The following is a 67,060-nucleotide window of genomic DNA, read 5'->3' on the forward strand; positions in this document are numbered from 1 at the left end:
TCTCACTTTCTTGCCTTCAGTTAACAAATATTTATTGAGCATCTACTATGTATTATTCTGGGCACAGGAGTTAAACCTAGATCTGTCTGGTTTCTAATTCTGTTCTCTATCTGCTTATCCAGCTCTGCCTGCCTTTCCTGAGAAAACAAATATTGAGGAGATGTTTGAGGCTGGGAGGTGGGCAACTCCAGTCTGAAGTCTCGTCCTCTCCCACTGGACCCCCGGATGTTATAGATGCCAGTCCCCCATGGGCTCCTCAGCATCCCTGCCTCCAAGTCTTTGTGTACACAGAGCCCTCCTCCCTCTCCATCTGCCAGCATCCCACTTAACCTTCAAAATTCCATTGCAGGGTCACTGTCGCCTTGAAACCATCCTCGTGACCCTTGGCAGAAGCACCCCTCCTCTTACCACACTTGGCTGGCATGGGGATGCACTGCTGTCCACCCTGACCCGAGTTACTTATGCACGTGGCTCCCCATGCACCGCACCGTCCCCCCTCCCAGGGCTGCCTGGGCAAGGACTGAGTCTGATTCGTCACTCTAAAGGCTCCCGTTGGTTAATCTCCCTCCGATCAAACTCTGCAGCAACTGCTCTCCACACTCCCGCGCCCAGCCCGGGGCCAGGCACTCAGGACTAGTGGATGTCCATTGTTGAATAGGAGTAAGTGGGGCAGGCCACAGGAGAGGGGGCTCTGGCTGGGTCCCCCAAATCATGACGTGAGATTCACAGTGTGAAGGGCATGGCCTGGGTACTCTCCCCTGGTCCCCTCACCCACCAGGAGTCCCCCTCTTCCCTCATCCCCTGGATGGCTGGTGAGAGTGTAGTGGAAGGTCGCTGGGCAGATGGGCTGTGGGCTGAGCTGGGAAAGGACGGCCTGCCCCAGGGAAGGATAACCACACATCTTAGAGCTGTCTGGGAATCGTCCACCTCAGCAGAATTCCAAGGACTGGGAAGGTGAATGTGGGTGTGCAAGGGGAGCTGCCCACCCCACATGGCCCAGTCTCAGGCTGGTGCCAGGGCTGGGCTGACAGGCAGGAGGCCTGGGTTCTAGTTTTCACTCTGCCGCCAGTTTACTGTGTGACCTTGGACAAGCCCCTGCCCCTCTCTGAGCGCCCATCTGTACAATGAAAGGATTGAGTCAGGGTGGAACTGACCAGCACGAATGCTAGAGGCTAAGATAGCCAGACCCCCACCCCAGACATGTCTCTGAGTTGGTGAGCAAGGGACCCTTGGGAGGGGCCACGGCCCAGACTCATCCACCTGTCTCTGTCTTGGGCTGAAGGGGGCACAGTGGGCTCCCCAGGCATTCTCTCCCCTGTGAGCTGCACATCTTCTCTGCCTGGGTCCCCCTCCCCGTCCCCTCTGTCCCCAGAGCTGCCAGGCTGCCAGCTGGGAGCATCTGCAGCTGTGACCGAGCGTCCTGCGTCATGGTGAGTCAGAGCCCTCCCTCCAAGCCAGATCCAGCCACTCCATGACAGGAAGAAGAGAAAGGACACCTCTGCCGCCCCAACCCTGGGCCACGTAGCACAGGACCCCAGAGCCTGGCTGCAGGCAGGCCAGCCTTTCCTTCTCCACACAAGGGCTGGCACTGAGCAAGGCATTCGTCTCTTCAGAGCTAGCCTCCCCCAAACCAGACTTGGGGGGTGGGGGAGGCTCATCTGATGGGGGCAGAGCAGGGAGGGCTCTGAGCACCCATGCCTGAGTACAGCACTGGGCTCTAGGACCGGCGTCTGATTCACACCAGCACATCCACTGAATGGAGTTTCTTCAGGATTCCCGTGGGGGTAGGGACACTTGGTGAAGTAACAGTGCATCACACCTGTGTTCACCATCACCGTTAATTATTTTTAGCTCTAAGAACCTACTATGTGTCAGTCATTTTGCACAATTATCTCATTGATTCTTATAGCAATCCCATGAGGTAAAATTTTTACCCCCAGTTAACAAAGAAAATATCTGAGGCTCAGAGAAGTGAAGCAACTTGCCCAAGGTCACACAGCTTGTGTGAGCTGAAGCCACATTCACACCAGTTCTGCTGACACCCGTGGCCAGGGTCACTCCCCATCAGGACTTTACTCTGAAGAGGGCACCAGGCCTGGGGAAAGAGAAAAACGGCAGCACCCGCCCCACTGCTCACCCCACCGCCACCCAGCAGTCCCACAGGACCCAGATCCTGCCCTGCTAGAGGCCTCCGGCTCCACCCGCACCCTTACCTCAAACCTCGTTCATCCTTCAGAGTCCTGCTGGGCCATCACCAGGTTTTCGAAGAGAACCAGCGAACCTGGCTTCTTCCCTTGTAAAAGGGAAACAGTGACACCTGCCCTGCCTGGTGCGCAGGTAGCCGTAAAGATGGAGTGAGACAGAAGGATGTGAAAGTGAGCGCTCAGATGCTGAAGAGCAGCGTGCAGGGGAAGGTTTGCTGTGGAGCTGGGGGGTGGAGCGGGGCGTCTGTGTGTAAATATGAGTGTGTGTGGCTGTTAGTGTGTGGATGTGCACGTGCAAGTGCGTACACACATGTGTTCGTGAGTTGGTACGTGAGAGAGTGTGAGTGATCAGAGGGGCCACTGTGGCCCCATCGGACGGCAGGCGCAGGGCTGAGGCAGCCCAGGCCTCTCACCCGCCTGACCCCGTGGAGTGAAGTCTGACTCTCATCCGTCAGTGAGGACACTGGTACACCATCCCCACCCTCTGTATCCCCAGCCTGGGCCGCCGTCACCCCAGTGACAAGCTGATGGTCAAAAGTCGATGTCCCTCACAGCTAAGGGACCTCAGGCGAGGCATCCGACCTCCGTGAGCCTGTTTCTTCCCCTGCAAAATGGGTACAATGGAATTGTTGTTACTGCGCTCGGCCAGGTTGTGCCCCAAATGCCGGAATCTCCCCGCCCCCACCACCCTCTTCCCTGACCTTCAGCCCCTGTCGCCTAGTGGTGCGGGAGGCGGGAGGGCCAGAAGATCCCCCTCTGGCTCCTCTTCCCCTCCCCCCGCCCCCCCGCCGGGCTCCTGCTTTACCCCGCCGCCACCCCCCGGCCGGGCTGCTGCAACAGGTCTGCGGGCTGCGGGCGCGCTGGGGGCGGAGCGGCCTCGCGGGCTCCGCGCTCGGGGCTCGGGGCTCCGGACGAGCGCTCCCCGGGGCCGCCCCGCCCGCCGTGCTGCCCGCGTCTGGCAGGGGCGGGCGCGGCTCGCGAGGCGGCGGCGCGAGGCGAGCCGGGCGCTGCGGCGTTGGCGGCGTTGGCGGGGACGACCCGGCGGGAGCGGCGGCTGAGGCGAGAGGAGCCCCGGCCCCTTCTCCGCTCGTCCGCGCTTCCGCTGCGCCAGCGCCGCGCGTGAGCCCCGAGCCCGAGGAGACATGAGCGCCCGGCGGCCCGGCGCACCCAAGGCGCAGCGGCCCGGCCCCGCGGCCCCGTGATGGGCTCCTGCGTGTCGCGAGGTGAGGGGGCCGCGGACCGTAAGGGAAGGAGATCGGGCGCCCGGGGCCCCGCGCCGGGGACGCGCGCACGTCCCCTCGGCCGCTCCAAAGAACCTCGGTGGGGGTAGGGGGGACGACCCGCCCTTCCCGGCCGGCCGCACCCCACCCCCGCCGAGCCCCAGGGGACACGGTGCCCCGAGGGGGACAGGGCGTTGTGGGGGGGGTAGCAGCGCGGAGAGAGAGCGTGGGGAGGTCACCGCATCCCCAGCCCCGCTTAGACCCGCACCGCACCAGGCGGCAGAAGCAGGGTCGCTTCCTTTCCAGCAGCCAGCCACACACCCCCTGCCGTGTGCCTCGGAAGGGACGGAGGCTTCTACTTGCTCCTGGCTTCTCTGGGGTCACTGCGGGGCACCAGGAGAGCAAGCAGACCCTCCTTCCCACACCCCCCAAGACACAGGCCTTAGTAGTTCAGTGTCCCCACTCTGTCCCCTTACCCCATGCCCCTGTCTTCAGAGTCCCTGAACCCCATTGGCAGCAAGGGGTTAATGGAGATGAACAGGTTATAAAGGAGGTTCCCCTTCCCCCACCCTCATCCCTAACTCCTCAGCCCCACCCCCATCCTCGGTCAGGGGACAGGAAGGGACAGAGACAGCTGATGTTCCCAGTAACCCCTGGGCCTTTGACTGGGCACTATCCCGCTCTCCTTCTGTGCCTGAGCTCCATGGCTCTCCCCAAGGTGGTCCCGAGGGAGCCTGAGAGAGCTGCCCTGGGTGGGGGGAGGTTTGGGGGTGGCAGGGACTTATACACAGAGCAGGGGGGATGGGCAGATGGGTCTTTGGAACCCTCCCCACCATCAGTTTTCCGACAGGCTGTTGAGCAACATTGTAGAAGAGGCTGGCTGGGTCATTCTCCCACCCTGGTAACTTCACCCCACAGTGGGACCAGTCGGGGGGGGTGAGGTGAGGGGGTGACTGAGGCCTTGGCTCCAGCTCTGCAGGCTGAAGCCAAATCCACTGACTCCAACCATGGCCTTGGGGGGCTGCCACCTCACCCATCACCCCCAGTAGCTTACTCAGGTGTGGAGGGATGACCAGGCCTTGGGGAGGGGCTGGGCAGGTTCTGGAGGGGACCTTGTCCTGGGAGATGTTGGGGAAGGAGCACAAACCCCTCCCCCCATCCTCTGGCCTCTATGGGGCTCTGCCCACAAGTCCCTGTGGGACATTCAGGTAAGTGGCTTAGGGTGTCTCAGGAGGGTGTCAGGGCTGGGATCATGGGTGGGGCTTAGGCTGTGTGAGGTTCATTCACTTATTTATTCATTAAGCTGATGTTAGCATGACACCTACTGTGTGCCAGGCACTGTGTACATGCTGGGCACCCAGAGGCGGTGAGCCCAGCACAGCATGTGCTCTGAGGCCTACAGCCTGGCCAGAGGGGAAGGTAGTATTAAGAGTGAAGAGTATTTCGTGTTCTTCAGAGCCCACAGGCTCTCAGTGTGTCTCCAGAAACCTTGAAGGCTCTGGGCAGGCTCCAGGTGTTGGGGATCTGGTGTTTCCTTGTTGACTGTGTCCCTCCCCCATCACTTGGCCATCCAGTGCCAGGTGCTGGAGGCCCAGCCCCAGGTGGACTTGCCTGTGACCTGCAGACCAAGGTCAGGCTGCCAGGTGGTGTCAGGATTGGGGCTGGGACCCAGGTCCTCTGGCTGCTACCCCATACCTGGTGCTGGAACCCTCTGCCCTGCCTGTCTGAGGTCACACTGGCCTGAGATGGGTCTTCTCCACCCTTCCTTCAGTGGCTTGGGCTCCTCGTTGTGTATTCTGACCTTGTCCCCGTCCTGAGGGGTCGGCCTACTTCCAGTCTCAACACGCACACAGGCGAGTTGGATGCTCGTAAAGAAGGTGTGAGACCACTTCAGCAGAGGACAGCCATGGTCCCAGTACTCCGGGTTCTGGGTGACCAAACCACTAAGTGGAGGCCACCCACCCCTCTAGTGATCACTAATGCTCCCAGAGTGCTTACGGCTTACCAAGTACCGGTGGGAACATTCAAGGCGCAACTAGCTAACTTGGGGTCTTATACTATCACAGTCCCCATTTTTACAAGCAGGGAAACTGAGCAGAGCCCGAGGCTGCATAGCTAAGAAAGAGCAGGGCTTCCCTGGTGGTCCGGTGGTTAAGAATCCGCCTTCCAATGCAGGGGACATGGGTTCGATCCCTGGTCAGGGAAGTAAGATCCCACATGCTGCGGGGCAACTAAGCCCTCACGCCACAACTAGAGAGAAGCCCGCGTGCCACAGTGAAAGATCCCGCGTGCCACAGTGAAAGATCCCGCGTGCCGCAACTAAGTGCGGCAACTAAGACCCGATGCAGCCGAAAATAAATAAATATTTTGAAAGAACAAAGGAAGGGAGAGAGAAAGGGAGAAGGAAAGAAAGAAAGAGCAGAAGCAGGACTTGAACCCAGTCACGCTGACTCTGGAGCCTGGGCCCTTGTCCTCTGCACCACACAGCCAGCCCTCAGACCCAGGGCCGGGCCGTCCTACTCCTCTCCAGCTGCCAGCTGGAGTCCCCACGAGCCTCTGAGTCTCCACACCTGCACCAGTTGCTAACAACAGCCCTGTTACTTGAAGCACTTCCCTGTGTCAAGGGCTCAACCTGCAGCCAGGCCAGGAATTGCTGACCTCCTGCTGACGCCCATACCAAGTCCAGAGCCCACGTGCAACTGGGGCCACCCCAGCCAAACCCCAGGTGCAAGCCACACCTGGGAGAGCCACCCCATCCCAGCACTGGGCAGCAGTTAGCTTCTGCGAGCCAGGCCTGGGAGGCTAAGAGTGCAGACTCTGGGACTTCCCTGGTGGCACAGTGGTTAAGAATCCGCCTGCCAATGCAGGGGACACGGGTTGAGCCCTGGTCCGGGAAGATCCCACGTGTGACGGAGCAACTAAGCCCATGCACCACAACTACTGAATCCTGCACGCCTAGAGCCCATGCACCACAACGAAGAGTAGCCCCCACTCGCCGCAACTAGAGAAAGCCCACATGCAGCAACAAAGACCCAACGCAGCCAAAAGTAAATTAATTAATTTTTTTAAAAAAAGAGTGCGGACTCTGGAGCCAGCTAGCCTGGGTTCGCATCCCTGCTCCGCCATCCACTAGCTTTGTGACCTCAGCAAGTTACTTAACCTTGTATATGTATCTCAGTGTTCTCGTCTGTAAAATGGGAATAATACTGGTATTGACATCTTAGAGTTACTAGGAGGGGATTAAATGACTTAATTCACGTAAAGCACTCAGACCAGTACCTGGCATGTAGTAAATACTGTGTTAGCTGTCACTTTAATTTTTATTATTACCCTTCTGTGTAGACAGCTAATCCAGACCCTCTCTTGGCTGGGAAAGGGCAAGCTACAGAGGCCTCGAGCACCGTCCTGCCTCATGGGAAAAGAAACAAGCATTTGAGGTGCTGAGACCATGGGGGAAAGTGATTGGGACCAGATTAAGGCAACAAACGCTGTTTCTGGAGGCTATTTTGTGTTCATTGTCTATTTTGAAGCCACCATTTGTTGGGTGCTTGTCCTGCGCTGCCTGAGGCATCACTCCCCTGACCTCGTTAGTCCCCATTCAGCCCTGGAGGGGGGTGTAGGGCTCAGAGATGGGAAGGGTCTTACCTGAGGTCACACAGCCAGAACACGGAGAGGCAGGATTTGAATCCAGGACTGTGTGATCCCAGAGCCTGAGCACGGAACACCTGCCCTTTGCTTTCTCATGTCCCCACATGGAGGGAGGTACCGAGCGTGTGGCCAGTGCTCAAGAAATTCAGCCCTCTGGAATAACTCCAGTGTTAGCATTCGGTTTGGGCTTTGCTACCACCGATGGTGACAATCTGTACAGAGCAGTCTCTGTCTACCCCCCAGCTCTGGGTCTCTCAGTGCCCATCCCATGCCCCTGGCTCCGGAGCCTCTCTGCCTGTCCCTTTCCGCCCCAGTCCACTCCTCCAGGCCAACCCATCAGCCTCTTGCCCCCCCCCCCCCCCCCCCCCCCCGCGCACCTCCCACCTGGGTCTAGTGCACCGGGCACTGGCACTGGCGGGTGGTGAGAGCAGAAACTGGAGACCGAGGAGTTCCTTCTGGAAGGCCAGGCATCTGATTATGTCTGGGAGGAGGCACAAGCTCTAAAGGAGCCGACCAGAACCACCCCCAGTACTCAGGCCCAGTGACTGTGACCCCTCCATTCCCAGCCCCCCAAGGCCCGTCTCACCTTGGCCCTAGCAGAGCCTGTGAGCAGAGTCCCCCTGGGCATGGTGGAGAGACTGAGGAAGGGGTAGATGGGGCCTTTTCCCCCCCTTTTTAAAAAAATTTTTATTTGAGTATAGTTGCTTTACACTGTTGTGTTAGTTTCTGTTGTACAGCAAAGTGAATCAGCTACACGTATACATATATCCCCTCTGTTTTGGATTTCCTTCCCATTTAGGTCACCACAGAGCATTGAGTAGAGTTCCCTGTCTATACAGTATGTTCTCATTAGTTATCTATTTTATACATAGCATCAATAGTGTATATATGTCAATCCCAATCTCCCAATTCATCCCCCGCCCCCACCGGCCTTGCCATTTAGAAGCTCACAGTCTGAGGAGGGAGACACAACCTTGCCCTTGGAGTTGTCTAGTGGGGGAGGCAGGAGACACACGTGGAAAAACAGCCTGAGGACCCTCTCAGGAGATCAGCGCTGGTCAATGGTTGGAGCACAGGCTTTGGCGTTTCAGACTGGCCTAGGTTTGAACCTCATTTCTGCCACTTACTAGTAGGTGACCTTACAGAGGTGATTTAACCTCTCTGAGCCTCAGTTTCCCCATATGTAAAATGAGCATAACGGTACCTACTTTACTGGGTTGTTATTAAGATTGAATCAGAGATAATGGATCGAAAGGCCTAGGATAGTACCTGACACATAGTAGGTGTTCAATAAACAGTGCAAGCAAATCACTGCATGCCAGACTTTGCCCACTAGGGCTGCTGGTAAGGTAATAGCCTAATACACCTGAAGACAATCTAGGCAGGCTGCCTGGAGGAGGTGAGGCTAGATCAGGGTGTTCAAAGAAGTTGGGCCACAGGATGGCAGAGGGAGTAAAAAGGAGCTAGGATGTGTGGAAAGTCCTGAAGAGAACATGGAAAGGGACCCCTTTGGGCAGCTCTGAGTTGTATCAACTCACTTATGGAGCTACTGCCGTGGACGTGGACCTCGTGACCTGTAAATCAGTGTCCTGGGGGGCGGGGGGCACTTTGTCTCCTAAAGGCCAGGCCACTGCCAAGTTCAGAGGGACGGACTGCAGCCATGGCAGTGACTCACAAGGACTCACCCTTGGTGGCCTCCCTCTGCAGAGTCCCCCAGGGCAAGTTCCAGCCCTGGGGAAGGACCAGAGGAGTGGTGCCTGAGATCTGTCCCAGGTCCAGAAAGAGGATGTGAGGTCTGGGAGGAGAGGGGGGACAGAGCCGCTGTCGTTTATGGAGTGCTTCATCCTCACGGCCACCCGCCAGTATTCTCATTTCACAGATGAGAACCCTGAGGCCCCCAGGGGCCGCATCACAGGCCCATAGCCCTGGAGCTGACAGTGAAAAGCCGGGATTTAAACCCAGGCAGGGACTGTGCAAGGAAGGCCTTGCCCGCTGTGCTGCCTTCGGTGCAAGGCAGGAACCTGGCATGTCACAGCTGCGCAGCACACACCTAGGGCGCGGATGGCTGGAGGACCGCATCTTGCACTTGGCCGCAGGGGTCCCAAGAAGCTTAGCGGGGAGGCCCGTGACTGTCCAGGGAGGGTCATCACGAGGGGCTTCGGCTGCTGCTCAGTTTACTGTGTGCTTTCAAGAGGAGGTCTACCCTCTCTGGGCTGCTGAGAAGAAGCAAGGTGAAGCCTGGAACCACTACGTCCTCCTGGGGTGTGGAGCCCTGGGAGACACTTTGGGGGAGGTGGCAGCCACGATGACAAGTGGGCTGGGACATAGGCACCAAGGAACAGCTCAAGGGGCTGGACGACTGGGAAGGAGGTGAGAAGAATCTGGGTGGTAATGTTGCAGACGCACCCAAGGAACGAGCAGAGAAAACCAGTGTGGGAGTGTTTGCAGCCAGAGGGGTTTAGGTGAAACATCAGGAGGATCTGCTCGGGTGGCTGGACTCTAGCAGGTTGAGGAGCTGGCATGGGAAGGCAGGAAGCACCCTTGGTTCGCAGAGAAGCTCCGGTTGAAGGCAGAGGGATGGAGGGGACATCTAGATGACACCCCTCTCTTTGAAGGATCAGGGTGGCCCCGTCCAGGCTGCCGTGGCAACCAGAGGCCCGTCACTTCTGTGGCCAGGGCAGGTGGGGGAGGGGGGCAGTCTGAGAAGGAGCCTCAGACCTTGAGTTCGGGGGAGTAGGGTGTGGACTGGGAAAGGGGGGGTATCCCCACAGCTCCCTTGGGAGAGGAAAGTGCCCACAGGAGCAGAGGCTAGGGGTCTCCTCAGGCTATCCCGCAGCCCCCACCCCACATGAAAGCTGTGTTTTTCCAGTTGCCGGTGGTGACGTGGCTGCCGGTCCCAGCTGGGCGAAAAGCAGCCTGTGATTTCACCCTGGGCTGGTTCATTACCTGACGTCTCCATAGCAACCAGCCTGTGACATCACGGGGCCAAAGTCCTCAGGGGAGAAGGCAGCTTTGGCAGAGGCGCCTGCACCCCAGCTGAGATGCGGGGCAGGAAAGCTGGGGAGGGGGCTGGGAGCCAGGAGCCCACGTCCGCCACCACGTCGACAGATAACTTTGTTCAAGTCACGTCCCTCCAGGCCTTGGACATCACCTGCCAGCTCCCCTTGCTCCCCGGCCTGTGGTTGCAGAGTTTTAAAACAGCTTCGGGCGATGGGCAGGGACCTGGAGATATTCCCTCACCCTTCAGAGTTCCCAGGGGTAGTCTGTAGCCAGCATCACCCTGTCTCCACCTTGGAGGCCCCAGCTTGTGCATGCTGGCACCTTAAGAGTGCGACTTTCAAACTTTTTTGACTGGACCCATAAGAATAAATTATTTTGCATTGTAATCCAGTACACACACAGGTGCACACATGTGTGTCTGTGCAATTTAAACAGAGGCTTCATGAAATAAGACTTAGCCTGTCTCTGCAGTGGGTTCTGATATTTTCTATTCTACTCAATTCTACTTCATTCTTTTAAAATATGACCTAGTAAATTGCTTGCTTGACCCACTAAAGGATGCGCCCCTGGTTTGAACACCACCTTTGAGGGACCTGGAACGTTGCCTTTGTACACATGGAAACTCTGATGCCCGGAGGGGGGCAGGACTCTGTCAGGGTCACACAGCCAGGACTGGGCATAAAGAGCAAGATGTATTGGACACTATGGGGTGCACGGCTTAGCCCCCATGATCCCACGCTGCCCTCGCTGCTCTTAGCACCCGAGTCACTGAGCTGTGGATTCAGCGGGTGGGGGCTTAAACTGGCTCCACTTTCCTTTTCTCCGGTCCCCTCTCCAGACAGTCTCACTTGAACCTCCCTGACCTGCCTGCCCGTAACAGCCTTCGGGCAGATTCCAGAACTCTCTTGCCTCTTCCGGACACTAAGTCCAGTCCACCCAGTTTGGATGACAACTTTCATCTCGCATCCCGTCTGACCCTCTCCTTCTCCCCGTCAGCCATGGCTGGCTGCTCTTTACTCTGCAGGCCTCCCTCTCTGGGTCCCTTTCTTCTCTGACATGGTGGGGTCTGGCATGAGGAACTTGAGAAAAAATGGCCTAGACATTTGTATTTATCTGGAGCTCTAGTGGTCTCCCTTGGCTACCACTGGCTCAGCGATGAAGCCTCTGTGTTGTAGGCAAGCAAATATTCATTCCTTCATTCTTACAACAAATGTTTAATGAGCACCTACTATGTGCCAGGCCCTAGGCAGGTGCTGGGACTATGTTGCAAATAACACCAGGTCCCAGTCCTCACAGAGCTCATGTTCCAGTGAGAAACCATGAACAAGGAAACAGACACACACATTGTGGAGTGATGGGTGTAAAACAGGGTGAGGGGATAGAAAGAGTCGGGTGTCATATTAAATAAGATGGTTGGGGGAGGCCTCGCTGAGGTTGTAACATTTGAGCAGAGACATGAACGGAGGGAGGGAGTGAACCTGTAGGTGGCAGGAGAGTCCCAGATGGAGAAAAGGAACAAACGGGCAGTGCAAAGGCCCTGAGGCAGGAGTGTGTTGGAGTGAGAGGAGGAGAGGAGGGACATGAGGTGGGAGGGGGGCCAGGGTCTCTCGGGTTAGCACGTGTGAATTCTCTGGGGAGCCATGGTGGCGGCGGGAGGGGCTCCCCACTATAGAGCCCATGTCGTGGGAGATCTGACCTGATTTGACCTCTTGCATTCCCTGCCGAATTCCCTTTTCCCCCTAAAGTGATCCACCCTGCAGCCTCTTGGGGCTGGGGTCCTCTTGCCTTCAAGCAGCCCTCTTAGGGGACTGCTCAAGAATGGAGCAAAAATGGAGCCTTGGGCGGAGCAAGGCTCAAACCTGGCCCCTTCCTCAGTGTCTACTTGACCCTTGACAACACAATATTCCCCTTTGCAGGCTTCCCAGATTTCTGCAGGTGAGTCTCTGGGAGCCCCCGTGGGGAGAAATAGGTAGTCAGAGTCAGAAGGGGGTTGATGGCTGGGGTAGCAGAGCCGGTTTCAGCCACTTTGAAGAGAGCGTCTGCTACCCCCATCCCGCCTCCACCCCCGACAGCGACTTTATTCAAAAGCGGGGCCCTCAAAGCGTCTTGGTTCTCAGTTTGGATCCTGGTAGACAATTCCTGAGGAACAGGAGCAGTCCCCCTCAGCTGCCCATTTTACAGATGTGGAAATAGAGGCTTGGAGAGGCAAAGTCACTTGTTCAAGGTCCCACGGTAATAAAGGGCAGACCCAGGATTTGAACCGGGCAATCTGGCACCAAAGCCTCACCCAGCTGTCTTAGGAGCAGTTCCTCAGGAGCAGACCCTGAAACGGGGATGGGGGTACAGCTGGAATGTGAAGGAAATCTTACAGAGGAAACCAGTACAGGAGTGGAGAGAGTGAGGCAGAGGAGATGCAGCCAGGAAAGGGTGTCTGTCGTCCTGCGGGAGGTGGTTTCCGCCTAATCCCACAGGGAACTCTGGGATGTAAGTGAAGCTCAGTGTTTTCCCACCCAAAACAGAGGAGCTGGGGTCCTGCCCCTCCAGTCATGGGCTAAGGGCTGCTCCGGTGGGAGCAGCATCACTTCTCAGTTTCAGCCTAGTTGCCCGCGGGCAGCCCGCCTAGAAAGAGCCTCAGGTGCTGCCTGTTGGAAGCAAAGTACGTGGGGAGGGGACTGTGGGTGCACAAAAACGGGAGAAACAGATCCACCGGGATCTGGGGGATTGGGTGCAGCAGCCACACCATCCCCTGCCACCCAGTTCTTCCCTCCCTGTTGCCCCGAGTCTCCAGTTCAGCCCACTCTCCTCCATCCACCAGTGGCGCCCCCAGCCCCGTCTCTGGGGTTGCCTGACGTCTCTCATCTCCAGCCTCAGACCCTCCCTGGCCTCAGCTTCCTCCAGGAAGCCCTGTCGGCTTCCATTCCGTCAGCTCCTCCGCCTCTGCCCGCGCTGGCCCAAGCCAGAAAGGGGTGGTGGGAGCCAGTGCCCAGGGCTGGATAGGCTGCAGGCTGCGACCAGTGTCCTGCAGAGGGTCCCCCTCCCTGTGGCAGCCCAGACGCTGCTGCTGCTCCTGGCAGACTCCTTCCAGACCCCATGGCTTCGTGCAAGCCCCGCCCACCCGTGCCGTCCCCACGGTCTTCCCGCACCACCATCCCCAGCTCTCCTGGACCGCCTACCTCCTGGCCAGCTCCTGCCATCAGCTCTCCTGCGCAGCCCCCAATCCCCACCCCGAACTCATCAAAACTCTTTTTGTGCTTTGGAAGAGAGTGAACCTCGGCGTCAGACCCACAGGACTCAGGTCCTGATTGCCGGCGACTGACTGTGTGCCTGGGGCTAGTGGCTTCCCCATCTGTGCCTCAGTTTCCTCACCTGCCAAGTTGAGCCACAGATTCCTTCCTCTCTAGGTCAAGGTGAGGACTCTGCCATCACACTGAGAAAGAAGAATGTAGAAAGCAGAGCGGTCCCCTGGTACTGCTGTTCCCCTGGCTCAGCCTTGTGTTTGAATGAGGGGCTCTGTGGGGGCGGTGTTCCTGCATCAAACTGTGAGCTCCCCGAGGGCAGGGATGGAGTTAATCCTACCTCGTCTCCAGGTGCTTGCACAGTGTAGACATCCAGTAGATGGGTGCTCAGCGGGTGAAGGAATGAATGGCTGCATGGATGGATGGATGGATGCATGAATGAATGAATGAACGATCATCCCCCAGATCTTGACATAACTGGGCTTTTCCTGATACTCAGGCCTCAGCTCTGAGAAGCCCTCTCCAGCCTCTCCTACTTACGCTGTCATTTTTTTCTTCATAGCTATTATTGTTTCCTAATAGGTCTTACTCATTTGTGAGTTTTCGGTTAATAGTCTCTCTCCCTCACTAGAACATCAGCTCCATGAGGGCAGAAACCATCTCTGTCTTCTTCACCATTGTGTCCCCAGTACTCAGAACAGCGCGAGGCGCATAGTAGGTGCTCAGCTAATACTTTTCAGTGAATGGAAGAGTAACTAAATGCATTAATCAAATGAATGATAATGGTGTTCTCTGTCATCCTGGGGGGGTGGAGGAGTCCTCTTCAATTTGGCACAAGGATTCAGTCCAGCAATTCCAGCTGCTCAGGTCAAGGTGTTCATTCCCTCAGCAACGACTGTGAACCTACATTGTGGTAGGCCCTAGGGATGCATCAGGGGCAGGCCGATCCCTGCCCTGCCCCCACCACACACATAAATAATTTTACCAGCCATCCTGTGCTAAATGCTGTAATAAAGGTGGAAATCATCCCCACTGATGTTTACAGAGCACCTACTAAGTGCAGGCGGGGTTCTACGCTCGGGACGCAGAGCGCTGAGCAGGGCTGCCATGGTCTCCGTGCTCAAGGTGCTCACGTTCGTTGTAGGGAGAGCGGTCGGACTCTTAAGTAAACAGAAATATCAGAGGGTGATGACTGGTGGCCGGCATGGGGACAGGGAGGGCCACATTGAACAGCGTGGCCAGGGAAGGGCTCTCTTGAGCTGAGTCCTGGATGATGAGGTTCAGGAAGATCTGGGGAGAGAGTGTTCCAGGCACAGGGGAGGGGACAGCAAGGCCAAAGAACAAGCTTGGCCATTTGAGGAGCAGCAAGGAGGCCAGAGTGGCCGAAACAGTGAGCGAGGGGGCGGGCAGAGGACTGAGGTCAGGAGTGGGCGAGCTGAGGTGTACGGCCCTGAAGGCCGAGGTGAGGGGCTGGCTCTTCTCCTAAAGTGCGATGCAAGGAAGCCAAGGCAGGTGAAGACAGTCTCCTAAAGTGCGATGCAAGGAAGCCAGGGCAGGTGAAGATAGTCTGACCTGGAATGTGATGTCCCTGTGCTGCTGGGTAGAGAGTGGATGGCAGGGCCAGGAGGGGAAGCAGGTGACTGTTGGTGAGAGAAGGTGATGGGTCCCACCAGGGGAACAGCGGTGGGTATGGAGAAGGATAAATCTGGAATGGAGCTCTGAGAGAGAGCCAGTGGGACTTGCTGGTTGATTGGATGGGGTTGGTGGGGAGAGGTGGGGAAAGCAGGACACCCAGAAAGCTCCTGGATTTTTTTGCTGGTACAGCTGGGCGGACCATTGCATCATTTTCTAAAATTGGGGAAGTAAAGGAAGATGGACTCAGGTTTGCAAGTTCCGTTTTGCCCGGAGTTTGCTTGAGATGCCTGTTGGGCATCCACGTAGGGAGCTGGAAACTCATTCAAGAGCTCAAGCAAAGAGTCGGGGCTGGAGGTGTAAATGTGGGTGTCAGCTACATATGGGTGAGATCTCTTGGGAGAGAGAAAAGGGAGGCAAGGGGCCCAGGATGGAGCGGTGGGGCGGGCTCAGGGGATGAGCAGTGAGGGAGGATGAAGAAGAGTGCCATGGAGGCGGGAGGGAAGCGGGAGAAGGGTGTGGCTGGAGAGGGAAGGAGGGATGGGCGACACCCTTGTGCCTCCTGGGTGGCCACCGAAGATGGGGCCGCTGAACTTGCCCCCCCCCCCCCCCCGTGCAGGATTCTGGCCACTTGCCAAGGGCTGTCTCATGAAAGGCTGGTTGGGACAGGTGGAGGAGAAAATGGGAAAAGATGGGAAGTAGAGGTCGGACACAAGTCTGGCCACGAAGGGGACAGAGGAGTGAGCACGGAGTAGAGGGAAGCAGGGGCTGGGAGTAGGTCTTTAAAGGGGGGAAGAGGCGGGGCTGGGGGCTGGCCCAGAGGTGAGGGGACTCCATGAGGCAGAAGAGAGGAGAGGGGATGCTGGCAAGAGTCCCTGGGCCGAGAGACATTGCAGCCAGTGCCAAGCTGATGGGCTGACTTGGTGGGGAGGGAACACAGGCAACATGAGAAAGCGCAGAAGCCCGCCCTGGACGGAGGGCAGAGGCGGAGCCCAGACCCCGGGTGGGGGGGGGAGGGACTGGTCTTGGACCGAAGGGGGACAGTTATTCCTTTGTCACAAGAGGGAAAGCAGACTATGTGGCATGCGGGCAGGGCAATGATTTGAGGTGGAGAGAGTGGGGTGATGCCTTCTGACGGCTCCTGGGTTGCATTGAGGGCTGGAGAGAAGCCAGCAGCAAGGTCCGGGGAGCAGCAGGGGTGTCAGTGTCAGGAGTTCAAGAAGGAAAGAGGATGAGGTAGTCAACCTCGCAGGACGCAAACGAGCAGGAATCAGAGAAACCTAGAAGGATCCTTGGGTAGCGGGCTGTGTGAGGCCGGCAGGTGCCGGTTTAACATGACGCCCGTGACTTTCCCCAGCGACGTGCAGCTCGAAGGGTCCAGGCACGAAGCAGGCAGAGGGTTAGACTAAACAGGGTTAAGAGAGTCAAAGGTGTCTGCAAAGGAGAGCTTGTAGGATGTGCCAGTAAGTCTTAGCTGGGCCAGGAGGGAAGTGAGGACGTGAGGAGTCAGTGGAAGGTAGAATAAGTGGATTGGAGGTCTCCATGAGGTCAAAAAATTGCTGGAGTGTGGGTACTAGAATCAGTGCAAATGGAGTAACAAGCAGGTGGGCAAGTAACCCCCACTGAGGGAATCTGGCTGGACTCCTCACCTGCTGTGAGCTTGAGTCTGTTTTCTACGAAATGATGTAATAATATAGTAACGCCCATCTCTCAGGACTGGCTTGAACAAGCTTCGTGAGCAAGAGAGCTCTGGGCTTTTCTAAGTTCCTTGTCTTTCTTTTTTCCAGATTTGCTCACAAGTACCCACAAGGACTGCCCCATGCCCCAGGGCACGGCCCCTCTGAGCCCAGACTTGCCCTCCAGCCGCCCACCCATCGTGGCTCCAGACCATGTCATTGGCAAGGTAACTGGTCACGCTTCGTCCCCACCTTCACCCCCACGTATGCCCTGGTTCCTGGGCTGTGCCCTACGGCTCCCCACAGGGAGCAGAAACCATTTCAGCCTCCTCTGTCCCTGCCGAACTTGGCCACTACCCCTCAGGGTTGGTATTTAGCTGGATGAAGGTCTGAATTGGGCTGGGCATCAGGGACTGGACCAGACCTATTTAGAAAAGAGAGTCCCACGCTGAAGGGCTTCCCACCCAAATCAACTCAGCCTTGCAGATTAGATGTTCTGTTACCAGCCCACAGACTCCTTAGCAGCCTGCACTCCACCTGGAGAGTAAAGGAATGGAATTCTCAGTCCAGGTAGATCAGGACGATCTTGCTAGGGCCTCAAATCCCGTGCATAATTTCCATCTTTGCCCCAGAGGTTGTGGCTTGAACCTACCAGTTGATATAATTACCCTTTTCTTTTGTTTTTTGAGCATATACCACATGCTAAGCGTCGTGCTAGTCACTTTGCCTACGTTATGTCATTTACGCTTCAGCACAACCTGTGAGATAAATGGCATTGTTACCATTTTACAGAGGACGAAGCTGATGTTCTGAGATGTTAAGTCACTAGTCCAAGGATACCCAGGTGGAAGTGGCAGAGTCAAAGGCCAGCCCAGGTCTGATCTATCCCCTAACCCACTGCGTCTCCTGGCAGAGCCATCATTGCACCCCCCCCCGCTCCTCTCTCTGCATGCCAGGGGACACCAGGGCATGACCCATGAATAGGCAGACCCCGACCTCAGGGGCGACCAGAAGGCTGACCCACACCACCAGCCAGGGCTCCAGGATTCGCGCCATCTGCTGGCACAGTGGGCCAGACCCTGCCTGTTCCTCTTTCTCCTCTTGTTTTAGGACAAACAGATGGATTTCTGTTGGGATCCTTGGCAGGTCAGTGCACTTGCCCATCCCCCAGTCTAGCCAGCCCCAGCTGACACCATTGCCCCTCCCTCTGCTGGGCCCAGCCTGGGCACACAGGGCTGCCAGCCCTGGGGGAGGGGCCTGATGGAAACAGGGCTGGGGATGGTCCTGTGGGGGGCTGGCAAGATGGCCAAAGGATGTGGGGAGGGTGCGTAATGGGGATGGGAGGGGTGGGGGGAAATCATCTTGCAGGTCTGCCCCACCCTGCTCACCACTACCCCCCACCCCGCCCTGTTTCTCCAGAGGTGCTTCCATACCACCAACGGCTACCTGTCCGACTCCAGATCCTGCTCCAGCAACTACAACGTGGCAGCCCTGGCCACCTCGTCCCTCGTGGGTAAGCTCCAGCTGCCCTCTCCTGTCCTGGAAGTTCGCACAGCAACCCCCAGGCACTGGCGGTGGGAAGGTCAAAGCTGAATTGCAGCTGGAAGGACTGCGGCCCTGCTGGATTCAGCATTTTCTAAATGCCAGGTTCCGTGCTGAGCTCTGCAGGACTTAGGGCTCCTGCCCACCCCCACCCCACCCCCGACCCCGCCATGGGTTAAATTGTTGGGTTCTCCACAAGTTCTGAGGGGATGGCCCCAATTTTCCAGGTGTCTGCCAGCGGTGATCTCCCTGCTTCTCTGCAGCACATGAAACCTGCCCTCGTGCCAACTTGGGTCAGATTCCCTAGAAGCAGAGCCCAAGAGGGGAATTGTGCTAGTGATTTCCTGAGAGGTTATTCTCGGAGGAAGCCTGTAGGGAGCAAGGGCAGCAGGACAGGGCAGGGGAGGGAGCTCAGCAGAGGTGTAGCTGCGGAAGTCTTGTCTTTCTCAGCCTGATCCCATGGGGAGCACAGGAGCATGACTTGCACCATAGAATTCATGGCACTTTGAGGCGAGGTGGCTGGGTTTTGTTTTTATAAATGTATTTGTTTGTTTGTTTGTTTGTTTTGGCTGTGTTGGGTCTTCACTGCTGTGCACGGGCTTTCTCTAGTTGCATGAGTGGGGGCCACTCTTCTTTGTGGAGCGCGGGCTCTAGGCGCGCGGGCTTCAGCAGTCGTGGCACGTGGGCTCAGTAGTTGTGGCTCGCGGGCTTAGTTGCTCCGCGGCATGTGGGATCTTCCCGGACCAGGGCTCGAACCCATGTTCCCTGCATTGGCAGGCGGATTCTTAACCACTGCGCCACCAGGGAAGTCCCAGGGTGGCTGGTTTCATATCACTCCTCCATCGGTCCATCACTGGCTGCCACCTTCCGAGCACCTCTGGGTGAGGCAGCTCCCATCAGCTAAGGGCAAGGCTCCCAAGAAGGGCACAGGTGTGAGCCGGCAGCAGCACCTGCAGTGGCAGGGGGTGGGCACGCCGGACCAGCACGGCATCTGCCCCGTGTTGACCACAGCACCGGCTCTTCTCAGCCAGCCAGCCTCTGCTCGCAGCTTTGCTCCTTGATCCTCAGGCTCCCATTTCTTTACATCCCTCACAGCTCCCCAGAGGGCCCTTGCTGCCCCCGCACATTTGCCCCTGTCGTTCCCTCCACCTGAAACCCCTTCCCTCCACCTCACCTGCGCCTCGGGGGGCCACTGAACCACCGCCTCCAGAAACCTTCTCTGGTTGCCAGCACTCCCCAACCTGTGTGTGTGGGGGTCTTCCCCTTCTTTCCACCTCCACCTTTCCCATTTCCCCAGAGTTTTATGTCTCAGTTTCCTTCACGGATGCCTTTCTTTCTTAAATATTGCTGCTTCTCACGTCATGGCTTCTGGGAACAGTGACTCCCAGATCTGAGTTCTCAGCCTGGGTTAAAGGAGATGCCGAATCATTCTTGACAACCTTCTATCATCTTCCACATGTGACCGGTCTACTCACAAGAACCCCTCCAGGCCCTCCTCCCCATCTGCCCAGCCCTGTCCTGTCTCTTGCTGGATCCCTTCAATGGCCCCTAATGTCCCCCTCTCTCCACCCTTGGCCCCTAATCCTCTTCTAAATGGCCCCTAATGTTCTTCCTAAACGACAGGTCTGGCTTGTCACTCTCTTGCTCATTACCCTGCTGTGGCTCCCCATTGCTCTAAGCAGAACAGTGGCGCCCTCAGTCTGGCTCGCTGAGCCCCCGGTCTGGCCCCTGTTGGGCTTCCCAGCCTCTCCTGCCTCCCTGCTCCTCGTGTTGCCCCATGTCTTGTCCCCAGTCGTCCTGGAACCATGCCAGACTCTTCTATGCCTTCATCCTCTTCTCATCTCTGGAATAGCCTCCAGTCTTGCCTCTGTTTATCCAACTCAAGCTGCCTTCCAAGCTGGACTCCAGTCTACCTCTTCCAGGAAGCCTTCCCTGCCTGCTACAGGTCCCACCCTCAGCAGAGCGGGCAGTGTCCTAGGCCTAGGGGCTGCTCTCTCGGAACTTGTTAACTAATGGATACAGGGAGGGCTGGGTGGATCTTGAATGGATCCTTGAGTGAATCTCCTTGAGCAGAAGGGTCTAAGCTTGGTCACAGAGGGAATGAAGGGTGCGACAGGTCTGGAGAAGAAGCACCAGGTGGGCAGGAGCATTGCTTGGAAGCAGGACACGGCGGGGGCCGTGGGGCCTGCAGATGTGTGGGGAGCATCTACGTGAGAGGGCCTCAGGCTGTGGGAGGACATGGGGCAGGCGGGCAGCGGGCACAAGGCATTGTCCTGGCGGGAGGAACTGGACAGGTACAGGCTCTGTGGGTGTGGGTTTTGCGGACGCAGGGCACTGGGAGAGGACGGGGCGCTGAATGGATGTGCGGTACAGGCCATTGGATTGCCCTGAGGTACTGGAGGGCCTGGGGTATTGGGGGTGGGGCCCTGAGCTGGGCCTTGGGTCAGAGCCATCACTCAGCTGCCCTCAATTGCCCCAGGAGTGGTGCAGAGCATCAAGGACCACATCACAAAGCCCACGGCCATGGCACGTGGTCGCGTGGCCCACCTCATCGAGTGGAAGGGCTGGAGTGCCCAGCACTCAGGCTGGGAGTTGTCCACAGCCGAGGACGAGCATTACTGCTGCCTCCCAGATGAGCTGCGTGAGGCCCGCTTTGCCGCAGGTCAGAGGGCGGAGGGGGAGCTTGGGGACGGGGACTGGCTGGGGCTGTAGTCCTTAGGGGACCCAGGGTCACCACCTGGGCATCGTCTGGGCAGGCAAGAATAATGCCATGGGGTGGACGGGGCATTGGTGGGCACACGCTGATCAGCATGCCCGGGCATGGATGGGCAGCCCCAAGAGGCAATGTCTGGTGCCAGCCTGACCTGGCACCGGATGCCCCACACACCCTCTGCCCGTGCCCCTGCTGAGCCGGGTCCGTCCCCTACAGGGGTTGCCGAGCAGTTTGCCATCACGGAGGCCACACTGAGTGCCTGGTCCTCGCTGGACGACGAGGAGCTGCCCCCAGAGAACAGCCCCCAGGACGTCATCCAGCTACAGGGTACAGCCCGGCGGGCGCCAGGGCGGGCTGGGTGTGGCAGAGCTGGGGCTGCATGCCCGCTCTGCCCTGTGACCTCAGACAAGCCCCTCTGTCCCTCAGCCTTAGTTTTTCTTCATCTGAAAAATGGGGCTGGTGATCCTTGCCCTGCCCATTGCCCAAGGAGTGCCACGAGCATAAAGGAGAGAAAGATAGGTGATAGACAGATAGATAACATGAATTAAGTGCTCACTGTGCTAAGTGCTTTACATGTGTTATTTCACTTTGTTCTTATGACAGCTCTAGGAAGTAGGTGCTGTTATCTTCATTTTACAAATGAGGGAAACGGAGGCATCAAGACACTCACCTCAGATTACACAGCTACAGGCATCAGAGCCAGGATCTGAGCCTTAACACCAAGCACAGCCCAACCACCTTTCTAGGACCCCAGGTTACTACCGAGGGCTTCAGGGAGCGTGGGTCCTAGGTGGCGCCTGCACCCACTATCTCATCTGCTCCTCCCTGCGACAAGGCAGGGAAGGGAGTGGAGGCCTGGGAAGAGCGCTGGTTGTCCCACTTCTCAGAGCGCAGAGGGATTTGAGGGCTCTGGCTCCAGAGCCTGCTCTTGACTATTCTGCTCACTGCCACTGCCACCACCACCCTGTCACCCGCCCCCAGGGAGAAACTGGGGCTCAGAGAGGTTCAGTGACGTGACCAAGGTCACACAGCTTGGCAGTGACAAAGCCAGATTTGGAGGCAGGTCTTCTGCCCCCCTCCCTGCCTCACACTCCCGGAGAAGGTGCAGAGCCGGCTCTTCTGAGCTCCTTTCCTCACCCCCACACCCCTGCTGCTTTTCCAGACCTGGAGAGCATCTACCTTCAAGACAGTCTTCTGAGCGTCCCCTCGCAGGATGACAGTCTTCTGGCCTTCTCCTCCCCCGATGGATGGCCCTCATCTGATGAGCCCCCCACCAGAGCCTCTGGCCCGCAGCCCCCCAGCCCCGAACAGCAGCGCTGGCAGCGGCTACTGGGGGCCCCGGGGCCCGAGGGGGGGGGCCCGCCTGCAGGGCTCCCTCCCGTCGGTGGACAGTGGCTCCCTCTCGGAGGAGGACGAGGTGTTCTATAACTGAGGCGGGGGCCGGAGCCTGCTCACGCCGTGACCTTGCCTGGTGGGCAGCCCAGGTGTATCAGGACACCAGGGTCTGGCTGGGCATCTCTTGACCCCTCAGGGCAGGCACGGGGTGGGTGCGGCAGGGATGGGGGCCAGCATTCCTTGGGGACCATTCCGTGCCTCTGTGGACCTGCCCCCCGCAGTGGGAGCCGTAATCCCCTTCTCCCTCTTTACTTGGCTCAGGCAGGCACCTTCCCCTGCAGTTACTGCCATCAGCGAGCTCAAGGCCTCTCAGCAGACAGCAGGCAGGCCGCCCAGAGGGGCCAACAGCCAGGTTCCCAGGCAGACAACCGCGGAGGGGCCTGGGAGACCCGCCTCGACCCCAGGGCTCGGTTCCTTGCCCCTCCCCTCTGTGCTCCTGCCCCCCACCAGAGGCGGGGTAGCCTCTTGGGGTACCTAACATCTGTTCCTTAGTGCTCTTCACGAGGATTCTGTCTCTGGAGTGTCTGTCTGTCCGTCACTCTCTGGATCTGCTCCCTGGTGCCCTGCTCCCCCCTCCCATCTCCCTGAAGGTTTTCTGAAGACATTAAAGTGGTGGATTCACCCTGGAGGAACTTGGCCTGGTCTCTGCTGGGGACGGCATGTCCTCAGGCCCTGGTGGGGGGAGCTCTAGAAGGACTTTGGAGAGGGCCCCTACCCCCAAAATACACAGACAGCTGGTCAACCTGCTGCCAGCAGCCAGGCGGGTCCCCGTGGAGGATGCTTAAGGCCCTGTGGACTCTCCAAGGAACCACACGTGGGGACCCCGCTGTGTCAACCCTGGCTCAGCCAAGGAGGAGGCTGAGGCTGCTGGAGTGAGGGAAACTGGGCCACAGGGTCGTGCTTACCCATGACGACAGGCACCATAAGACCTGGTGGGAACCTGCTTTCATAACTCCCTGCCAGGAAGGGGGACATGAGGAGGCGTGGGAAACCAGGCCCCAGGCCTGCAAAGGCCCACATGACCGCCAGGGAGCCCCAAGAGCTCACTCAGGGCTGGCGAATGTGGCCTTGCTGAGGTGGCAAGATAACACCATGGATGCTGAGATGAGGGACAGACGGCTCTGGCAATCAGCTTTATTTTTTCTCAGGAGCCTCCGGTTGGGAGTCATACAACCCTCAGAGGGCATCTCTGCGTGCCCTTGGCGACAGAATATCCCAATGTCTTCTTTCGTGAATTTGATTCTTTCATGGAGCACCCACCATATGCTGGTTTTCTGCTGTCTTGCATTCTGAGTTCTGTCCAGAGGGGGATTTGTCCTTCAAGGCAGGTAGCACTTGTTTCATGGAGAATAGGACGTGGTGACTATGGGGCCTCTTCAGTGCTAGCTTAGCTGCCTACTTCGCCGAGGAGTCGAGCTGGGCTGGAGGGGAGGGGTGCGTTATGATGGCGGGGGGGGAGAGGCAGGGTCTCTGCCCCATCTCCTTCACCAGGGCAGCTGAGGGGCCCTGTTTCATCTTGCCAGGCTGGCTCACTTTGGGGCCGGAGGGTTTGTCAGGTTGGAAATTGCTTTCTTCAACTAGAACAGAGAACAGAGTGGGGAGGATGTAGAGGAGATTGCAAGTGGGGTGCGCCAGTATAGTTTGACTCCCCTAAGGGTTGATTCTGGAGTGAACTTTAGAGCCAGTGCCTCCCTATTGCATAGATCAGGTCATTGAGGCCCAGAGAATGGCAGGGCTGGCCACAAAATAAGGTAGAGGTAGCTGGACCACGTGGCTGGCTACTCTGGGCCAGGAAGTGAGGCTCATCAGAATTCCATGAGGCCCCTCCAAGTTTTTTTTTTTTTTGGCCATGCTGTGCGACATGTGAGATCTTAGTTCCCCGACCAGGGATCGAACCCACGCCCCCTGCAGTGGAAGAGCAGAATCTTAACCACGGGACCACCAGGGAAGTCCCAAGGCCCCTCCAAATTTGATGGCAGAATTTTGGTGCCCCCCACCTCCCCAGCCTGTTTGAACATGGCTCCTCCCCTTTGCTCCACCCTCGGAACCATGGTACCTCCACCCAAGACACGAAGCCCACAGCTCTGCCCTGAGACGTCACGAAGAGGGACTGAAGGTTCAACAGCTCGAAGAGGTTGTGTGCCTGCAGGGGGGGCGGTTAGGAAACACTGGAGGATAGGTGGCACCCACCCGAACCCTCTGGCTTCAGTTTCTTCCTAGCTTGGCAGCTTTGAGCAGAGGTGAAGGCCCGGGCCAGGCTCTGTCCCAGTGGTGCCCACCCCACCTTGTTTCTGAGCCTGGGAGGGCTGGACAGCTGTGATGGTGGGTGGGAGACCAAGACCTGGGCCTGCAATGTCCAATGTGACCACCAGGGGTCCCCAGAGTCCACACAAGGGACTAGTGGAAAGGACACGTTTTTCAGCACCAGCCGGCATCATCCACTGGCACAGAGGGGCTGGGGCCACCCTTAGGTCCCCAACCTGCTTCTGTCCCTCCATGACCCATGTGCCAGGCTCTGTGCTTGCAGGGGGGAGGGGATCAGCATTCAGAGTGATTAAGTACTTTGCCCAAGATCACACAGGCAGAATGTGGTAGACCTGAAATTGAAACCCATGTGTGCCTTGATGAAAAGACATATTTTTAACCACTGTTTCTTTCCATCCAGAATCTTCTGGTTCCCAAGCTATCCCTCTTCCCTAGTCTCTGCATCATCCCAACAGCCCTGGAACTGAGAGACAGACAGGGCGGGAACTGCATGCCCGTTCCACAGGTGAGGAAGCAGGCCCAGGAGGAACAGAGAGCCACATAGCATGTCCGGGAAGCTGGAGCCAAGTTTCCCTCTCAGGCTCTTCCCCTCTATCCCAGGGCCCCTGTCTGCCCACAGCGCAAATTTTCCCCATTACCTGGTGCAGGGAGGTCTCCGGGGACAGCTTCAGGGTCACTGGTTCCACAGGGCAGCCCCCAGCCAAGATGTCCTGCAGACACTGCTGGGGATGGGGGAAGGGTTATGGGGGCCTGGGACAGCTCCCCCTTCCCCAGGCAGCCCCTCTCAAACCACAGGCTATCAGCTGGCCACTCCCCTCACAACCCTGCTGACTCCCCATCCTCTACTGACACCTCATATGAGCACTCACCTGGTGTCCTGGAACCCAGGAGGGTGGCTCAGCCTGGAGGGCCTGCACTAGGTGTGCCCTTTGCACGGTGCCCACCAGTATCTGAGACTCTGGACAAGTGGAGAGGGAGAGGAAAAAAGCCACATTATGAAAAAGGAACTTACGTTTACTGGACTGCTACGATGTGCCAAGAACTATGCTGGGTGTTCTCATGACTCTCGGGAACATACAGCACCTATGGGTCAGGAACTATTATCACCCATTTTACAGAAGAGGAAACCGAGGCTCAGAGGCACAGAGAGGTTAGTTGTCTTGCCCAAGGTCACTCAGCTTCTGACGTGGAGGAGTGGTAGCTGAGGGTGGCCAAGTAAGGCTGCCAGGGGGCCGGGAGGTAACCTGCCCACCCCAAAATGCCCCACCTGGCAGGGCCTCAAGGCAGAAGCAGGTCTGGGACACCTGCATGAAACTGTCTGTGCGTCAGGGGTGGGCTTTGTCCCTCATTTCCCATAGGAAGTTGCACTGGCTCAGCCCAGTGAAGGCATGAACCTGGAAGGCCACCATGTTCTGAGGTCCTCCTGTGTGCTGGAGGCTTGGCAAGCCTCACTCCAGGGTATCACTGGAGTCTGCAGGTATTTAGTTTTGAGGGACAGCCTGATATTTTTGATTTTTGTCCAGTAAAATAAAAACTTTACAACTGGACATACAAAGGCTCCCTGTTTAAAAACAAAAACAATTAAAGCTATTTCTTGGATGAGCAGCAGGGTCCCACAGGCTGGGCCTGTGCTGGTTGGGAACTCTTTGCTTCCTGTGGCTCTAAGGGTAGAAGTGGAGTTTGTCTTGTTCTAGCAGGGGGGTGAAGCTTCTTGAGGGGTCACCCATGTGCAGGTATTTTCAAGTGTGATATTTGGCGTGTTCTGTGGGATAATGTTATAGGTGTCCCAATTTGGGTGGGGAGAAGGGCCTGGCCTTTGGGATGAGAACCTCTGGCAACTCTGTCCTCCCTATTTTCCAGATGTGGCAACTGCAGTTCATAGAGCTTAAGGGATTTACTACAGTTCTGCTGCTCATAAATAGCTTTATGCCTCTTGGGGTAGGTATGGGGATGACCCATACGGTTGTGCAGGTTGCTCACTGCACAAGATACCTGCCCAAAGGACAAGTGGGGATCAAAATCCAGCTGTGCTATGTTTGCCAAGTGTGCATTTTGTTTCATTTGCACAAAGGGGACATATGGGCTGACAGTGGCCCTGAGTGGGGCATGGCTGTCCCCTCCCTACCCCCCAGCTTATCTTTCCCACTCATACTGTACTTGTCCTAGAGGGAAATGATGCTCTAGCTAGGTCCTCTCCCAAAATTCAGCTTATGTGTCTTTTAACAAGGGCCCCCACTCATTTTTCTCTAAAAGGATATCTTTCCCATGGCAACAGGGTTGAGGGAGGTGACTCAGTTGGGGAATGCCTGAAGGGGAGACTGAGGGAAGGAGCCTTCTGGGAGGCCCTAGTAGTGTTCCCATCATCCTACCCCTGCTCCGCAAGTAGGATGGCTATTACCTCCATTTTACCAATGAGGAAACTGAGGCTCAGAGAGGTGAAGTGACTTGCCCAAGGTCACACAGTTGCAGAGCCCGGTTTTGGATCCAGGTGCCTGATAGGTACAATGCCCTGCTTACCCATTCCTGGGCCTGACCCTCCCAGGTCCAAGAGGAAGGTAGAGGGAATGCCTCCTCCCCATTCGTGCTCCCCCTTCCTGTCGGGCACCTGTGCTCTCCACCAGGGGGTACTCGGCAGTGTCTGTGGAGGTCACGACCTTGACCACCTCCTCCTGCGGTGTGTCCTTGGCCAGCGTGGTGATGGTACAGTTCATGAAGTGCTCCACAATTACATGGTGAGAGCTGGGGCAGAGGGATGCTCCCATCAGGTCCTGGGGTGGGGGGTTATCCAGACCCCTGGACAAGCTGGGGCGAGCCGGGAGGAGTTTTGCCAGTTCTTCAGCGTGGGCAGGGTCTAAGAGATTCCTGGGATGAACAGCTCCTAGCACCCCAAGGTAGGGAGGGAGGAACCTGGGGACCAGCTGGCCTATGCCCTCTGGACCCCTATCTCCCCCCTAGACCAGCTCTACTTTGACCTGTTTTATTCAGAAGCCGTCGCTGGAGAATTTCATTTGAAGAAAAGTTTTATGGCATAAAGGGAAAAAAGAGCTTTAAAGTTTGAAAATCACGGGAGTAACCACCCCCATTTAACAGATGGGGAAACTGAGTCTGGAGAAGGGGGCAACTTGCACATGTTTGGAGCTGGGCCTTGGACCCAGGGCTCTCAGAGCCTCTTAGTCCTGCTTCTCTGGGGACAGAGGCTGCTCGGCCCTGTCTGGTTGAGTCAGGACCTCAAAGCTCGTTTCCATTGCAGTGTTCCAGTCCCACCTCCAGCTCCCAACGCCCCAGTGAGGACAGCAGAGCAGGAGCAGGGGGAGGGGTGGGACCTCCCAGAGCTGGTGCTGACTCTCTGTGTGACCTGGAGCAAGACATGGCACCTCTCTGAGCCCCACTTTCTGACAAATGGGCAATATCTGTCCTACTGTTGTGGAGACCGACTGATGACCAGTAAGACACTGAGGCCAAGGACTCCCCCAAGGTCACACAGGGAGCTGGAGAGAATGGAGACTAGGGAGCAGCCATGTGTCGGCCCCTCCCACGCTCACCCATGTCCAAGGTCAGCCCACCCAGACACCATCACCTCAGTCAGCCAGCCTGAGCAGACACCGCTCACCTGATTTTTCGGCACCGGATCCACGGAAGGTATGGCAGTTTCTTGACAATGATGGTGCCGTCATAGAAGGAAGGCTGGCAGCTCTGGGCGATGGCGTTGGCCGCCACCACCGCCATCAGCACAGGTAGTGCGTGCACGATCTGGCCGGTCAGCTCGAAGGCCAGCAATGCTGTGGAGATGGTGTGGGTCACAGCCCCTGAGAAAGCCGCAGCCCCTGCAGGGGGCAGAGCCAGGGAGGGGGGCTCAGGCCAGGAGACAGCTTCATGCAAAGGGCAAGGCTGCTGTGACTATGGCCATGGGCTGGGGTGGGAATTGTCCAGAGGCCACACATTGGCCACTGTTGGAAGTGCCCTATGCCTGGGCTTGGTGAGGGAAAGAGCAGTAAGGAAGAAAGGGCACCAGGGACAAGACAGGAGCTAGAAAAAGTAATGGAGCCTAAGGGGAGGGGCTCAGGGAAGGGTGGGGCTCATTGGGAGGCTAATGACCTCCCCATGCCCTGCAGAACTACTGGCTGATTCTCCGGGTCCAGCCCAGACCCATGATGTTTGCCCATCCAGTGGGAACCCGGTTTACTCACCTGCCAGGGCATACCCCCCAGGCATGATGGGGTTGGTGACACCTCCAGCCACGATGCCCTCTGGGAAGGCAACAGAGAGGGCCTCCCCTATGAGGCGCCCGATGGCAGCTCCTGGTCGCAGATTTAGGGTGAGGGCAGGGAGCCAGGCTGACCCAGTCCCCACAGCCCTCCATCCCTGGGGATCAACCTCAGTACCATCCTGGGGAGGTGGGTGGACCAGTAGCCATGGCCCTGACCCGATAACCCTGAGTCTCTCAGACCCTCAACACCCCAGACTCACCGAAGATAAATATGGGCATGAAGTACCCAGCGGGCATGGGGATTGTGGTGGCCAGAATTATCATCCAGAACTGTGGGTGGTGGGAACCGAGGGGGCAGAGGTTAGAGGCAGCTGGACAAAAGTAGGCAAGGGAGGAACAAGACAGGGGACAGGGGGGTTTCCCAGGGAGAAGGAGGATGCCCAGGCACACTCCCATTGCCAGTATCTGGTGTGAGGGAAGGTGTGCCCAGGGGAAGGATCCCCACTCTGGCAAAGTGCCTACTGTGTGCCTGTCACTGTGCCAGGGACTCTCCTTTCTTCCCTCTCAACCTTCCTTGATGTAAGCACAGTAACTAGCCCATTTTAAAGATGAGGAAACTGAGGCTCAGAGAGCTGAAGCAACTTGCCCAGGACCACACAGCGGGCAGAGGTCAGGCCAGGGAGTCTGCATGAAGGCCTAGGCCCTGTGCTATGTACATGCTATGGGGAGGTACCCCATCCCACCCAAGGCTGGCCTCAGCTCTGCGCACATCCCTGGGGGCCCCGGGAGCCCACCTTCATAACCAGGAAGAAGGCGAGGGTCCCAAAGATGGTGAACTGCGGGTGGTACCATTCGAACCATAGGTTCTGTGGGTCGGGCTCCGAGGGCCAGGGTGGGGACGAGTTCCGGGTCATCAGCGCCCACGAGTTATTGTCGAACAGTGAGTCCAGATGCTCCCTCATGGACAGCTGGAGAAGGGGGCAGCTTGGAGTTCTGCGTGAGGGCCGGGCAGCAGTCCCTGCCACCCCCATCCCCCCAACTGCCTGACCCTGCCTCAAATCCTCGTCTGCCACTTCCTATTGGGGGGAGACCTTGGGAAGGGCTCTGGCCCTCTTGGAGCTGCACAGCCATCCCCTTATAGGTGTTGTGGGGATTGAGATGATGGGCACAAGTTGGACAACGACTGGGCATTCCCCCCTCTGGCCACCCCAGCTCAGCACCCCTTACCCGAGAAGCCATGAAGCGGCCCACGCCAGGGGGATAGGTGATGGAGGCGAGAACCAAGGCCGCCAGAGCGGAATACAGAGGCTTGCTGTGGGGTGGGGGCGGAGGGCCAGCTCCAGTGCCAGCCGTCCTCTTCCCCTACCCCCACCCCACGGAGCGGGCCGCCACCCTGCTGGCTGACGCTGAGGCAGGGACAGGAGAAAGAGGCACAGGAGCAGGGGACGGGTGGGGGTCAGCCCCACACCGCTCGGGTAAGCAGGGGTCGGGGCTGATAGGAGAGCTTGGGACACAGGCGGGCTGCCCGCCAGGCAGGTGGGACCAGGGCAGGACCGGCCAAGGTGGAGGAGGGCTGATTCTGAAATGCCAACGCCAGGGGGCAGACAAGGTTGGGAAGGAGATGGGGCTCAGTAAGGGGCCAGGGGCTCCACGGGGAAGTAGGGGTTCAGTGAGGGGGAGGGAGGTTAGTGAGGGAGGGAGGGCTCAAATATTGGGGTTGGGAGCCTAGTAAGTGGGGGAGCAGTTACTATGGGGACCTGGACAGGGGTATTAGTGAGGGGTGGGGATCTCTATATAAGGCTCAGGAGAGTCTAGGGGCATCACCCTGGGGGGTCCCTGGCCCCCATTCAGAGCGCACCTGGTGGCCAGCAGTTTGGAGAGGACCCGATTGGTCTTGACAAAGCCGAGGAACGTTCGCTGACAGAAAAGGTAAGCACAGCTCAGGATGCCACAGCTGGCCCTGCAGGGAGGGGAGGGGAGTCCAGAGCCCCTCGCCAGAACCGAGGGCAGCAGTTCAGGCTGGGGGAGGCCCCCAGTTGGGCTCTTGAGGGGCTAGAGGCATCCACTCACCCCAGCGCCACAAAAAAGAAGATCTCTGGCAGGTCAAAGGGGACGTCTACCCGGAAACTGGTCTTGTAGAGGGAGGTGATGGTCTCTGGGAAAGGAGGGGAGTGGGGATCAGGGACCACACTCCTACCCCAGCCAAACCGAAGGCTCAGAATTAACAGGCAGGAGTGGAGGTGCTGCCACGTCCTGCCCCCAAATACTCTTTCCCTGGCCCTGCCTCCCCCTTCTACCCTCGGGGCTCCCATCCTTCATGCCCAATCCAGGTCAATTCGTTTCCATACTTGTAGAAGGAGGGGAGCGGAGAGGAAGAAGAGGAGAGGAGAAAGGAGGGAGGAGGGAGAGGAAGGGGAGGAGGAGGGAAAAGGGAAGAGAGAGGGGAGAAGGGAGGGGAGGGGGGAGGAGGGAGGAGGGAGGGAAGGCGGGGCAGGGGGCAGGGTCTAGGGCGGGGCTCACCCTGCTCGCTGTTGAAGACAGCCAGGAGGCGGAACATGAAGGCCCCACAGGTGGCAGCGAAGAAGCCCCTCCAGTAATCCCAGACCGAGAAGTGGGAGGACATGACCTCGATGCTGAACAGGACGCCTGGGGGCAACACTGAGCTTCGACAGACACCACCACGCCCATCCCAGCGCCCTGACCACTCCCGTCCTGCTCTCCCACAGCCCGAACAGACAGGGCCACCCCTTCTCTTTGGTCCTGAGCTGAGGGGAGAGGAGGGCAGGGCGGGAGCCCCCTGCCCAGGGAACAGGCTTGTAGGCGCTCCTCTCGGCCATCTCAAACCTTACAGCAGCCTTTGGGGTGGGGACGATTACAATCCCCATTTTACAGATGAGGAGATGAGGCTGAGGACTGAACTCACCGGCCCAGGGTCACGCAAGGCGAGCTGAGTTTCAAACCCAAGTCTGTCTAATGTGACCGTGAAGCATCTCGACGCCCACCCCCACCCTGGGGCGGCTCTGCCCTCCCGGTAAGACTGAAGTAACAACCAAGACCGGATTAGCCGCCATCCTCCCTGCGGGTTCCTCCACTGCGCGGAGGAGCGAGCTGGTCAGTCCGCCAGGGGAGGGACTGGGGGGTCGGGGGTGGGAGCCTGGGGTGCAGGGGGAGGGCCTCACCGCTGAAGGGCGCTGCGAACACTGTGGCCACGCCCACTGCTGCTGCCGCCACCAGCATTTCGTTTTGCTTGCTCTTGTTCTGGGGGGATCCGGAGTCCCGCGCTGAGAGTCAGCCCCCGCCCTCCCCTCCGTCTGTTTCCTCCAAGGAGGGGGTGCCCATGAGCCCCTTACCTCAGACTCCCCAATGGCCTTGGTGCGCAGGCGGCCCAGGTAGGCAGCGATCATCACAGACAGGTGCACGAAGGGGCCCTGCCAGAGGAGGTGTGCGCACAGGGCACAGGGTCCGCCCCTTGGGGGGAGCCGGGGCCCTTGCTCCTCTCCTTCCTCCCGCTCCGGGCCCAGGGTTGGGGAGTAGAGGGAGCCTCATCCAGAGACAGCTCGGCTGCCCCACCTACTCCCTATGCCTCCGTCTCCCCAGTTCCTTTGTCATACTCTGGGGACCTGGCCTGTCTCCTCCCCAAGACTGAGCCCTGCGAAGGCAGGCCCTGGCCTGAGTTCCCCCTGACCTAGCTTCGGTGGGGATGGAGAAAAGGCAGAGGGGACAGGAGGGCCAGGTGGGACGGGGTGGGGTGCTCTCATGCCCGTCCATACCACTTTGCCCAGGAAGATGGTGCTGCCCGTGGCCAGGGTGCAGGTGAGGCCCACCACCTTGGCCCCGAAGTTCTTGATATCCAGGTAGTCCTCCAAGACCACGCCCGACAGGATGGTCTTCAGCTCCGGAATTCCAGAACCTTGGCAGGGGATGGATGGACGGGGTGGGGGTAGGGAGGAAGAGGAGGGACAATATCTAGGTAAACCCTTATCGCTTTACCCTGCACAGGGCTTCACGTCATGACCTCCATCAGCTCTCCTAAACCCTGTGAGTTTAGGATTCCTAAACTCATGTTGCAGACGAGGGAGCTGCGGGTCAGAGAGGGGATGTGAATTGCCTACATTCTTCCAGCTGGTCCTGCCAGTCAGCTGTTGCAGGATGGGGGGAACCTAGGAGAGAATCTCAGGCCACCCAGATGCATCCCTGCAGCTCCCCTGTGCGGCTGGCCTGGAGCTGAAAGCAGAGCTGAGAGGCCTGGAAGAGATGCGCCCCTCCGTGAGCCCCTCTCTGGGGAGCCATGGTGCCGGCCCAGAGGAGCCTTCAAAAAGGGAGCAGAGCCAACAGTGACCCGAGTCAAGCAAGATCTGTCCTTCTGGGGCTTCCCTGGTGGCGCAGTGGTTAAGAATCCGCCTGCCAATGCAAGGGACACGGGTTCGAGCCCTGGTCCGGGAAGATCCCACATGCCGCGGAGCAACTAAGCCCGTGTGCCACAACTACTGAGCCCACGTGCCACAACTACTGAAGCCTGCGTGCCTAGAGCCCATGTTCCGCAACAAGAGAAGCCACGACAATGAGAAGCCCGAGCACCGCAACGAAGAGTAGCCCCCGCTCACCGCAACTAGAGAAAGCCCGCATGCAGCAACGAAGACCCAACACAGCCAAAAATAAATAAATAAATAAATTTATTTAAAAAAAAAGATCTGTCCTTCTCACTGTGTGACTTCAGGCAACTTACACAACTCTTCTGAGCCTGGCTTCTCTGGCTGTGAAGTGGGGTTACTGTTTCCTGCCTCCCCCCATCAGGAGCCCCGAAGGACAGGAAAAGGCTTTGGGCAGTGGGCACTGTGGAGCAAGGCGAACAGGTGAATGGTGTGGCAATGGGCTTACCTCCCGAGAAGGGCGTGATGCTCTGGGAAAAGCCTGAGGAGAAGGAGACCAGGGCCACAGGGTACACGGTCCAGGAGAGATACCGGAGTAGGTGGCTGTCCCCAATCTCCCGGTACAGCCACTTGTGTGCTGGGGACAGCTGGGAGTCAGGGAGCCATCCACGGGCTCTGCAGCCCTCAGATGCCCACTTGCTGGCCAGGAAATGGAGGCTCAGAGGGCGGTGGCCCAGGACCACCCAGTAAGTGGCAGATCCCCAAGAGGAGGCAAGAGTAGGACCCTGGATCACATCCCAGTGTTGCCACTCCCTAGCTGAGTGACCTTTTGCAAGCCATTCAACATCTCTGAGCCTCTGTTTCCCCATCTATCAAATGGGCTCTCAGATGAGGTCTGGTGCATGGCAGGTCCTCGTAATGCCACCTGAGCAAGCCTCCCAGAGAAGGTGTGTTAGACCCTTCCTGCCCCGCGCCCCCTCTTCCAGGGAGACCTCAGGGTGGAGACAGCCTGCCGAAGCATGGGGAGAGAATGTTCTATGCCTGGTGGTCTAGACAAGTGTTCTCCCTCACAGTTACTGAGCTGAGAGCAAGGAGAGAGGAGAAGGGAGCAGGGGCGGCAGGAAGCGGTGGGCATAGAGCTCAGAGGAAGAAGGACTATTTGGTCTTTCACTCATTGGGCAGATGAGGAGACTGAGGCCCAGAGAGGGGCAGGAGCCTGCCCAGGGTCACACAGCAAGTCAAGAGCAAAGCCAGGACCAGACCCAGGCCTCCTCCCCACCCAGAGCCCTCCCCCACCCCCGCTGCACCTGGCGGCCCATCTGGCATCCCGAAAGCGTGCTCGAAAGCCCCGGGTCCAGAGCAGGCGTGCGTGCCAGGGAGGGGTTACCTCGGACCACACGGCCGACAGTGAAGCTCATGGTGTAGCTGATCAGGGCCATGAGCACCCCGAGGGTCATCAGGAAGTACCAGTCCTCACCCATGCGGAACAGCTTCTGCTTCAACCACATGAGGCCACCTGGGGCAGGGGCATCGGGTGGTAGCCCAGGGCCCAGTGAGGGCACGGGGCGGGGGCGGGAGGCAGGGGCTGTGTGGGGCTGGGGCCAGGTGGTCGAATCCAGGGAAGATGGGAGGGGGCTCTGCCTCACGTGAGAGACAGCAGGATTTGTGCAAGTGAAGGTGGCAGCACGGTGGGTGCCAGGCCTATTGGCCCCGCCAGGAGGGAGGCTTTGACCTACCCGCCCTCCCCACCCCTGCCCCTTCCTGAGGTACTTATGGAAGAATGACAGAGGGGGCAGGGTGTGGAGGGAGAGCTGGAAACTACACTTTCTCCAGCATCTCCGCAGGGGACATAGCTTAGAGGACACGAGAGTCTAGAGAGACTGCGCTGTTGTCCGAGGACCGGTGGGGCTGTCCTGGTGTCAGGCCAGAGAGCACCCACTGGGCCCCTAGCAAGGTCCCTGGCGGAGTGATCAGGCCTGGGGGCTGCGTTCCCAAAAGGCAGAGAGCAGACCTCTAGCACATCTGTCCCACAGACTGGCAGAGAGATCCCCACCCTCCCTGCCGCCCAGGATGGGGGCAGCTCTTGGGCTCCAAGGTGGGTGGGGAGGCGGACCCGGGGAGGGTGATGTCCCGAGGGGTTTTCGACAGGGAGCGGAAGGGAACCTAGCTGTCACCTCGGATGCCTCGGCGGATGCGGGGACACGGGCCCCATAGCTCCTGAAGTGTCACAGGATTCCCCGAGGAGCCCTCACGAAGCCCTACCAGCTCCTCCATCAGGCCCCTGAGAGAGTGGACAGGCAGACGGACCCTTGGTGAGCTGCTCCAACGCCCTTACCCAGCCACTGGGCCCTTCCAATATCTACTTCCGAGATAGCAGGGAAAGGTGGCATTTTTGGAGGGAACGTGGGTCTGGTGTGCCTTCATTCCTGAGGGGGTGACCCCGAGGGTGCGAGTGTGTGTGTTAAAGGTTAGGATGAGGGCAGCGGTTCCTAGCTGTCCCCTACATGTCCAGCAGCAGGTTGATCAAGGCCGGACCCCAGGCTCAGAGCCCCCTTCCCCATCCTGTGGCTGCCACTCCTACCCTCCCTGGACGCTTGTCTGCTCCCACTGCTCAGAGCAGTCTCCTTGCCCAGGGGAGTCACTGTCTCACTGTGGGGTCCCCATGGACCACTCTGACTCCCCATGCCCATCCCGGAGCCTCCAACCCCTCGGCTCAGGCCAGAGTCAGGAAAACCCCAGGCCCAGAAGGAGAAGCCGTGAGGGTCCTAAGGAGGTGCTGGCTCCCTGCCCCCCAGCTTCCTGCTCCTGCCCTGCCTGCCCTGGTCCTGGCAGGTTCCATCCAAGTCCCTGCCCCAGCTCTGCACCCGGCGGCCCCTCACCTTTGTCAGTCCGCTCTGCTGTGGCCCCAGCCAGCCCTCCTCTGACAGAGACTCCTTTGCTTGCAGCTCAGGTGCACCTGGACAGGTGTGTGTTCCACCAATCAACATCCTGGCCCCCCCTCCTCCCCGCCCCACCCCGCCGGGGTTTACCCTGGCCATTAAGAATGTCCTTGACAAACCAACTGGAACTGCCCTGGCCAGCTGAATGGTGCAGGCCAGAGCAGCCAGGAGGGACGAGGGGCAGGGGCTCCCCAACCTACCAGAGCCACACAGAGGCGGGTGGCACCCAACCCAGCTACCGGCTGGGGTACAAAGGGCCTGGGAGGGGGAAGCTCATGACACAGCAGGATGGTGAGGGGTCATCTGCAGGGGCTGAAGGTCAGGGCTCTGGGTTCTCAGAGCTGGGCATGGGAGGGGTTTGAAAGAGCAGAGAAGGAAGAGGAGAAGGACCCATAGGGAAGGGGTGTTATTATTACTGCACCTTTGCTATATGCCAGGCACTGTGCTCAACCCTCTTCCAAATCAGTGAGTGCTCAGAGAAACCCAGTGAGGTGGGCAGTGTTAGGCCATTTTAAAGAAATGGAGTTTCAGAACTTCCCTGGTGGTCCAGTGGGTAAGACTCCACGCTCCCAGTGCAGGAGGCCAGGGTTTGATCCCTGGTCACGGAAGTAGATCCCGCGTGCATTACGCAACTAAGAAGTCCGCACGTTGCAACTAAAGATCCCGCGTGCCACAACAAAGATTCTGAGTGCCACAACTAAGACACGGCCCAGCCAAAATAAATGAATAAGTAATAAATAAATATTTAAATAAAGAAACGGAGTTTCGGAGAATTGAGGCTGCTTGCTTGCCCGGGGTCACAGAGGCTGAGGCACAAAGTCAAAAGTTCCATCCAGGTTTGCCTGACTCCAAAGGCTTCACACCTCTCCGAGGTCCTGCCTTGAAGAACTGCCTTGCTCAGAGCTGGGGAGGGGGCCGACGAGCTGGAGCGGGGGAAGGGAATTGGGCTAGATCCTCATGTCTAGACCCTCCAGTCTGAGAAGACTACCTCAAACCACAGCACCCAATGGGCAGTGGCTCTGCTTGGGGCTTCTACGTAAATGCCACAGACCCTGTCCCACCCCAGCGGAATGCAAGAACATGCACACTAGGTCTGGAACCCAGTCCATCCTCCCAGCACCCTTGTGGGTCAGGCACAGCATCACCATTTTGCAGATAATAATGGAGGATCAGAGAGGTGCAGTCACTCATCTAAGGTCACAAAGCAGAGGCTGAACCCAGACTTCGATTCTGTGGCTCTCCCTCTTCCCAGAGCTCCTCCAGCACCTGTGGCTTAAGCCTTCAGGGCAAGGGTTTGGGCACAAAGCAGAGGATTTGTGCCTGATACCACTTTTAGAAGATTTGGGCAAGAGATCTGGGATAACACCCGCCCCTCCCCCCACCCCCCCCCCCCCCGCCCCCGCCGCTCTTCCAGACAAAGCCCCCTTTCTGAAAATCATGATGGCCCTTCAATGACTTGTTAAAATCCTGAGGCCCTGAGCCATCCTCTGCCCCTAGATGTCAGCCAAGTTAATCCCAACTAGGAGCATGTGTGTGTTGTGAGCGGTGGGGTGGAGGCTTGCTGCTCTGCGTGGACCTGGGCCCACCGTTGCCTCGGCTGCCCCAACCTGTGTACAGTAACAGGATAACTGGCCGCCCTGTTGACATCCCAAACCCGTCTCTGGTCTCGGGCAGCTGCTGGCTCCAACTCATAGCCGGCATCGGCCAGCCAGCCAGCACCGCACGTCCACACCCTCACCTCCGGCCCTGTGAGCATCAGGAAACTGGGAAGAGGGAAGCAAAGGGACATGGTGCTGGTGGCAAGTCCCTCCCAAAGCCATTTCCCCCTCATGCCAGCCCCCAGCTTCTCCCTCTCCCGCATCAAGCAGCGAAGGGTGAGAGCTTGATGCCCGAGCAGCTCCCCCATCCCTAATGGGTCCTTCACCACTCGGAGCCTCAGTTTCCTCTTCTGTCCAATGAGGGGAGCCTGAGAGCCATGGCGGCAGGGCCCTATCTCTGCCTCGTTCATCACGAGTCCCCCAGAGCCTCAACGGTGCCCGGCACATAGCAGGTGTTCAGTAGATACCTGCTGAGTGATGAGTGGTTTCCGAACACTGGCCTGTGGGCTGGCTGAGTGGGGACCTGATGGGAGCCGATTCCTGGTCCCTTCCCTAGACCCCAGATCAGAATCTTGGGGTACATGAGAAGAGTCTGTGTTTGTTGCAAGTCCCTCCAAGTGATTGGGGTGCCCTGGCAGGTATGGGATTCAAGGCATTGGATCATCTCTGAAGCTCCTTCTGTCCCTGGGATCTGAAAGGAGAGACATGCACAGAGACAGGGGAACGGCCTTGATGACATTTCAGGGTCCCTCCTGGCCATTGAAGTCAGTGGATCCAGTGCATGTGTGGGTGATGCCTTAGGGATGGGGTAGGCGGGGGGAGGAATGGTGGGCGGGGGTGGGTAATGAGATCTGACGTCCAGGAGCAGTGACTCAGGCCCTCAGCGCCATGACCTTGTGTCTGCATTTAGCCACTGGCTCCTGTTTCCCTGGCGGGTGGCAGGCTTCTTGGTCCCCCACCCCCACCCCACCCTCTTTCCATCTCACCTCAGTGCTGGTAACTTCCTGGCAGCCCTACTGGAACCCCGTCGGCCAGGATGGGTGACACAAGCCAGGCAGGAGTCTCCACTAGACAGACAGACAGACCCCTTTGGCTCCAGCCACCACTCTGACCCCACTTCATGGACTACCGGCACCAGTGGTTACCCGTGTTGATGGACCCCCCCCGCCCACCACCGCAGGGAGGAAGTGTTGTGGGAGCCAGAGAAAAGAGAAACAGTCCCTACCTTCAGGAGCCCCCAATCTAACGGGGAGACAGGCAAACCCCTAACCCAGGGAACTGCCAGTCTGATAGGGGAGAGAGGACCCAGGAGGACCATGTCACACTCAGGTGCTGGGGTGGGCAAAGCCAGTTGGTACAGCGGGCATCTGGGCAGGCCCCCCTGTGTGGGCTGCAGCAATCAGAGAGGGCTCCATGGAGGAGGAGGAACCGGAGCTGATCTGGGAAGGAAGGGCAGGATTTGGAGGGGGGAGCAGAGGCCCCACACTGCAACTTGGGCAGCAGAGGACCCCCGGCCTCCCAGAACGGCCTTCCCTGCTTCATCCCCTGGTCCCGCATGATCTGTGCATGGGCAGAGGTGCTTCTCAGGGGCGTTCGGGACTAGACTGTCTCCATACACGAATGTTCAGCCCACCCTGGCCTCCTGGAGGGTTTGGATCAGATAAGACAGGGTTCAAATCCCAGCTCTGCCACTTGTTCGTGTGCAAGCCCCAGGCTCTCTGTGAGGCTCTGTTTCTCTATCTATAAAATGGGAATACCATCTCCTTCCTGAGCCGTGCGGGGATCAAATGAGGCCATGCTGGAGAGCTCACAGCCAGGAGCCGGTGCCTAGCAGGCACCTCAGAAGTCAGAGCTAGAATGATTGTCTTGCGGAACTCTCCTTTACCTGTGACTAAGACCCTGCCCGCTGCCACCCCCAGCATCTCCTCTGAGCTGGAGGTCAAGCAGACATTTCCTGGGAACATAACCTTCTATATTGTTAAGGACCATTACTAAATTACCTGCTCTCCTCCCCTGAGTCCAGGCCCAAGCCCCAGCCTGGCCTCAGCTTTCTCCTCTTGGGTCCTGAAATGTTCCAGAGTTGGGAGGTGGGGGGTGGGGAGGGAGGTAAGCATGAAATCTGGGTCCCCGTGGGAGCTGGCAGGGGAACAGCTGCACATTCTATACCCCCCTCCGGGGCTGTCTCAGTCCTTCCTAAGAGATGGCTGTGAACATTATCTGCCCTGAGGGAGGGAACCCCTCGCCTCACACAGGGGTCCAGCAGGTGGGGGTCCTCCATGCACCCCTGACCTCCTGACCTTGCATCTCCCACTCTCCCCAGAGCCAGGGGCTTGGGCCTTTCTGCCCTGATCACCCACACCTAGATCCCTCTCCCCAAGGGCTGGAACTTAGGGGGAGAGGGGATGGAGACAGAGAAAACCCTGTCCTCAAGGAGCTTGCAGTCTGGTGGGGGAGACACAGAAACACGGAACACACACAAGGTCCTGAGGCGGGCCCAGGGGTCTGAGTGGCGAGGGGACAGCATGGGTCCCCATCTCGTTGCCGTGGGAGGCTCCAGGGCTGGAGTTATCGGCCTGGAATGCTGGGCAGTGAGCTCAGCCTCCTGGGCCTGCCTGTGTTGGACTGTCAGCAGGGCCGTCTCACTGGAGAAGATTTCCAGCCCCTCTGGGCCACCGAGAGGACTAAATTTAGCTGGTAGACAAGGGGCTGGCCCCGCGCCCAGGGACGGTCGGGCCTTATAAAGCGGCGGCAGCCGGGGCCTGGCACGCTCCCTCCGAGCCTGCTGCCCACGCGCCCTCCTGTCCACCCTGCCCACTGGCCAGGGCCCGGCCGCCCTCCCGTGGATGAGCCACAGGACCTCCTCCACCTTCAGAGCGGAGAGAAGCTTCCATTCTTCCTCCTCCTCCTCCTCAGCTTCCCACACCCTTCCCGCCCAGGAGCCGCCCATGGAGAAGGCGTTGAGCATGTTCTCCGAGGATTTCGGCAGCTTCATGCGGCCCCACTCGGAGCCCCTGGCCTTCCCAGGCAAGTCCTCCGTGGGGAGGGGAGGCGCCCAGGGAGGGGACACCTGCTCCAGGGCACCCCCGACATGGATGCAGCTGCCGAGTTGCTGGGAGCAAGTGCCGTACAGCTGCAGCCGCGGGTGACCACCGGGACAGATGCGGCCACAGAGACAGATGTGGCCGTGAGAACAGGCAGGCCTTCAAGAAACAGCTCTGGCCTGGGGCTCAGCTACACGCACCCCTACTCCAGGCCTGGGGTGGGTCACTACAGACATATACACACACCACCCCACCTGTGCTGGGTAAGGCCCCATCCCCCAGGCGGAAAAGGTGTGCTGCAAGAGGGCGGGTGGCAGGGAGGGTGGCAGCTACGGCTGAGGGGGAGCTCAGGCCCGGGTGGCCAGCCCCTTCCCTCCAGAGGGGGAGCCTGAGACCTGGGTTCTGAGTGCCAGCCCGCCCGCTGCTCTGCTTACGGCAGCCCTCCCCACAGCCCGTCCCGGGGGGCAGGGCAACATCAAGACCCTGGGAGATGCCTATGAGTTTGCCGTGGACGTGAGCGACTTCTCACCTGAAGACATCATCGTCACCACCTCCAACAACAACATCGAGGTGCGAGCTGAGAAGGTGAGTCCGCTCCCTGCCCCCAGACCCTGGGCCCCACGCCTGTACCCTCTGCCCCGTGTCCCCACTCATCCCGGGACCCCGCACCCTGCCCAGTACCCCCCAACCCCCAGGACAAACTAGAGGCCTCGCTCCTGTAGCTGGTGGGCCACGGGACCCCCTGTTGCTGCCTCTCTCTGCCCCAGGCTCCCAGATGCTTTCTTCCGGAGTCCAGGGCAGCTGAGGAAGCCACAGGGGATGGGGGAGTGGGGGAGGGATGCTGCAGGGAGGTGAGAAGGGAGATGAGAGGAGGGAGATCGTGGCTGAGGCAGGATAGCCCTTCCTGTGGGCATCTGGAGAGGTGGGGGGCTCACTGGTCCCTCACCTCTGGACCCCTGAATTAGGCCCAAGGTTGCACAGAGGCCCTGCACTTCAGGGTCACACACACCCCAAACCCCACACTCCCTCCACCCACAAGTCTCAGGGTCACTTGGTCACTAGGGTCTCTGAGTCCCAGCTCCCAGGAGGCCTGCACCCTGGAGGAGGGTGTGGCCCTGGCTGAACAGGGATGCTGCCCCCAGCGGGCCAGAGCCATTGCTGCTCCTTAGGGAAGAGGCTCGGCCCAAGGCTGCCTCTGGATCCCCCTTGGCCTGGCTTTCTCCCCTGAGCACAGGAGGCTGGATGCCCGAGGGGCGCCTCTCAGGGAAGCCAAGGACTGTGCGCACCAGGACCAGTGGGCAGCACGTGCCAGCCCTGCCACCCTCGCCAGTGACTCAGCCGCCCCAGGCTCCTCTGGACACCATGTGCTGGCTGAGTCACGTAGGAGGGGCCGCCGGCTGAGCCCTGACAGTGGACACCGTGTATCCGGGTACCCAAGAGGGCTCAGCTCTGCTCTGTGCCACCTCCTTGCTGCTCAGGAGCCCCAGATTCTGCCACTGAGTCTCCTCCCCATCTGAGCTCCCCCACCAAGCCCTTGCCTCTCCCCCAGGACCACTGGAGCTCCTCTAAGCACCTCAGCACCTGTCCCTGCTCAGCCCTGGCCAGCCCCTAAACCGGGCCTCTGCACCTGAGAGCAGAGCCCCTCGGCACGGGGGGGCCCAGCTGGGGTTAGACTGGGGAGCAGGGGCTGTGGCTGGACGTAAGCAGGACAAGGGTGGGGGGCAGCCTGCCCTGACCCACTACCCCTTCCCCAGCTGGCAGCCGACGGCACGGTCATGAACACCTTTGCTCACAAGTGCCAACTGCCGGAGGACGTGGACCCCACGTCGGTGACCTCGGCCCTGAGGGAGGACGGCAGCCTCACCATCCGGGCTCGGCGCCAACCACACACGGAGCACGTCCAGCAGATCTTCCGGACCGAGATAAAAATCTGAGGGCCTCCCCCTCCCTTCCCCCAGCTCCCCCATCTCCCTCACTGGCCGGCCAGAGTGGCTCTCCTGACACCCTCATGACAGCTTCTGGGACATCTCAGCCCAGGTTCAGGCCCTGACACCTCAACCCCAGACCCCAGGTGGGTCATCCCCTCCAAATGTGGCCTTCTGCTCTACCCAGGGCAGGCCAGGGACCCCCTTGCTTCACCTGTGGCGCCCAGATTCCAGATATGGCCTCGTTCACTTAATCCAGAATAAAGGGATTGGGATGGAGAACAGGAGATCCCGAAGAAGCCAGTCTGGGGAAGGGGGATTGGGACAGGCAGGATCTCTGGGCAAATAATCTGCAGGACAGACAGACAAATTCTGACCTATGGAGTCTCTGCAGGGCAGGGGCAGGGGGACTGGGGACCTGGGGACCTGGGACCCCCTTGGCCAAGGGGAGCGGGAGAGGCAGAGGGAGATCACAGGCAGAGGTGCCCAGCTAAAGTGAACTGCCCGGGCACAGGGAGGCCAGAGACAGCCATGATGGTCCGCTTCCCCTATGCTGCCCTCCAAGCCCCGAACCAGCTGCCAGGCTGTCTGCCCACAAGGTGCCCCAGACAGCCAGCTGTGCCAGCGCAGGTCCACATTGTGTCTGTATATAGATGGGGTTTTTCCAATACAGCTGGTTCGTGATAAACTGTGTGAACCGTCTGTTACCTGCTCATATGCCCCCAGGTAAACCTGGGCCAAGGGGTGGGGCTGATCCTTCTCCCTCCCAGCCAGAGACCTGGGCTCCCGGGGCTGCCTCCACTGCAGACAGCTTACCCCACAGAGGAAGCATGGATGGGGCTTTGGGTCCTCAAGGCAGGACCCCAGCTTCCTGCCAACCTTCCCTTGTGGCCATTCACCCCCCCCCCATCCTGTCCTCTATAATCCGTGAAGCTATAGGCTTGGTGTGTGTATACCACACACGCACACAAACACACGCACACACAAACAGGCGTGCACACATGCACGTGCACACGTGCACACTTATCTTTGTCCTTCAAATACTAAACATTACCACTGGTTAAAGCCAAATCCGGAACGTTCTAAAATCAGATTTGCAATCTCCATTCTTCTCAATGGGGACAGAGTCTGAATAGTTGAGCACCCAGCTTAACCACTGATGGTTGGATTTGAACCCACGATGTCAGAAGCTGCTCTCAAACCGCCCTCCCAGCCCTCCGTGCAGTGGGGGGTAGTTCCCCTTAATCTGCCTCTCAGCCTGTGCACCCTGCGCCCACAGTTTCCTGCTAGAGAATGTCCTAATCACAGGAAGAGTCCCCACCCCAGTTCCCTCCCAGTTCCCAGTCCAGGGCGAGGACCTCCCGTCTGCCTTCATTCTGGGGAGCCCCAACTGCCCCCCGTGACCCTGGCTCAGTCTCCCACATACAGAAGCAGGGGTGATGGGTAAGGGTGGTTCCCAGTTAGTCGGGGCCCCTGGAGCAAGTGGCAAGGCCAGCCTCGGCCCTCTGCACCTCTTTGGTCAGTGTTCTGTAAGGTGCCCTCTCACCCCTGCCATTCTGGGGCCCTTAGGAAATGACTCGGGGTGGGGGGCGCAGAGCAGGGTTCTGGCATTGTACCCCGCACACACAATAAACAACAGAATCATGGACTTCTGGAGATCACCTGCCTGAAGTTCTCAAACTTGGGATGGGGCTGGAGGCAGCAGAGTGTGAAGGCCGGGGATGAACAGACATACCTTTCTTGAGATTTGGGGGCAGGGGTGGTAGCTCAAGCAAAGTTCAAGACCTCACAGAAATGTGGGTGTCCTTCGGCCCCCTCCTTTGGCTCCCAGGCCCACCAGGGCAATAATCTGGGAATTATTTCTCTGAAAAACCTTGCATCGCTTTCTCTTCCAACTGCCAGCCCCTGCTACTACCTGCCAGGCACTGTCCCAGGCACAGGGACACCAAAGTTGGGCCAGCTGCACTGGGTTGCTCTTGAAGCCTATCTCGTACCAGATGGGTTCTGAGGACCAGAGAGGCCGAGTGACTAGCCTAGAGTCACACAGCCCCAGGGCCATAGCCCGGCTGAAACCTGGCTCGGAAGCTGACTGGTTCAGGGAGTCTGAGTACCCTTTCGAGGGACTCACACACACACCCCCAGGCGCTACTGAAATCGGAGTTCCTCCGCAGAGCTCCTCCGCGCAGCTCGGTGCAGACGGGAGGAGGGGAGGGAAGCGGGGGCGCGGTATTTCCAGCCTCCGTGACTCACTGATTCCACTGGGCTATTTGCAGCCCGACACTCATCGGCGAGGAGTTGGGGGGAGGAGCCGGACCAGCTTTCCCCCTCCCTCGACCCCCACTTGGGGTCAGGCTCACCTTGACGTCCCGACCCCAGTGGCGTCCCTTCCTGGGCCGGGCTGGCAGGAAGCTGGGCTGGGAAAGGGGGCATTTCCTTAAGTCACCAGCGGGGCCGAATACTCCCCACCCCGCAGGCCCCAGCAGCCCCCTCCCCAGATGCCGGTTTTAGAGGATGAGGGCTGCGCCGCGGACAGAGCGGCCGCTGAGACTAGGCACGTCTAGAGTGAAGGTGCCCTCCTGCCAAGGTGACCCTGCGGAAGAGGAGGGCGGGGACGTGGGGACTGCAGGCTTTCTTTCGCTGGCTCCGCCCCCTGGCGCCTGGGCTGGCCGCCACGCTTTGTCTCCACTGGCCCCCCACACTTTCTAGGCTAAATATAGGCCTGGCTGCGGGCCCTGGGCCCCGCCCCCGCCCCGTGAAGAATGATTATAGCAGCCCCATCCATTGAGCACCTAGTGTGTGCCAAACACATGCTCATCCCCACAACAATCACAAACGCAAGGTAGGTACCAAGGAGGACAGGTTCAGAGAGGTCAAGCAACTGGCCCAAGGTCACCCAGCTTAGAAGTGGTATGGCTGGAATTTGAATCATTGTCTGTGACTCTAGAAGGTCCTCTGCTGGGTCACCCCAGATCAGTCCCCCACCACCAAAGGGCCGAGGCAGCTCCCCTGCTCCCTTCCTGTATAGGGAAGGGGAACTCCTACATCTTAGAGCTTTTGGAGTGGGGGTGGGCAGGAGGCCGAGGCGGTTGAAAAGATGCAGCCTTCTAGGGCTAGAGACCTGAAAGAAGGTCCAGGTCAGGTGGTGCCAGAGGGGTGTGGAGGACTTAGGAGGTTCCATCACTTTCAAAGTCCTAGCCCAGGCCAAAAGCCTCCTCCTCCAGAAAGCCCTCCAGAGCTAACAGCTCGGAGTCACAGACAGAGCCCAAAGAACCCTAGGTCCAAAACTTGTCTTTAAAAGAAGCTCAAATTCAGATGAAAGGAGCACATGCCTGGGAGTGAGGGCAGACCCTGAGGCTTGGTTGGCCAGCCCTGTGTCCTCTGGGAGTTATTCCAAACTCATGGTTTGATGGTGGGACCTAGGCCCAGGGAGGGGTAGGATCTTGCCCAGGGTCACACAGCAAGTCAGTGGCAGAGATGAGGTGAAGACCCAGGACTCTAGAACTGCAGGCCAGAGCTTCTCTACCAGACCAATCCCCCATCCCCAGGCCACCCTTCCCTGACTCACCTCCAACATTGTACCCTTCCATCTCCCCCCTGCCCCCATCCTCTTCCCAGTCTGCCTTGGATCCCAGTTCTGCCATGGCAGAAGATGCCTTATTCTGCCCTCCTGCTCCCAAGCCTGGCATGGGAAAGGAGCTAAGTAAATGTTTGTAGAATTTTTTTTAAAGTTAAGAAGCCTCAGTAGAGGGTGGAGGGTCAATTGCGGACTCTGGAGTCACACCGCCTGGCTTCAAATCTTGGCTCTGCTGCTTCTGAGCTTTGTGATCTTGAGTAAGTAACTTAACCTCTCTGTGCCTCTGTTGCACCATAAAATGGTGCTTAATAGGATCTACCTGCTGTGGTTGTTCTGTAATTCACTTAAGGGGCTTGGCACATGGTGGTTGACTCTAGCCCACATATGCCATGCATTGAAAATGCCCAGAAGGGCTCATTTAGAGCCCTGTTATTTTATTTAGATTTGGATCCTGACACCCCCAGTTCACCCACACTGTCTCTGGCTCCATCAAGACCAAGACTTGGCGGACTTCCCTGGTGGCACAGTGGTTAAGACTCTGTGCTCCCACTGCAGGGGGCCCAGGTTCAATCCCTGGTCAGGGAACTGGATCCCGCATGCATGCCACAACTAAGAGTTCTCGTGACGCAACTAAGTAGCCCGCGAGCCACAACTAAGGAGCCCTCCTACTGCAATTAAGGAAGACCTCCTGCTGCAACTAAGGAGTCTGCCTGCTGCAACTAAGACCTGGTGCAACCAAATAAATAAATTAAAAAAGAAAAAAGACCAAGACTTGGGCTGGTAGGGCAGAGGAGCTGCCCTGTACCTGGGGTCTTCTTTCCAGGAAAAGCAGGTGAGGCGGAACTAAAAGGTATGTTCCCCAGGGTCCTCTCAGAAGACCTGTCTGGGCCCTGGGGGTAGAGGTGGGGGAGAAAAGCACCTGGAAGCCTTAATTTCTCATCACAAACAAAGATCAAGTAACCCCCTCCCAGGTCTGCTGTGAGCAACCAGAGAGAGATGGTGTTTTAGTATAAGCTTGATAAATGCTAAGCTCCTGTTAAAATCTCTGTGCTTGTTTTCTGAACAGGGAAAACCAAGCTTCCACCCTCTGGCTCTGCCCTCAAACAAGAGAGGGTCCTGAGGGGCATGGTGACTTGAGTCGGCTAGCAGGAGCCTCTGGGCAGGGGAGGAGGTGTTGTTTACAGTCAGCACAGCTGGCCTGGGGCTCACCCTGGGCAGCCAGCCAGGCCAGTCCTGAGCTCTGAGGCCCTCCAGGGCCTGGACCCAGGGTCAACCTTCCATGGGAGCCTGAGGGCTGCTAGACCAGGTGGGGGCCCTCTGAGGTGCCTCCCTGAAGGGCACAAAGCGAGGCTGCTGGCCCTAGGGAGCCAGAGAGGAGAGAGCAGGACAGCAAATCTGCCCCTTCATCCCTTCCTTCCTTCCTTCCTTCCTTCCTTCCTCCCTCACTCCCTCCCTTCCTTACTTCTTTCCTTCCCACACAATTCTTGACCACCTATTATGTACCAGGCACTTTTAGGGCACTGGGGACACAGTCGTGATTAGGCATGACTGCCAACCTGGAAACACATTCACTGATTCACACATTCCACTCACTGGTTCAGTAAAGTCTTTCATCTCTTTGTTGATTCATTCTCTCAACAGCTTTTCAGTAAATTCCTGCAGTATTGTGGGTAGGTAAAGCTCGGAGGGGGAACTACCTCCATTTCAACCCTGGCTCTGCCACTTACTATCTGTGTGACCGTGGGCCAGTTGCTTAACCTACCCGAGCCTCAGTTTCCACATGTGTATAATGGGACAGCACCTCACAGGACTGTGGTGAAGAGACTGAGCTGTTCCCCTGCACCTGTGTACCCCCAGCTCAGTGAGGGCCTCACTCACGTGTTTGACCCCCAAACACTCCCTACACACTGCCAGGCCCTAGGCTGGGTCCTTGGAGAATGTTCATTCTTCCTTCCTTCACTCATTCAACACACGTGAACAGAGCACCTACAGCATAGCACAGGGTTATGATGCTATGACTACATAGTCACACTGCCTGGGATTGGGATTTGGGCTCTGCCTCTTTCTAGTTGGTGACCTTGGGCAAATCATTTCATCTCTCTGTGCCTCACTTTCTTCACCTGTAAAACGGCAACAAAAATTATACCCACCTCCTGAGTCTAGTGTGAGAAGAACTGAGGTGACGTGTGGTGCATATAAAAATATCAGTAGTTATTTTTCTAGATGAGAGGGATTCTGGTTAGAATGAAAGTCTGGCTTCTGAAAACTTGACCCCACCAGATGGCTGGCCCCATGGAGCCGGCCCCTCGGCGCGCAGGTTGCCGCCCTCCCCACCCAGACCAGGGGGTGGTGCCTCCATTCTGATGATAGGGCGACACCTTCTGGCGCAAAGCTAGACCCGCAGCCCCACACTTTTCCTTGTGGGTCTCAAACTCCCTTTGCAGCGACGTCTTTGGGCTTTTCTAGTCCAGTGATTCTCAGCAGGGGGAGGAAAGAGGAGGCGGGTAAATGTGGTCCAGACTATTCTCTCACCACCTCCCTAATCCAGACTATCACCCCCTTTGCCTGGATTAAGGTGCAGCCTCCTCAGCTTCCTCCCCTGCCTTCCTACCCCAGTGCAAGAGCTAAGGAATTTTTTTTAAAGGTAGGTCATGTTGCTGTCTGCTCACAATTTCCAACGATCCCCATCTCAGAATAAAATAAAAAGACCTCGGGAATTCCTGGCGGTCCAGTGGTTAGGACTCCGTGCTCTTACTGCGGGGGGCCCAGGTTCGGTCCCTGATGGGGGAATTAAGATCCCACAAGCCAAGCCAAGCCATGCAGCGCTGCCCAAAAAACAACAAACAAACAAAAAACAAAGACCTCATCGTGGCCTGCAAGGCCTCACATGATATGGTCCCTGTCACTTCTCTGGCCTCTCTGTTTCGAGTGTGTACATGCATTGTCTCCCCCAGCTGGAGGATAAGCTCCTTCATGGCAGGGCCTTGTCTATCTATCACTGCTCCATCCCAGGGTCTAGCCCAGAGATTAGCACACAGTGGGTGCCCAACAAATACTTGGTGAGTGAATGAATACTCCAGCCAGACTGAATAACTTTGGTCCTTCTCCTTGGAACACTCCCCACCCCGGCCCCCTTGCCTTTGTATGACTCACTCACTGGTCAGATTTTAGTTTAGATGCCACTTCCTGCAGGAAGCCCTCCTTGATCTCCTGTCCCTAATGGGCTGGGCATCCTCCTCCAGCACTAACATCATTCTCTGTGCCCTTACTGTTGCGCTTACCAGAAGCTATTGCAATAGTTACCTTCTTCTTGCCTCCCCCACCAGGCTGTGAGCTCGTTGAGGACAGGGTCTGCTCTCTCTAGATCCCCTCTGTTTAGAAGAGACCCTGCCAGGATGAGAGGCCATCTGCTCTACAGTTAAGAGCAAGAAATTGAGCACCAGGCTGGCTTGGGTTCGAATCCCAACTGCACCAGTCTATGAGAACTTGAGTGCATTCCTCAACCTCTCTGTGCCTCGATTCTCTAATCTGTGAAATGGGTACAAAACAGTGCTTCCCGGTACTGACACTTGGAGGATGTCACATCCCTGGCACAGACCAAATGGTCTGTACATGTTAGCCACTAGTGTTTGTAGGAACCTAGTAAAACCGTCATTGAATAAATGAACATTTAGCAATTTTAATCCAAGAGCCTTGAGACACTCTTGCTCAGATGAATCTCACACAGCTCTGTGCATCTCTTAGACCTACACCTCCCCTCACAGCAACCCCCACTTCCTGCTGAGGACAGGACTGCCCTGCAGGGTAGGGACAAAGCCCCCAGCCCCCTTTTCTGTATCCCTAGAGGGCAGTATAATCCTGGCATGCAGCTCAATAAATAATATCTCTTATTTTCATTCATTCAAACATGATACTCCATTCCCTTTCTGAGCACTTCTGCCCCCTCTTGAGAAGCCAGTTCCCCTTACTTCCCATCCCACCTGGGCCCTTGATTCTCCCATCCTGAGTCCTGTGCCCTCCGGGTGATCCCTAGTGACCTACACACTTGCACGTGAGCTGACAGCAGGCATGTGCTACCCCTGCCCATTGTGCTGGGAGGTTCTGATTCCTGCTCTGGGATGAGATGCCAACCAGGTGACCCTAGGGAGGATGGTTCGCAGTGCTGGCTCCTTCTCATCTTTTAGATCATACTTTGTTACCCACTCAGAGAGGCCTTTCCCAATCAGTGTATCAGAAAAGCTCTTTGCCCCATCATTTTCCATCCCAGCACCCTGTTTCAGTTTCTACACAGCACTCATTACACTGTTCAAGATCATCTTTATTAGGTTGTTTAACCTTTCTTCCCCACCCCCAAGAGTACAAGCTCCAAGAAAGCTGTAGTGTCTTCTTTAGCAGGGCCTGGCATGTGGGAGATGCTCCTTCAGAATTTGCTGTGTTAGTGAATGAGTCTCTTTCTATGTGGCGTTGCCTTATCTTGCTTCTGCTGAAAGGTGAACAAAGATGGAGCGGATGGAGAAGTAGGATACTCGTGGCTGTTTCAGATGTCCTTTAGGGATCTAATGCTCCTTCCCTGGCTCAGGCACAAAAGACTTCTGCTTGGCTGGGGAAGAGGGAGTGAACCCTGGGAACTGCATCTGCTGAACTCTGGAGCTTGGGTTGCCAGCCCTCTCCTCCCTTGGCCAGGCTCTTCTAGTTAATCAGCCTGCGCACAGACACAGGAGGAGAGGGCTTTGAGCGAGACAATGACCGTTCCCCAAGCTGAAGACCTCGAGGACACAGTCTTCGCAGGGCCCCCCTTGGCTTCAGGAGGCCCCTGGAGGCAGAGTGGGCTGGCTGGGGAGGAATCTGGGGCCGTAGTCTCTCTGCAGGGTGGCAGGGGTCCCCTGGTCTGGGCAAGGCCTCCCCCACCTAGGGGAGCCTCCTGATTTATATGGGGGGGCCGGCTTTCCCCACATAACAAGATGTAAGTCTTCATTGGAGGGATGACAGGTCCTAAGTTGGGACTAGGGACGCGGGGTGGCCCTGGGAGTGCTGCCAGGGAGATGTGTTTCCCACGAGTACAGTCGATAACGAAAGTTAAGTGAGCTTTGGGGATGGCCTTCTGATGGCGGGCCGGCTTTCCACCTAGAAGGAAGGAAAAGACCAAAGATTTGTGTTAGCACTGAAAGGGATATGGTTCCATTAGTTCATGTGTTCATTAACTTGTTCATTCATTCAACAGGGACTTTTTTAAATTTAATTTTTATTTTATATTGGAGTGTAGTTGATTTACCATGTTGTGTTAGTTTCAGGTGTACAGCACAGTGATTCAGTTATACATATACATACATACATTCTTTTTCGGATTCTTTTCCTGTATAGGTTATTACAGAATACTGAGTAGAGTTAACAGGGATTTAACTGCGTGTTAGTTGACGCACAAAGATGGGAAGACAGCGGGGCCTAAGAGCGTGGATTTCAGCACTGGGGAGACCTGAGTTTAAACCTGGCTTCCCCCTATCAGCTCTCTGCCTTCCAGGAACATGGAGGCCACTGCATCAGAACCTCTCAACCCCGCTGTGCCCACGAGCTGCCTGAGCATCTTGTGAACATGCAGATTCTGGTACAGTGAGCGGGTCTGGAGTGGAGCCTGCGGGTCTGCGTTTCTAACAAGCTCCCAGGGAATGCCGGTACTGCTGGTCCACGGGCCGCACTGTAGTGAGGAGTAAGAGGAGAGCCCCGGCCACCTTCTACAGGTGAGGAAACTCAGGCTCAGCTTGTACAGATGTTGGTGGTCCTCAGGGAATGTCATGCTGTCCTTCCTTCCCCACCCATAATCTTGTCCATCGGTCCCCTCTGCCCTGGGGATCCCTGCTCTGTCCACCCCGCCGAACGGGGAGAAGCCAAGAACCAATCAATCGATTTATCGGTGAAGCAAGGCCAGAGCAGGTCTCTCTGAACCCAAAGGCTGTGCTCTTAGAAAAGTAACGTTTCAAGTTACCCAAATAATAAACAAATCCATCCTCTTCACTACGTGCTCTTCACTACGACACAGGCTTCAGGAGGAAGCTTCTGTGCTGGTAGGTTAGTTAACACAGGAAATACAGTCGATCCTTGAACAACACGGGTTTGAACTGCAGGTCCACTTATATGCAGATGTTTTTCAATAAATACCAATTACTACACAATCCGTAGTAGGCTGAATCTGTGGATGAGGAACCTCAGATACGAAGGGCTGATTGTAGTTATAGGCGGATTTTCTACTGCGTGGAGGGTCAGCACCCTTAACCCCCAAGTTGTTCAAGGTTCAACTGTAAATGAAGCCCACCCATGGCTTGAGAATCCTGGCGGCCCCGGAGGGGAGGGTGTCTGCCCTCTGCTGCCAGCACCCCCCAGCCTGCCCAGCCCCCCTCAGCTTCAGGGCTGAGGCCCCCTCTGCCACCTCTTACCTGAGCTAGTCTCCAGGCCCGTCTCCAGGCCCCTGACTTTGGGGCAGGCTCTCAGGTCTCTGGGATCTTCTGTTGGGACTGTTACTGATTCCATAGCGCCTGGCTTAGCACTGGCAGAGGGAGCCGTTGTCAGCAGCCTTTTCCAGGATGCAGCTCCCACCCGAGGACCAAATGTTTTATATTTACCAGCTCCGGATCCGCTGAGTGAATTCCACCACGAGCCACAGGAACTGGCTTGGAGCAGTTGGGGGATTGCTTTGATCAACGGAGTTATGTCAACAGGATTGCTGTCGGGTCACTGGGAGGTAGGCCTTCTACCAAACAGATGCTGTTTCCTCCAACTCCAGCTGCTTCCTCACTTGAGACAAGCCTTGGAACCTTCTCATCCAGGCCTCAGTTTCCCAAACCTCAGTCATTCTCTGGCTGCATTCCCAGTTTTTAGTTGTTTTTAGTTTTGCTTCTTTTCTACCTAAGAACTATATGGAATACTGCTGACAATATGTCCATGTCTTAGTCGGTTCGAGCAGTAATAGACTAGGGGAGTTAAACCACAAACGTTTGTTTCTCACAGTTCTGGATGCTGGGAAGTCTGAGATCAAGGCGCCTATAGATTTTAGTGTTTGGTAAGGACCTGTCTACTGGTTCATAGATGGCTATCTTTCCACTGTGTCTTCACCTCACAGAAAGTGCAAGAAAGCTCTCTGGGGTCCCTTTTACAAGGGCACTAACCCCATCATGAGGGCTCCACCTTACCTAGGGTCAGTATCCTGTTTTTCTCCATCCTGGATCCCTTCAGGTTGCACTGTTGGGGTGGCTGCATTGGCTGGTGGCTTGATGGCTGCAACATCCTTTGTTTACTGTTATGGCAGGTGACATTCTTCGTCCACAAGAGGAAACTTGGTATGGCTTCATTAAACAGAAACAGTAGTACTACTATAAATAAGTAACTATGTATGGTAGAAGATGGTACCCCAAAGATGTCCATGCCTTAATCCCCAGAACCTGTGAAAAATGTTACCTTACACAGCAAAAGCGTCTTTGCAGGTGTGATTAAGGGTATTCCAATTCTGACACCAGTTCTGATGTGTTTTGTTTTGTTTTGTTCCACATTACCAACCAATTAATTCATTTCTGACATTACCTACCTGGAGATAGCTTCACATCTCACAGGCTAAGAGTTCAGTCCTACAAGACTGCCCGTCACAGACATCAATCACAAGTCCTGGTTTGTCACCTGTGCTTCTGACCTACAGATGGGAGGGTCCCACAATGCGCTCCTTGGATTCGATTAGTTTGCTAGAGCAGATCACAGAACTCAGAGAAACATTTTACTTACTAGATTACTAGTTTGTTATAAAAGAATATAACTCAGGAACAGCCAGATGGAAGAGATGCACAGGCGAGGTATGTGTGGAGGGCTAGGAGCTTCCACACTGTTTGAGAGCGCCACTTTCCCCCAGTCTCCACGTGTTCAGCAACCCAGAAGCTCTCCAAACCCTGTTCTTTTGGGTTTTAATGGAGGTTCGTTACATAGGCACGACTGATCAAATCACTGGCCTTTGGTGGCCATCAATCTCCAGCCCCGCTCACATCACAGAGGTCAGTGGGTTGGTGGGACTGACAGTTCCAACCCTCTAATCACGTGGTTGGTTCTCCTGCCCACATTCTTAGGTGACACGGGGGCTTTCCAAAAGTCACCTCAGTTACATAACAAAAGACACCCTTTTCACTCTTCTGACCCGGGAAATTTCAAGGCTGTTAGGAGCTCTGTGCCAGGAACCGGAAGACCAAATATATATTTATTTAAATATATATATATTTATCAGAGGTGTGGACTTTGAGATAGGGATATTGATCTGGATTATCTGAGTGAGTTCAATCTAATCACACTAGTCCTTATAATTGGAGACCTTCTCCTGGCTGGGTTAGAAAGAGATGTGACAGGGACTTCCCTGGTGGCGCAGTGGTTAAGAATCTGCCTGCCAATGCAGGGGACATGGGTTCGGACCCTGGTCCGGGAAGATCCCACATGCCGCGGAGCAACTAAGCCTGTGGGCCACAACTACTGAGCCTGTGCTCTAGAGCCCGTGCTCAACAAGAGAAGCCACCACAATGAGAAGCCCACGCACCGCAACGAAGAGTAGCCCCCACTCGCCGCAACTAGAGAAGGCCCGCACACAGCAACAAAGACCCAACGCAGCCAAAAACAAATACGTTAAATAAATTTTAAAAAAAAAGAAAGGAAGGATAGGGACTTCCTTGGCGGTCCAGTGGTTAAGACTCTGCACTCCCATTGCAGGGTGCACGGGTTCCATCCCTGGTCAGTGGGGAGAACTAAGATCCACATGCCTCACAGTGCAGCCAAAGAAAAAAGAAAGAGGGGCTTCCCTGGTGGCGCAGTGGTTGAGAACTGCCTGCTAATGCAGGGGACATGGGTTCGAGCCCTGGTCTGGGAGGATCCCACATGCCGCGGAGCAACTAGGCCCGTGAGCCACAACTACTGAGCCTGCGCGTCTGGAGCCTGTGCTCCGCAACAAGAGAGGCCGCGATAGTGAGAGGCCTGCGCACCGCGATGAAGAGTGGCCCCCGCTTGCCACAACTAGAGAAAGCCCTCGCACAGAAACAAAGACCCAACACAGCAAAAATAAATAAATTAATTAATAAACTCCTACCCCCAATATCTTAAAAAAAAAAAAAAAGGAAGAAAGAAAGGAAGGATCTCCTAAGTACACTTAGCAAAAGTTAACTGTTGAATCTGGGTAATAGGGGTACAGAAAATATTTCATTATTTTCACTACTCTTGTGTACTTTAACAAAGTTTTCAAAATGAAAAGGAATTTAAAAGTGTATGTCAAGGATGTGTGCCGAGGATGTCTGTGAAGAGTAAAGGAAACCATTACATGAAAAGTGAGCAGAGAAAAAAAAAAAGTAGCATTTATAAATTAATACACTGTTATATAATTCATGATTTTTAAGCTGTTTATAATCAAAATGATAAACTAAATTGTATAAATAGACATTTTTCAGTTTATCTACAGCGCTTCAAGTTTATATCCACAAGCTGGCCAACCAGTTAAAAAAAAATCTCCTTATTGGGAAAATGCAAGGTAGCCCATGTGTAAATAGTGACTGAGCTTTGGGAAGACTTTAGGGTAGGGGGTGGATGAGGTTTAGGCCGGAGACTTTGGAGATGGTGACGGGACCTGTGTCTCACTCTGAGGGCTAAGGGGAAGAGGGGGTTAGAGGGGGAGGAGCTCAGGGTGAGGGGGCCAGTTAGTAGTACACTGGAGGAATGGCCCCTAGTGAGAAACCAGGAAAGTCAGTCCTTCACTCATTCAATCAACACATGTATACTTACTCCCACGTATACAACCACCCTGCCCAAATTTTTGCATTTCTTCCTCTCTATTACTCTAAAGAGTTTCCGTCATCTCACCGTCATTTAATGAAGACAACTATGGGGTCCAGATTTTATTCAACCAACTGTGCTGTTAGAACCATTCTCAGCTGGAACATTAAAACACCCAAATCTCTGTAATGTGCATTTGTATCGAGACATTCTGCCAAGTCTAATGTAATCTCCCTTCCTCCTGGAACTAGCACCTTTAGAATCCAGTTACACCTATATTCCCCAGGTTTCAGCTCATTTATTAGTTAAGGTGCTCTCTCTCTCTCTCTCTTTCTCTTCCTCCTTCCCTCCCTCCTTCCTTCTTTTCCTTCCACCCCCCTTCCCTTCCCTTCCTTTCCTTCTTTCTTTCTTGTGTGTAAGCCATCTCCATAGTCAGACTCTGTGCTTGTTCCCTGGGGCATTTTGGAATTAGACTCTCTTTATAGATCTGGAGACAAATGAAGGATGGTGGAGTGGTCTCTGAAAGGAGCCAGCATCTCCTTGCAAAATAACTTCCTACTATGAGGTTATTACATGCTCTCCAGGGAACGCAGGACCAGCCCATTCCATGGGAGGAGGGGCTGCTTCTGTGGCACGAGAGTTTCATTGAATTCTGGATTTGGGGAGTCAGGGAACTCAGTCATCTGCATCCACCCAAACATCCCCATTTTGATTCCTAAGTGTCCCTTTTTCCCAGTCAATGCATCTGGCCCGTTGCAGTTATACTGCAATTATATTACAACTTACATTGCAATTATATTGCAGTTTAGCAACCCACGGGATCAGCTCCGTCCAATTTTTGACTGCATAAACCCTGTGGCTACAAGAGATGAGAAAACATATTTAGAGTAATCAGGAGTGGGCCCTGGTTCTCTGGCTCTGTCTTGAGCTGAGAATTTAAACCCTAAATATTTCTTTTTTGAAACTCTTCAGTGTAATTATAAACAGCCAGTTCACCCCACAGTCCTTGTGGTCCTCACTCTCACCATAATGGTCAGTTGTAGCAACTGCTCCATCTACAGCCTTACCTTCATTAGGCACTTTCCTCTAGGCAACAATACTTATTGTGATGAATGGTAAGTTATGTAACTATTTTTTGCCTGCATGAAGTAGACTAGATCTGTATCACCTTCAAACTTAATGCCCTGATTTCCAACTTTGAGCGTCAGTTTCCTGCAGAAATAGAAAACTTGCTGGACTTTCTCTTTAATTAAACTTTTTATTTTGAAATAATTGTAGGTTCACATGCAATTGTAAGAAACAATACAGAGCAATTCCATCCCCCTCTCCATCTTTTACCCAGTTTCCCCCAATGGTAACACCTTGCAAAACTGTAGTACAATATCACAACCAGGATATTTATATTGACATAGTCAAGGTACAGAACATTTCCATCAATGCAAAGATCCCTTACCTTGTTTCTAAGCTTATTTTAACTAGAAATGGATTTAATACAGAGAATTAAATGTTTATAAACTTACTGGAGGGGCTGAAAAAATGGTCTCTAGACTGGGCTTTTATTAATGGCTCCCAGAATACCATTGAACTCACCAGTTAGGAGCTATTACTTCTGCCACAATCAGGAAGATGGGGAATTGAGAGGCCACCACTGAGATTATTGCACTCAAGAACGTATCACCACAGCAAGGGTCCATGGATCTAAATTTGGGACTAGAAGCTGGTTCCCAGGCACTAGAATGTTGAGTTTGGCTGGCAACATCTCACAGATGCTTCTGAACACTCATGAAGCTGGAGACTGGCCACAATGCACTGCTGCAACCCCCCACATTTGCATGACCTTTCTTGTCAGCAAAAATCAGCTAACATCAGCAGGCCAATGACTACTCCCTCTCTTCCACCCTCCAAATCTTACCTACTGGCAGAACCATCTGTATCTGGGATTCTAACTGCTACTGAGTCTGGGAAATGAAATTTTAACTTTTTAAATTCTGGAAGGGATGGATGCCGAGTCTCAACTGACTACATCCAACGCAGATGACTCAGAAGTAGATTTGCATGCTTAATATTGGGAAGACAGGAGAGTTCCTATCAGATTTGCTATCATTTTCCTGTAAATGAAAGGGTGAAGTCAACTGCTGCTGAGTTTTTTAGTTTCTCTAGTTATTGTGAAGAGAGGAGCAGTCAATTGGCCAGACTGACATTTGCTGAAGTCCCTCTTAAGGCTGGCAGTCATGGATTTGTAGGGAACAGTCTGTCCCACTGGGTACTTTCTCCAATTGTGTTTGGCTGTTTAGGTGTCAGCAAAGGGAAAAGGAGCAGTTGCATTCACCCAGGGCTGAAATTTTTACCAAATCCATGTGACAAAAAAAGGACAAAGGAGTTTTGGATTGTGACAAAAGTGTTTTTAAAATTATGGATCATGAAAAATAAATAGGGTCGGAAGTGAAGAAAGGAGAAAGCCGAGGAACTGTTTGGAAGTAGAAAAGTCAATGGCCTGAAGGTGCTGAAAAGTTGGAAAGAGGCCACAGAGTGGCTGGTCACGTCTGCAGGCAGACTTTTGTTTCCAGGCACCCTCATTCACATCCAGGCTAATCCTGGATCTCCTCTAAACAGGGAAGCGGGCAGTCGTTGGCTCAGAAAGTAGAAAAACATAATCGTGGTTCTGCAGCTTTGATGCCACAACTAGGTTCACATCTCTGCTTCATCACTTGTAAGATGCGTGACAGCTGGCAATTCATTACCCTGAGACTCCGTTTTCCCTTCTTCAAAAGGGAAACAAAAACATCGTATGCTGGTGAGAGGACTTGAGATAATGCACATAAAGCGCTTAACACAGCGCCTGGCACACAGTAAGTGCTGAACACGTAGGAGCTGTTATTGTGATATTTGGAATAGAAAACCAAGAAACGGTTACAAGGCGAACAATTCTAAGTGTAGAAGTAACTGTTATTACAGTAGGCGCATGCGCCTGTCCACGAGCTACGGCTAGGGCGAACGCTGCGCATGCGCCGGAAGTTGCAGACGGGAAGCCAGCGAGGTCGGTTCCGCCCGACTCCAACATGGCGGCGCCCTTTGTCTGCTCTGAAGTGCTGTCCCTGGCCTCCTCGCTGCCGTGATGCACCTCCCTCTGCGGTGGGGTCCAGGACATGGCAGGTGAGGGTCAGCAAGCATCCGGGGCCGGAGGAGTCCCAGGAGTTGGGCGGAGGCGGCGCAGGATGGGGCGCGGCGGGACGCCGGGGACGGTTGTGTGGGGGAGGGGAGGGAAGTGGACTGAGAAGGGAACCCGGACTGAGGGGACCCCACAGGACAAGAGGGTGCAGGGCAAATGGGTGGGGGGCGCCGCCCGTCGAGCGGGCGGGGAGTGGGCGGGCGGACCGGACCCGCCGTCCCGGCGAGGGAGCGCGAGTCGCCTCCGGGCTGGGTGACACCCCAGCTGGTAGCGTCTTCGCCCCCGCCGCCCGGCTGTCACCGCCCCTTGACCCCGCGCGCCGCTGCTGGTGGGCGTTCTGAGGCCGCGAGGTGGCGGGGTGCAGGCGTAGTTCTCTTTGGCCGGCGGGGCCCGACGGCACAAGCCTGTCAGGGCCTAGGAGGAGCTTGCCGTGTAGGAGGCCGACACTGCCCCCGTGTAAGATTATTTCATTCATTCGTTGGTTCCACAGACAGTGGTTCAGCTCTTGATAGATTCTGAGGATAGAGAGAGTGATCCGGACTGGCATAGTGGTTAAAAAGTTTAAACTGTGGAGCCTGGTAGCCAGGTTTGGATCCCGACTCTGTGCTTGCCAACTGTGTCCTTCGTTAGTCTCTCGCTCCCTGTCACGGTTTCCTCATCCTTAAAGCAGAGTTGAGAATAAAACCTGCTTCCTAAGATGGTTATAAAGATTAAATGAGGTAATATGTGTAAAGTACTGAGAACGCTTCCTGGCACAAAGTAAACGCTGTATGTGTTTGTTGCTGTTATCTTTCGTATCAGCATCATCACCCAGAGCTCAGAGATTCATGTGGGAGACATACAGATACATAGGCAATTCTGATATGATGGAAGAAAAGCAGAAAAGTTCTTGCTCTGGAAACACTGAGTAGAGGCACCTCACTCGGTCTAGGCGAATCCAGGGAGGCTTCTGTTCCTCAGGAAACTGAGACCTGAAGGATGCTTGGGGAGCGCGGGCAGGAAAGAGGGAGAGTATTCCCAGTTGAAGATAGAGTTTGTGAGAAAGCTGGGAAGCCAGTGTAATAATTAAATGAAGTTCTCTGCCTAGAGACAGAGATTAGAGGTAAGACTAAAGAGGCAGTCTGGTCTGGTCCTAGGGGCCCTCCCCACTTTTCTTTTTTTTTTTTGGCCACCACATGGCATGCGGGATCCTTAGTTCCCTGACCAGGGATCGAACCCGTGCCCCCTGCAGTGGAAGCAGTAGAAGCCAGAGTCTTAACCACTGGACCACCAGGGAAGTCCCCTAGAGGGCCTTTTAAACTTAGCTGTGGACTTGAAATTTTAGGTTAATGGGACTCCATTTAAAAGTCAGATTTGTGGGCTAGAAAGATCACTCTAGTTAAAGAACGTATTAAAGGGAGTGGGCCCGGAGGCCAATTAAGAGGTTACTAGAACTATCAGGTGAGAAACGAGGGTGGACTTGAGTTAGATTAGAGGCAGAAGGTGGGGAGAGATGTTTTGGAGGTAGACTTGGCCAAAGTTGGTGATTACTTAGATGAGGGGTTTAGAGGCAGGGAGGAGTCAGGTTGACTCCACATGTTTGGCTGGTGGCTGGTGGTGCGGCTCAGTGGGATAGGGGGCAGGATGGGGGGCAGGTCTGAGGAGGGAAGATAAATTTCGTTTTGAACATGTTGAAAGTAGGTGCCTGTAAAACGTCCAAGTGGAGCTGTCCAGTGGTGATCTAGCATCCGGCGAAGGTCACTAAAGTTGTGGGCAGGGATGTGTCACCTGGGTGAGGGTCTGGAATGAGAAGCACGGTGTCTGGGACATCCCAGAGGAATGCTAACGCTGTAATGATACTTGGACCCAGCCTCATTGCTTTTGCTTGTCGACCTCGTGTTATGTCTTTCGGTCAGCAGGCGTTCCTGAGTGTAGGGAATGGCACTGGCTTTATTGATCTTTGTGTCTCAGATGTCCAGCACAGGGGCTGGCGTGCAGCAGGCCAGTAACAATCCAATTTAACGCTTACTGAACACTTTGTGCCAGGCTCTGTGCTCAGTGCTCTGCATTTGCCTGTGCTTGGTGGATGAAAGGGCAGCTCTTAGGGAGCAGGTACCCTGCAGTTTCTCATCAGTTTTTCCACTTGGTCTTCGATTCAGGTAATGAGCTGGAGGACGAGCGCCAAGCTGGAGTTGCCCCAGACAAACTGTCAGAACAGAGTAGCCTGGGCTACTTGGAAATCTGAGGTATGTCTGTAATACTCAAAGATGAAACAAACCAGGAGGTCAGTTTGTTTGTCCTTCTCCTCTAGGCTCAATGTGATTCAAATCACCCTTTCAAGATAGCTTTTTCTTTAAAATTATACAGTAATGACAAAATCCTAGTTAGTTTGGTTGGGAGAATGTTGATAACATTATTGTCGTTTTACTAACAAAGATCATGCTAGGTTAATCCCTGGGCAATGTTCACACCTTGTTTTAAGTAAGTACAAACCAAAGTGCTCCAAAATACAGTGGCTGAAAGGAAATAGAAATTTATTCCTCGCTCCTTCACAGACTGGAAGTAGGCAGTCCAGAGCTGGTCAGGGCAGCTCACTCTGTTCCATGAAGTTATCCAGACACAGGGTTTCATTGATCATGTGGCTCTCCTTGCTCAAACCCAGTCTTCCATCTCATGGACTAAGCTGGCTGCTCTAGCTCCTGCCATCACGGATGCACTCTGTCTGGCAGAGAGGGAAAGACAGAGTGGGGAGCACACGCTCATTCCTTTTAAGGTTCTAATGTTTAGAGATACATATTTTTGTACAGCGTGTCCCCAAACACAAGCATCTGGTGTACAACCAAAGGAGGAATCACGACTATTCCAGTGCTAGAGAGAAAGCTGGCTGACAGAACCTGCTCTGTCCCCAGTGTGACTAGATTGCTGGCTTTGGGGGTTGGGCCCAGCCCAAGGGAAGTCCACTGCACTGGTGAAAGAGGGCGGGGTGTGTTTCCCAGGCCTCTGGGTCTCCAAGGCAGGCTCCCCTGGCTTTGGGTAGTTTGTGTTGCTTGGACCCAGAGAGTCCAGGCTTGTTCACTCATTCAGTGTTTTCTGTGCCTGACGTGTCAGACACTGCGCTGGGGGCTTGGGATGTGAAGATAAGTGAGACTGGATCCTGGGAGCAAGGAGCTCTTAGCCACGTGGGTGACCACAGTACGACACGAGGAACACCACAGATACCTGTTCAAAAGTGTGTGGCGCACAAAAGGAGGATGACTGACGTTGGAAGGCTGTACTGAGGTGGAGAAGATTCAGAGTACATAACGTGTTTCGGATTGATGACTATAAAGGTCCCCTCAGACAGAGGCGGCAAGGACTCTGGAGTTGGGTGTGAACCCCTGCTTCCCTGGTTAGTGGCTCTCTGTCCTGAGGGTCAGTCACTTCATTCCTCTTCCTCAGTTTCCTCATCTGTAAAATAGGGATAACAATGTTTACTTCAGAGAACTGTTTTGAGAATTATGTGAGGTCAAGCAAGTAATTCACGGGATCTGCTGTGAACATGTCAGTTCCCTCCTGCTGCAAGGTGTGGGGTGGTTCGAAGCCAGAGAGACACATTAGGATTGCGGTTGAAGAACACCCAGACCGATAGGGAAGCCAGGTTGCAGTCTGTCCCTCTCGAGGCAGGGATTATCCAGGTTGTACTCAGAGGATCAAGGACTGCGCTGTGCACTTCCTGTTTTTCTCAGGAGTCCCACCAACGTCCTAATTAAAGTTGTCAGCCTGGATTCCCAGAGACCATATTCTGAAAGCTCCGGTGAGGGGTCCTTCGGGAAGGAGAGGATTCCCTCTGCCTGGTTAACTCCTTCAAGCTCAAATGCTTCTGGGAAACCGTCTCCCAGCCCTACTCACCCCTGCACCCCCGCCCCAGCTGAGTTGGGAGCCCCTCCTCTGTGATTTCTTAGCATCCTGCAATGACCTTGCAGTACTTTTTTTTTTTTTTTTTTTTGGCTGCGTTGGGTCTTTGTTGCTGTGTGCGGCCTCTCTCTAGTTGCCGCAAGTGGGGGCTACCCTTCGTTGTGGTGCACGGGCTTCTCATTGCGGTGGCTTCTCTTGTTGTGGAGCACGGGCTCTAGACACGCGACTTCAGGAGTTGTGGTGCGTGGGCTCAGTGGCTGTGGCTCGCGGGCTCTAGAGTGCAGCCTCAGTAGTTGTGGCGCGCGGGGTTAGTTGCTCCGCGGCATGTGGGATCTCCCCGGACCAGGGCTCGAACCCGTGTCCCCTGCATTGGCAGGCGGATTCTTAACCACTGCGCCACCAGGGAAGCCCCTTGGAGTACATTCTTACCTCCTATGATGATCATAGGTTTCCTTGCCTGTCTCCCTGTGAGACCACCAGCAGCTCGTGGGCAGAGACAGGGTCTTATTTCTCCTGGTATTCCCACTATGTAGGTCATTTCCTGGCACGCAGTTGGTGCTCAGTAAACATTGTTGGATGAATGGATGATCGGCCAATGGGGCTGGAGAGACCTCTAGTGCGATGAGGGTTTGGCATACTATTAATGAAGAGAGGACAACCCAATGGTTTATTTGGTGTCTGGGTGTAATATGGGATGTGGACATGGTAAACTATGACCTAAACTATGAGAGTCTAGGTCAGAGATAGTTTCTCTGTCTTTCTTTTTCCAGTTAAACAGGGTTTCTCAACGTTGACATTATTGCCATTTGGGGCTTAGTGAGTCTTTGCCTTGGGGGCTGTCCTGTGTACAGGATGCAAGTAGCATCCCTGGCCTCTGCCCACAGATGCCAGTAGCCCCCACCTACCTCCAGCTATGGCAGCTGAAAATGTCTCCAGAGGAGGCTGTACGTCTCCTGGGGCAAAGTTGCCCCCAGCTAAGAACCCCTGAGGTACAGGGTGCTGGTTAGAAGCATGAACTTCTAAGCCAAGCATACCTGAGCTGGTCCTTATACTTACTAGCTGTGTGCCTTTGGGCAAAGTACTTGACCTCTCTTAAGCCTCCACTTCCTCGGGTGTGAAGTGGAGATAATGATGACCTCACACTAACTTTATTGGGTGGAATTATTAATGAGGTAATGCATGTAAAATGCTTAGTCAAGTCCTTGACTCCATAATTGGTAACCAGCATTATTATGTGTTAGGAGAGGATGACCCTGTGAGGGTCAAGAAAGAAAGTGTGCAGAGTTGAGGAAGAAAAAAATGTTTAGGACAGGAATACATGCACGAGGTCCAAAAATCAGAAGGTTCTAACAAAAGTACTGGGGAAAGTAAGTCACCCTCCCACGCGTGACCCGGTTCCCCTCCCAGATAACTATTAACAGCGTTTGTGTGTCGTGCCCGGGCTCTTCTGTGCATATATATGTCTGTATGTATATATAGGGAAGACCATTTTTAAGTGCCAGAGGGCCTGATTTTGTTGCACATATACTGAACCTTCCATTTAGAACGCTGAAAGGGCAGCCTCTGTGGGCAGAGCTTCAGTTTTAACAGTTTGCCACAGAAGAGAGCAGGTGGCCCACTCTCTACCGTCCTGGAATTCCCCCAAGATGGTGCCGCGTGGGTGGCACGGAGGTACTCAGACATGGTGTCTGGCAGGGTAACAGGCACCACAAAAGGGAGGGACCCCAACCTTAGAGGAAATGAAAAACTCCCAGTACCTTTTGTGCACAAAGCATATTGTCCTGGAGACCATAATCTACCTCTTTTGCTGGCCACATTTTTAAATGATTGAAATCACAGAGGTCACAAAGAGCAGGCATTTTAGCACCGAGTGCTTTCAGCATTTGCTGCAGACGTGTGTGTTGAGTGTCAGCATAGGTGCCTTGCACTCTCGGAGGTCCTCATGGGTGTCAGTAGCTCAACAGTCCAAGGACCAATTAAGGTTGACCTCAATAATGTGGTCACAGATACCTACAGAAAACCAGAGCATGGGCTCTTCCATTCAAACCTGCTTGTTATGAATTGGAGAGATCAGCCTTGAGCTTCAAAGGAAGGAAGCAAAGGGCATGGTTAGAATTGAGAGTTGTTCACTCATGTCTAAACCGCAGAATGCAGAGCCTCAGAGGTGGCAATTCCAGCTGAGAGTAGGGACCTAGCCCGAAGGGAGGCTTGGTGGGTTCATTGTAACATCAAAAACATACTCAGCTTCTGGACTTAAAAGGTCTGGCAGCAGAACCTGTTCTCCTCACCCCACCCACACTACTTCCTGTACTGGCCGATTAATCTAAGCAGTAATTTTCCTGTCCTGAATGGAAGGCTCCAGGGTTCAGTGGGAAGTTGTATCTCTCCGGCTTCTGCTTCAGAGCCAGGGTGGTGAAGCACTTCTCATTACTATAGTCTCAGGGCTGGGTGGGCCCCTGTCAGGGACTTTCCTGGTTTAGTGTAACTCAGTCAGCTGCCCAAGTTAATGCTTCAAATCATTGCTTAAAGTCAGAAGGAACATTGTTTAATTTTGTAAATTGTCTTTTTAAATATTGAGTAGATACAAAATAATACTGTACCATATAAAGGAAAAGGATACAAGGAACACCCATGTACCCATCACCCAGTTTACAAAAAAGAATGTTACCATTACCTTTGGAGTGCCCCTCCCTGATCCTGTCCCATTCCCACCCCCACCTAATCACTGAATTTGGCTTTTATCATTCTCTTGCTTTTCTATTTTTTACTTTTTTTTTTTTGGCGGTGCCAAGCCTGCTTGTGGGATTTTAGTTCCCTGACCAGGGATTGAACCTGGGCCACAGCCGTGAAAGTTCTGCATCCTAACCACTGGACCGCCAGGGAATTCCCACCTCTAGCTTTTCTTTATAGTTTTACCACATGTGTTTGTATTGCTAAGCAATGTATTGTTTAATTTTGCATGTTTTTGAACTAAATAAATAATTTCGTTATTTTTCAGTGATCTAAATTTTTTCCTTAACATATATGTTCTTGAGATTAAGCCATGTTACATATAGGTGTATTTCATTTTCACTGATGAATTATGTTCCATTGTATGAGAACATATCCGTTCTGCTATTGATGGACATTTGATTTGTTTCCAGTATTTTGCTGAGACAGGCAGTGATGCTGTGACCATTTCTGGGACACACGTGTATAGCCTCTCAGGGTACACCCCTGGGAGGAGGACTGGAACACAGGGTGCATGCATCTTCAATTTGACCAAATAATACCAAACAGTTTCCAAAGTGGTTTCCCCAATTTACACTTCAACCGACAATTCTGTTTGCTTCACATCCTCCAAACAATGGTATTATCACATTTAAAGTTTTTTACTAACCTGTTGGAAGGTTAGTGATACCTTATATGGTTTTTTCTTTTTTAATAAATTTATTTTGTTTATTTATTTTTGGCTGCATTGGGTCTTCGTTGCTGCACGCGGGCTTTCTCTAGTTGCGGTGAGCAGGGGCTAGTCTTCCTCGTGGTGTGTGGGCTTCTCATTGCGGTGGCTTCTCTTGTTGCGGAGCACGGGCTCTAGGTGCCCGGGCTTCAGTAGCTGTGGCTCACGGGCTCTAGAGCACAGGCTCAGTAGCTGTGGTGCACAGGCTTAGTTGCTCCGCGGCATGTGGGATCTTCCCAGACCAGGGATCGAACCTGTGTCTCCTGCGTTGGCAGGTGGATTCTTAACCACTGCTCCATGAGGGAAGCCCCCTCGTGGTTTTGATTTGCATTTTCATGATTATTAGTGTGTTGAGCATCTTTTCATGCATTAATGGATCATTCAGGTTTCAGCTTCTCTGAAACAACTGCTTAAATCTTTTGCTCATTTTTTTTAATTGAATTGTTTGTCTTTTTATTTATATGTAGACTTTTTTTCTTGTGTTTTGTTTTGATACTAATCCTTTGTCAGTTAGATGTGTTGTAATTATCCACTTGCAGTTTGTGGCTTGTCTTGTCACTCTAGCTTTTTTTTTAATGAAAAGAAATTCTTTTTTTTTTTTAATTAATTAATTATTT

The 67,060-nt window shown here is 55.5% G+C and overlaps 5 protein-coding genes across 20 annotated transcripts in view; 3 read left to right on the top strand and 2 right to left on the bottom strand.

Moving 5' to 3' along the window:
• The first annotated feature begins 3,304 nt into the window (after window positions 1–3,304).
• On the top strand, window positions 3,305–22,888 carry FAM131C (family with sequence similarity 131 member C). Of its 3 annotated transcripts, none has more exons than XM_029227301.1 (7): window positions 3,305–3,427; window positions 16,728–16,843; window positions 17,727–17,762; window positions 18,036–18,129; window positions 20,638–20,820; window positions 21,088–21,198; window positions 22,034–22,888. In XM_029227301.1, exons 1-7 carry the CDS (start codon window positions 3,406–3,408, stop codon window positions 22,297–22,299), a joined length of 828 nt encoding a protein of 275 aa, XP_029083134.1. In that variant the 5' UTR covers window positions 3,305–3,405; the 3' UTR covers window positions 22,300–22,888. The 3 variants fall into 3 exon arrangements, with proteins under 3 accessions (XP_029083134.1, XP_029083136.1, XP_029083137.1); XM_029227304.1 differs by lacking the exon at window positions 3,305–3,427 and adding an exon at window positions 17,409–17,491 and having other exon boundaries at window positions 16,818–16,843; XM_029227303.1 differs by lacking the exon at window positions 3,305–3,427 and having other exon boundaries at window positions 16,773–16,843; window positions 17,409–17,762.
• A 483-nt stretch (window positions 22,889–23,371) lies between these two features.
• CLCNKA (chloride voltage-gated channel Ka) lies at window positions 23,372–36,077 on the bottom strand. Of its 7 annotated transcripts, none has more exons than XM_029229142.1 (20): window positions 35,988–36,077; window positions 35,283–35,389; window positions 34,496–34,624; window positions 33,617–33,745; window positions 32,509–32,648; window positions 32,089–32,166; window positions 31,918–31,996; window positions 31,259–31,384; window positions 30,809–30,893; window positions 30,597–30,698; window positions 29,966–30,050; window positions 29,533–29,706; window positions 28,999–29,068; window positions 28,719–28,829; window positions 28,142–28,355; window positions 27,137–27,270; window positions 25,401–25,489; window positions 25,170–25,253; window positions 24,323–24,409; window positions 23,372–23,843 (listed from the first exon to the last, which is right to left on the bottom strand). In XM_029229142.1, exons 2-20 carry the CDS (start codon window positions 35,380–35,382, stop codon window positions 23,796–23,798), a joined length of 2,064 nt encoding a protein of 687 aa, XP_029084975.1. In that variant the 5' UTR covers window positions 35,383–35,389; window positions 35,988–36,077; the 3' UTR covers window positions 23,372–23,795. The 7 variants fall into 7 exon arrangements, 5 of the variants coding, with proteins under 5 accessions (XP_029084975.1, XP_029084978.1, XP_029084979.1 ...); XM_029229145.1 differs by having other exon boundaries at window positions 25,170–25,250; window positions 35,988–36,064; XM_029229146.1 differs by lacking the exons at window positions 34,496–34,624; window positions 35,283–35,389; window positions 35,988–36,077 and having other exon boundaries at window positions 28,142–28,310; window positions 33,617–34,390.
• A 4,269-nt stretch (window positions 36,078–40,346) lies between these two features.
• Window positions 40,347–42,943, top strand: HSPB7 (heat shock protein family B (small) member 7). Of its 6 annotated transcripts, none has more exons than XM_029229150.1 (3): window positions 40,347–40,680; window positions 41,155–41,271; window positions 42,441–42,943. In XM_029229150.1, the coding sequence occupies exons 1-3, from the start codon at window positions 40,489–40,491 to the stop codon at window positions 42,618–42,620; spliced, it is 489 nt and encodes a 162-aa protein (XP_029084983.1). In that variant the 5' UTR covers window positions 40,347–40,488; the 3' UTR covers window positions 42,621–42,943. The 6 variants fall into 6 exon arrangements, with proteins under 6 accessions (XP_029084983.1, XP_029084980.1, XP_029084982.1 ...); XM_029229147.1 differs by having other exon boundaries at window positions 40,347–40,669; window positions 41,126–41,271; XM_029229149.1 differs by having other exon boundaries at window positions 40,347–40,669; window positions 41,126–41,256.
• A 7,548-nt stretch (window positions 42,944–50,491) lies between these two features.
• On the bottom strand, window positions 50,492–52,767 carry SRARP (steroid receptor associated and regulated protein). The gene is made up of 2 exons (XM_029230450.1): window positions 52,614–52,767; window positions 50,492–51,309 (listed from the first exon to the last, which is right to left on the bottom strand). The coding sequence occupies exons 1-2, from the start codon at window positions 52,705–52,707 to the stop codon at window positions 50,879–50,881; spliced, it is 525 nt and encodes a 174-aa protein (XP_029086283.1). The 5' UTR covers window positions 52,708–52,767; the 3' UTR covers window positions 50,492–50,878.
• A 6,198-nt stretch (window positions 52,768–58,965) lies between these two features.
• The window catches only part of ZBTB17 (zinc finger and BTB domain containing 17), a 31,972-nt gene continuing 23,877 nt past the window's right edge, over window positions 58,966–67,060 (top strand). For 2 of the 3 annotated variants that reach the window (XM_029227949.1, XM_029227947.1), the window contains exons 1-2: window positions 58,966–59,115; window positions 61,270–61,356. The gene's annotated coding sequence lies outside the window, so the exon portion shown is untranslated. Of the gene's footprint in view, window positions 59,116–61,269; window positions 61,357–62,218; window positions 62,499–67,060 lie in introns of all 3 variants that reach the window. The other variant, XM_029227950.1, reaches the window with a different exon arrangement.

This window comes from Monodon monoceros, unplaced genomic scaffold, assembly GCF_005190385.1.
Source record: "Monodon monoceros isolate NGI ecotype Baffin Bay Population unplaced genomic scaffold, NGI_Narwhal_1 Super_Scaffold_18, whole genome shotgun sequence".
In the NCBI taxonomy this organism is placed as follows: domain Eukaryota; kingdom Metazoa; phylum Chordata; class Mammalia; order Artiodactyla; family Monodontidae; genus Monodon; species Monodon monoceros.

Excerpts from the sequence above, each read along its gene's own strand:
- FAM131C (XM_029227301.1), top strand. The coding sequence starts at position 3,406 with ATGGGCTCCTGCGTGTCGCGAG. Across the intron at positions 3,428-16,727 it reads GGGCTCCTGCGTGTCGCGAG|ATTTGCTCACAAGTACCCAC; the intron begins GTGAGGGGGCCG and ends TCTTTTTTCCAG. Across the intron at positions 20,821-21,087 it reads TGAGGCCCGCTTTGCCGCAG|GGGTTGCCGAGCAGTTTGCC; the intron begins GTCAGAGGGCGG and ends CGTCCCCTACAG.
- SRARP (XM_029230450.1), bottom strand. The coding sequence starts at position 52,707 with ATGGAATCAGTAACAGTCCCAACAGAAGATCCCAGAGACCTGAGAGCC. Across the intron at positions 51,310-52,613 it reads GGGCCTGGAGACTAGCTCAG|GTGGAAAGCCGGCCCGCCAT; the intron begins GTAAGAGGTGGC and ends CCTTCCTTCTAG.
- HSPB7 (XM_029229147.1), top strand. The coding sequence starts at position 40,489 with ATGAGCCACAGGACCTCCTCCACCTTCAGAGCGGAGAGAAGCTTCCAT. Across the intron at positions 40,670-41,125 it reads GGAGCCCCTGGCCTTCCCAG|CCCTCCCCACAGCCCGTCCC; the intron begins GCAAGTCCTCCG and ends TGCTTACGGCAG. Across the intron at positions 41,272-42,440 it reads TCGAGGTGCGAGCTGAGAAG|CTGGCAGCCGACGGCACGGT; the intron begins GTGAGTCCGCTC and ends CCCCTTCCCCAG.
- CLCNKA (XM_029229141.1), bottom strand. The coding sequence starts at position 33,977 with ATGGGGAAACAGAGGCTCAGAGATGTTGAATGGCTTGCAAAAGGTCAC. Across the intron at positions 29,707-29,965 it reads GCCGCTTCATGGCTTCTCGG|CTGTCCATGAGGGAGCATCT; the intron begins GTAAGGGGTGCT and ends CCCCTTCTCCAG. Across the intron at positions 28,830-28,998 it reads CATGCCCATATTTATCTTCG|GAGCTGCCATCGGGCGCCTC; the intron begins GTGAGTCTGGGG and ends ATCTGCGACCAG.